The 51,273-nt window shown below is 37.5% G+C and overlaps 4 protein-coding genes, 2 long non-coding RNA genes and 3 pseudogenes across 7 annotated transcripts; 6 read left to right on the forward strand and 3 right to left on the reverse strand.

The window, feature by feature from the left end:
• Nucleotides 1–6,099: 6,099 nt before the first annotated feature.
• Nucleotides 6,100–9,737, forward strand: EGY3 (ethylene-dependent gravitropism-deficient and yellow-green-like 3). Of its 2 annotated transcripts, none has more exons than XM_068468879.2 (6): nucleotides 6,100–6,909; nucleotides 7,336–7,533; nucleotides 7,664–7,888; nucleotides 8,228–8,466; nucleotides 8,624–8,778; nucleotides 9,242–9,737. In XM_068468879.2, exons 1-6 carry the CDS (start codon nucleotides 6,349–6,351, stop codon nucleotides 9,595–9,597), a joined length of 1,734 nt encoding a protein of 577 aa, XP_068324980.2. In that variant the 5' UTR covers nucleotides 6,100–6,348; the 3' UTR covers nucleotides 9,598–9,737. The 2 variants fall into 2 exon arrangements, with proteins under 2 accessions (XP_068324980.2, XP_088534769.1); XM_088678643.1 differs by lacking the exon at nucleotides 9,242–9,737 and adding an exon at nucleotides 8,885–9,092.
• Nucleotides 9,738–17,471: 7,734 nt separating this feature from the next.
• LOC148693590 (uncharacterized) lies at nucleotides 17,472–18,539 on the reverse strand. The gene is made up of 2 exons (XM_088677059.1): nucleotides 18,224–18,539; nucleotides 17,472–18,143 (listed from the first exon to the last, which is right to left on the reverse strand). Exons 1-2 carry the CDS (start codon nucleotides 18,536–18,538, stop codon nucleotides 17,631–17,633), a joined length of 828 nt encoding a protein of 275 aa, XP_088533185.1. The 5' UTR covers nucleotide 18,539; the 3' UTR covers nucleotides 17,472–17,630.
• A 178-nt stretch (nucleotides 18,540–18,717) lies between these two features.
• LOC148693591 (uncharacterized) lies at nucleotides 18,718–19,481 on the forward strand. Its single transcript, XR_015951810.1, has 3 exons — nucleotides 18,718–18,836; nucleotides 19,221–19,313; nucleotides 19,415–19,481. It is a non-coding gene; the product is annotated as an uncharacterized LOC148693591 (long non-coding RNA).
• Nucleotides 19,482–20,539: 1,058 nt separating this feature from the next.
• On the reverse strand, nucleotides 20,540–21,424 carry LOC148693592 (uncharacterized). Its single transcript, XM_088678063.1, has 2 exons — nucleotides 20,913–21,424; nucleotides 20,540–20,836 (listed from the first exon to the last, which is right to left on the reverse strand). The coding sequence occupies exons 1-2, from the start codon at nucleotides 21,372–21,374 to the stop codon at nucleotides 20,540–20,542; spliced, it is 759 nt and encodes a 252-aa protein (XP_088534189.1). The 5' UTR covers nucleotides 21,375–21,424.
• Nucleotides 21,425–28,938: 7,514 nt separating this feature from the next.
• On the forward strand, nucleotides 28,939–29,694 carry LOC137728217 (putative F-box protein At1g23770). The gene has a single exon (XM_068467068.2). It carries the CDS (start codon nucleotides 28,939–28,941, stop codon nucleotides 29,692–29,694), a length of 756 nt encoding a protein of 251 aa, XP_068323169.2.
• Nucleotides 29,695–41,921: 12,227 nt separating this feature from the next.
• Nucleotides 41,922–42,662, forward strand: LOC148693593 (F-box protein SKIP22-like; annotated as a pseudogene).
• Nucleotides 42,663–43,331: 669 nt separating this feature from the next.
• On the forward strand, nucleotides 43,332–47,646 carry LOC148693594 (F-box protein SKIP22-like; annotated as a pseudogene).
• A 2,472-nt stretch (nucleotides 47,647–50,118) lies between these two features.
• LOC137715676 (uncharacterized) lies at nucleotides 50,119–51,169 on the reverse strand. The gene is made up of 3 exons (XR_015951840.1): nucleotides 51,137–51,169; nucleotides 50,923–51,020; nucleotides 50,119–50,547 (listed from the first exon to the last, which is right to left on the reverse strand). It is a non-coding gene; the product is annotated as an uncharacterized LOC137715676 (long non-coding RNA).
• A 55-nt stretch (nucleotides 51,170–51,224) lies between these two features.
• The window catches only part of LOC148693595 (uncharacterized), a 2,337-nt pseudogene continuing 2,288 nt past the window's right edge, over nucleotides 51,225–51,273 (forward strand).

Genomic DNA, 51,273 nt, shown 5'->3' on the forward strand with positions numbered 1-51,273 from the left:
AAGGGATGTGAGATAGAGATGAGAAGAGTGAGGTTGGGGTTTTCGGGTTTGAGCTCAAATTTGTGAGCTATGTATGTTACTCTTCCATAACCAAATATTCTTCCAATACCAAACACAACAAATTCTTCCATCCTTAAAGATAGGATATAGGATATTTGTACCATATTTTCTGTTTTGGACGAAAAGTTCCATTTTTTCTAGCGACTAAAGCTTCGACAAGCATAGTAAGGTAGGATGTTTAATTCCAAGTTTCTACATCAATGATTTATGGAATAAAGTTGTTTGTAAGATGAATTAATACTTAGTAATTAAATTAGGGTATGTGTTTCATGTTGGGGCCTATGGGTTGTGGAATAAACTTTATTTTTTCATGTGCTACAAAACTAGGATGAAACAATTTCTAGTTCGAGTGTCCAATTACAAATATTTGTGAATTTTTTTTCATAATGTGCATGTGGTGTGCATATGGTATGCATGACTACATCTTAATATGAGAAGTGGGAATGTTCACTAGTTATGATGCACATATGTTGTGCTTCAAAATTTAGCAAGTATGACCACAACCTAGTTGGCCTAGGCAAAAAACAAAATTAAGAAAAAGCTTAGAGGAAGTTAAGGGTCATGCGTGTCTATGAAATAACGACAACGAGTATCATATTTTCCACGTGCACGGTTAAGCGGTGGTTGATATACATAACAAGACTTTTCAAACTACCACTGTAACCTTTATATACATAACAATTATGTTTTAATTGTATCTACTATGCCAATAGGTTGCTATTAAAGTTTCTTATTAATGCAAAAACCAGCTTGTTGCTCAATGTCCAGTTCTATACATATCATGTGCATGTAGTGTGCATATAGTGTATATGGTGGTGACGTCACAAGGGATGACGTCATTTTTCTGATTTCGAATAGAGAACTGTGAGCTCTGGGTTTTTTTTGTTGGCTCAGATTTGTGAGCATATCATGTGCATGTTTTATGCATGTCGTGTGCATGTCACTAGAAATAGATGATTTTTAATAGGATTTTCAGAATCTACTTTCAGTTCAAAGATTTGTAAGCTACAAAACTTTAAGGGATTTACAAAATCTAGCCCCCCACACATCCCCAACGTCATTAATTGCACAATGCATGCTCATAACAAAACTGACATCGTTGCATGTATTGATATAGATAACAAGTTTGAGATTTTCTTCGAACTTAGAGGGAGAAGGCATTCATTGGCGAAGGAAAGAGAGAGATTGCAGCAAAAAAAATTAGTGTCTTTAGTTTTTCATAATGGGTGTTCTTCGACATTTGAAATTTTTTTAGACTGCAGATTGGTTTTGACCCATATGGGTTTTGAATGGGAATCCAAATTTGGAGAAGAAGATGATGATTTGTGGAAAAAATCACCAATCTGCAATATGCAACTGCAAGCACAGAAATGTGTTCGTTTCCCAAAAGGGCCAATCAGCAAACACAATCTCCAAATAAATCAAATCTTTATGATTCACTAATCTAAGAGCAACTCCACCGTGGTGGATTGCTCGGGGGACAGGCCAGAGAAAAGGGCTCGAGGCCCTGCGGATTCGCTCCAGCGTGAAGGAGCCCGAGTGGAGGTGGAAGCCTGAGCTTCAGGCTTGCGAAGAATTGTCAGCCCGAGAGCCCGAGTGGATGTGACGCCAGGGCTGACGTCAGCCTAGTGTTAGGCCCTTTTTTTATTTTTTTCTGTCAAGCGCGTGCACCCCCACTTGCGCGTGGGAGCGCGTCGCTGACATATTCCTAATGTCCGTTTGGGTTCCATTTGCACATACTGTGCACGTGCCTACGCATGGCTGCACGTAAGGCCGTGGGTTAGACAACGCGTCCGGCCTCCAGGTGGCGAGTGGTTTTCATGTGCGGATTGGTGATTTCAAGTAGATCATTCTCGTATATTCAAAACTTCCATTTGAGCAAACTATGAGAAGTTTATCCTAGATTTTGGTTTATGTGTTATTTAATTAACTAAAAATAGTTGTTTCCCATATATGGGAGACATACCCCAAGGACGAACGCGGACAAGCGAGGCTAGAGGGCTACGATCCTTCTACATATCAATGAGTGGGCATTTGTTTTCATATATATATATATATACATACATACATACATACATACATATATATATATATATAAACTTATTGGTTTCGAGAAATGTTTTAAATTGATTTGTGCATAGCATGCCATCCTACGGGAGGCACAGGTAAGTTTAGGTGAGCTGTTATGTAATTGAAATGGTTGCATTATATTGGCATGAATATATTCATTTAGAGCTCATCATTGTTGCACCCCGGTGTTAGTGCTCCCACATCGAGCCAGGGCCAGTCCTTCATGTGATGTTCACCTTCCGCACTGCACGCTCACCTTGGATCCAAGTTTGGTGCCAGCCCTGTCGTATAGGTCACATTAGGTGACTTCGACTCGTAGGTAACCCGCGATTTACCGCTAGCCTTCACGTGATCGTAGCACTAGAACGTACATATTTACACTCAGCCCTATCGTATAGGTCACACTAGGTGACTCCGACTCGTGTGCAAGCATAGACTGATGAGCAATAGGTCTAGTCGTACAGGTCACATTAGGTGACTCCAACTGGCATGATAGTTTAGATTGAGTCATACTTGACTTACACTTATTATCACTGAGAAATCGTGGCATGGCATGCTTTTGTTGTCACTGTTTTTGTGCATTGGTTTCTCATACATATACGTAGTATTATTTTCTGGAAACTATACGAGTTTTACAATGAGGGGTTAGTACTTTCAGAAAAGATAAATGTGTTTTCTAAAACTTTGTTTTTGCCCACTCAACCTTCTGTTTTTCGCCCCTCTAGGTACTAGATAGATGTTCTTCTTTATGGCACACGAGGATTACCTCGCGGATTCTGACATTCCACTGATTAATGTAGGGATCTTCTCTCTGGTTGTGTATTTAGTACTTAATTATTTCGATTGCACCTTTAATTTACCTATGCTCTGAATGTTTGTAACTTGGGTTTGACCACTTCCGCATACTCACTTATTTTTAGTTTGAATAAGTTTTAGCTTTGGTTTTAATTTGTTCACATTTGTAATTACTCCTTTTGCACTCTTGGCTACGTCACTCTCATGTGACGGCCAGCACGCCTTGACTCCGATCGAGGTGTGTCACCCTATCTCTCTACTCCCACATTTTCTCTCACTCTTTTCTTCTCTCCTTCAATTTTAAAAACAAAAAAAAAAAAAAAAATTTCATACACACTTTGCGTGTGGGTGTGTGGACATATACTAGTTTTTATTTATTGGTCTGAATTTTGCAGTGTTTAAATAAAATGGGAAATTTCAACCTAGTCCTTAGTTATCCATGGTTATTTTGCGTTACCGAAATCCACCTCATTCCGACGGTTTATTTTTATAACGTGGCTGCCATAGGGATGACAATAAACCGGATAATCATGGATAACCGTCGAATGAGGTGAATTTAGGGATGAAAATTCGAGTACTTTTCAGAGATGGGAAAAAACGTGAATATTATTCAGTTACAATTTCAGATATTATACGGGTCCCCTATCCACAACCGTCCCTGAATCCGCCCTGATAATATATATTACATACATAATATAACATAAAGGATTAAATATATGAATATTTACAAGTATTGAAATTATTTGATGATTTGTTTCGTCTTTCTCCCGTAGTGGCTATTATATTTACTTATGTCATCCATTTAATTCATGGGACCAATTTGCCTTATAAACACCTCTAAAAAGTATTGTTATGTTTTTTATGGTTTAATGTGGATATTTAATGACATAATTTATATCTATTAAATTATAATGCATCAGTTGAATGAATAATTTTATTGCATTAATGAAAATGGATATAACAATTAACCAATGGGGAATCCATTACCCGGTAGGTAAAGCTATGGATAATCCTTGATGGATAATTTGCGGTTGTAGATATGATTAATTTTTGTAGTTATGAGAATGGATATAACATTTATGTTCCAAATAGAATCATTGTTGTCATATCCTAGATGTACTCCGTCGTAGCACAATATTGTCTGTTTTGGGCCATGCCCTCACGGTTTTGTTTTTGGGAACTCACACGAGAACTTCCCAATGGGTCACCCATCCTAGGATTGCTCTTGCCTAAACTCGCTTAACTTCGAAGTTCCGATGGAATCTGAAGCCAGTGAGTACCCAAAAGGTCTCGTGTTATATGGAGGTGGGCATGTACATATAATACACATCACCCTCTCTCCGTTGGTCAATGTGGGATGTTACAATCCACCCCCCTTAGGGGCCCGACGTCCTCGTCGGCACACTCGCACCAAACGGCAGAGTGGCTCTGATACCATTCTGTTACATCATAGACCGGCCGTAGCACGATATTGTTCGCTTTAGGCCCAGGTCACGCCCTCACGATTTTGTTTCTGGAAACTCACGCGAGAACTTCCCAGTGGGTCACTCATTCTAGGATTGCTCTCGCCCGAACTCGCTTAACTACAGAGTTCCAATGGAATCCGAAGCTAGTGAGTTCCCAAAAGACCTCGTGCTATATGGAGGTGGGCATGTACATATAAGGCACATCACCCCCTCTCTGTTGGTTGATGTAGGATGTTACAATTGCCATCGCTAGGCTGCACCTCTTATTGTGGTAAATTTTATTTTGGTGAATATACTATAGTAAGATTTTAATTAGACTGTTTAATTGTGGCAAACATGAATTAAGTTAGTTATTGTGTGTAGCATCACCCGGCCTCCTCTCTTTGAACTTTGGAACAATGTGTGTTTCTGCCCTCTTATACTCAAGTATGAATTTTCTTTTATGTAGATTTGAGTAATTTAAACTTAAAAAGGCCAAAAAAAAAAAAAAAAGAATTAGAAAGGTTAAAGCGTAACTCGGAGATTTCTTAACTAAGATCATAAATCTTAGATCAAGCGGTATGAGATACTTGAAGTAGAGATTATTTGTTCAAATATCTGTCTAATTCAAAGGAAAAGAACTTGGTTGCTGAAGAATTCAGCAGCCGGTCCTGCTTACAACTAATCCGGGATGGACGCGTGTCCAAATTTTGATTAAAAAAATTAAAATTTGAACACATGTCCATTCCGAATTGATTGTAAGCAGGACCGGCTGCTGAATTTACAGCAGCCAAATACATTCCTGGTTGATGAAAAGAAATCGAAAATACTTGGTTCAGCAGCCAAGTTGTGTTCGGGTACAGACATTCCTTGTTTATGAAAAGAAATCGAAAATACTCGGCTGCTTACAACGTAAGAAACTAACTGCACTTTGTCATATATGTTGCAATTATACATTCACCTTTCTTCTTATTTTGTTGTATTTTTTTTATGTATTACGTATGCCCTCTTATCTTGCTCTGGAGTTTCCAAATATTTTCCTCACAAAATCATTACAGATTTCTCCTAACCAAGACGAAAATAAGAACAAAAAAAGGCCATTTGAGGGAGTTTTGAATTTCTTTAAATTTTAAGGAAATTTCTTTAAATTTCATTGAATTTCTATATTCATATCAAATGGAACGTCCTTACAAATTGTCAATCACAAATGAATCACACATCGTCAAGTGAAAATATTAGAGTAGAGTGCATGACAATACTTTTCATCGATTAAAAATACTATCACAATAATATTATAATTGTGAGTAAATTTCTCTTTCACATTTCGTTAAACAAAGCTAACTACGTAACACTTAGGATAAGGAACCAAATCAATCAAAATTGAGCCACCTAATCAATTAATCCGATCCGTTGAAATTTGATCTAACAGTTATAAACAGGAGGCCCTCTAAAAGCTATCATAATCGTAGCCGTTAGATCAAATTTCAACGGCCTGAATTAATTGATTAGGTGGCTCAGTTTTAATGGATCCATAGGGGATTCAGTTCCTTAGGATAATACTAGAGAAACCAAATTTAAAAATCAAATGATATGTCACGAATAAAAAATAAGTACATTAATCGACACTTAATTAATAATCTAAACATCTACATCCACATCATTTAATTTGTAAATTTAATTTAAAATTTTGATCTCCCTGACATTATCTTTCGATTATCAGTTTATCACCATTCATCCATCAAATTCAAATCAAATCGAATACCACACGCCAATTGGAGCCGAGGAGAACTCGACTGGGCTTTCATGGGGTCTCATCTTCTTGTCACGTCCTTCAACACTCAATCCACCTGTCTTTCTTCTCCAGCTTTCTAGACCTTCCTCCACATTCCTCTCTCTCTGTGTCTGCATCCGACTCCTTTTTCTACAGCCACCACGCCATGGCCTCTCTCATCTCTCACTCAACTCTCCAAGCTTTCCAATGGCATCTCTCTCCATCGCTTCGCATTACTCCATTTCCTCATGGCGTCCCAAGAATAGCAACACCAGTACCACCCTCTCATCTTTCAACAAAACCCCATTTCGTAAAAACACCCAAAATCTCACCTTATCAAAAAAACGCCATCATTTTCTCACATTTTCCATGAAAAATGACCAGGAAAACGAACCCACTTCTTCTTCTTCGTCGCCGTCGTCGGCTGTTGCAGTTTCCGAGAAGCCGAGCGACGGCAGTGAGACCCAGAAGAGTGAATTGCCAGCAGAAGGAGGTGACTCTGAGTCTGATGAGGAGAAAGAGAAGCAGCAGGAGACGGATTGGAAGACGGACGAGGAGTTCAAGAAGTTCATGGGAAATCCTTCCATTGAAGCTGCAATAAAGTTGGAGAAGAAAAGGGCAGATAGGAAGCTCAAGGATCTTGATAGGGAAAGTAGTGGGAACCCAGTTGCAGGGATCCTGAACAAAGTTTTGCGTGACAGTTTGACCAGAGAGAAGGAGAGGCTGGAGAAAGCTGAAGAGACTTTCAAGGCAATTGATCTTAACAAGGTAATTTTCTTCTACTTTTTCCCCCTTTGCAAGTGTTTGCTCATGAAAGTTATAGTCTGGAAATCAATTTTTTTTTATGGAGTAAGTGAAAAGGATGCACTTTCGGATTTGGATGTGATTAAACATGGTTGTTTATGCCAAAACATGACTGGGTATAGTTAGGGAAATTGACCAAAATGATCATTTGCTGAAATAATCAGTTTTTCAGTATGTTGTTGATATTTGATTGTTGTGCCGTTGATCTATAATTCTAGTGCAGCAGTTGGGATTTGATTTGTGATAATTTTAGTCAATTTCCTTTAAAGTATAGCTTACTGGTTATCAATTTATCAGAAGATGACCTGTTGGGAGCATTTTGTATCGTTAGTTTATGTCAAGAAGTACCAAACTTTTGTATCTTACGTTGTGTCTATTTTGATGTGGCAGTTAAGGAGTTGTTTTGGGTTTGATACATTTTTTCCGACTGATGTTCGGAGATTTGGAGATGGAGGCATTTTTGTTGGAAATTTGAGGAAACCAATTGAAGAGGTCATGCCCAAATTAGAGCAAAAGCTATCTGAAGCGGCAGGAAGAGAAGTTGTGTTATGGTTCATGGAAGAAAAAACTAATGACATCAGAAAACAGGTACTGATATAAGTATGAAATTGATCTAAATTGATCCTAGTCTCTCAAATGTGGATGATAAAATTCTTACTTTGATTAAAAATTAATGTTGTTTCTAGTTTTATATTGACATGGTTTGTTCTTCTTTAAGGTCTGTATGGTGCAACCCAAATCGGAAATTGATCTGCAGTTCGAGTCAACCAAGCTGAGCACTCCTTTGGGTTATGTGAGTGCGGTAGCCTTATGTGTTACCACTTTTGGTACCGTAGCTCTGATGAGTGGCTTCTTCCTGAAACCTGATGCTACATGGGATGACTACCTTGCCAATGTTGTGCCCCTCTTTGGTGGCTTCCTATCTATTTTGGGAGTTTCCGAGGTATTTTATCTTTTATTTGATTTGTCTGTCATTAATCTCGACAATTCATATCATTGTCTGGCCCAGAATAATCAGGTTTTAACTCGCAAATCCTGTTTTTTTAATGATGTGTTAGTGTGACTTTTCGAGAAATGGAGAATGTTAATCCAACATGAGGAGCATACCAAGATTATTAGGCTTAAAAATGAATTTTAATTTAGAGAATACATATATGAGGACATTTTGCATCCCCTTGTTCTGATGTGATGGTTATTTGTTTTTGTACTCCGGTTCTAATCTGGTCTGTACGTGACGCAATTTTGTATCTCTCTTCCATTCTAACAAGTTTGTTTTACACAGATAGCGACTAGAGTGACAGCTGCTCGTCACGGTGTAAAACTCAGTCCATCTTTTCTCGTGCCATCCAATTGGACAGGCTGTTTAGGAGTGATGAATAACTATGAATCACTGCTTCCAAACAAGGAAGCACTTTTTGACATTCCAGTGGCACGCACGGCTAGTGCATATCTCACATCACTGGTGCTTGCAATTGCTGCTTTTGTGGCTGATGGAAGCTTTAATGGGGGTGACAATGCATTGTAAGTTCTTCACAGACCCTTACTCAGAAATATAACAGATTGCTTTTTTAAACGTCCTGCCCAAAGCTCTAGCATCACCATCTCAAACTTCATCTGACCTCAGTCATCTCACTAATTATTTCGTTTTGACAAGCATTCCTTTTTCTTTTCTTGGCAGGTATATAAGGCCGCAATTCTTCTATAATAATCCCTTGCTTTCTTTTGTCCAATTTGTTATTGGTCCTTACGCGGATGACCTTGGAAATGTGCTGCCCTATGCAGTGGAAGGTGTTGGAGTTCCTGTTGATCCCCTTGCTTTTGCTGGACTTCTAGGTCAGTAATTTAACCTTCTTAATTCATATTACAGTTTTACCTCATCCTCCCCCCTCACAGCCCCCAGCCCCCCTCCTCTTTTGCCGCTCCAAAATTTTGAGTGCAGAGTTACTGTGCTAGTTGGCAGAAAGTTTTCACGAAATGACAGTTTCTATCTGGAAACTCAACCTCTGCAAATAGCTTGGCTCCTGTGTTATATCTAAGCAGCCCTTAAGGTCACCTAAATTGAAAGAAATTATGTTGAGTTGTATAAGACTACATACTCTGTTAGCGTGCTTGTGTGACAAAATAAAACGCCACTCAAATGTGTGAAATAATTGTGTTGGCATTTTGGGAAGAGTTGGAAGAAATAAAGGTTGACATGATTACTTAATGCCAAAATCCAGCATAGGCTTAAACATTTGTCAAATGTATAAATCTAATCTGGATACAACTACAAGGTATTGACTGCATTTTTCGACAGGGATGGTGGTGACCTCTCTTAACTTGTTGCCATGTGGGAGACTCGAAGGAGGCCGGATTGCACAAGCTATGTTTGGGAGAGGTACGGCTGCTCTGCTATCGTTTGCCACATCGCTTTTACTTGGGATTGGTGGCCTAAGTGGAAGTGTCCTTTGCTTGGCATGGGGATTATTTGCCACCTTCTTCCGGGGTGGAGAAGAAATGCCCGCGAAAGACGAAATCAGCCCCTTGGGAGATGATAGGTTTGCTTGGGGTTGTGTCCTCGGCCTTATCTGCTTCCTCACGCTTTTCCCTAACAGCGGAGGGACGTTCTCCAGCTCATTTTTAAGTGCACCATTTTTCAGGGGTGATATGTAAATAGGTCGAACGTACTGTATCATTAGGCTGATGACCGTATTTCAATATCATTAGGGTTCTTGTTCTGGATTTCAAGTTTATAGGGTTTTGATGTGAAAACTAAAAATGATGGAATATCATGTGTTAAAGTTAAAACGTAAGACGACGCCTGTTATGGGGTTTGGCTTGTGCGTATATTGATCTAATTCAGTCGTGCCAACCGTGCAACTGTAGGTTACATCACATGTAGGATAATGACGGTTGAGTTGCGTAAAGCTGGGGTTTAGTTTCGAACTTCTTTTTTCAGCTTTGTTTTTTTTGTTTGTTTGTATGTTTGTTTTTGAGAATTGAACACAAACTAGAAAGTAGAAGCCCATATTTTCTTGTGAGAAGGAAGCATTAGAACACGAATTGTGACGTTTTATTTTATTCCATGATGAAAATAACGGCAGCAAATAGAACGTAACAAAATTGACCGAAAAAAAAAAAGGTCGCGGGTCTGCTGTCTCCAAAATTTTCTTCTCGTCACCAAACTAGTTTTGTGACACCTGTCTTGATACTTAAATGGAACTATAATTTTAGTCTAATAAGGGAAATGAAAAATGTGAGTAAAAATGGTTTTGTTGGGTGGCAATGTATTAGTGGATTCAGAAGTTACGTGACAATGAATCCGTTTTATGCAAGTTGTTCTCTGTTTTTATCCTCAACCCTTTTTGTGAATCCCGAGAACCATATATGTATGCCCTGCATATGCAGCAAGCAAAACCATACAGAGTCAAAGCAATGTCACACATCAATGTTTGATGAATTCTAATGATGAATTCAACTATCTGATGCATACTATAGTCTCCTCAAACTGAAAGTATGCATACCCAACTTGTACGGACGGTATATGCTGCCTTATCCTCTCCACTAAAACCCTAACCTCAATAGCCTCGTTATAGAAGATAGTGTAAGTCGACTATAATATGCACACTAAAAGTACTAACCTTGAGAAGCCATTAAATCAAAGCACAACGATGAATCATGAACAGCAGCACCAAGCAAAGATCTTCTGCTCTCTCTACACGCCTTATTCACTCCTATATGGGGTAGGTTTTGTGCTAGAATCTTGTGTATAAGAGTAGGGACCTAATCTTTATATTAATGGGTGAGACTATTAGGTTTTCCTTGCTCATAAAGAAAACCCTAATACATATCTTTAGCACTTCCAAAATCCATGACCTAATAGGAAAGATATTCCCAATAATTATAGATTTACTTCACCACCAAGTAATCCGGGATAATCAAATATTCCTTCCTATCTTGTATTCTAAATCAATTAGGACTCCTAAATAGATGCAAGTCCAGTAAAAATCTTACAAATAAAGCAACATATACAACACATACAATTTAGCAAAAAACTAAGCAAATAACTCACTACTAAGTACTAACAAATGAGAAAACAGAGAAATAGCTATCAAAAGGACGCTTACCCCAACAGTATGATCATAGAAGGTCATTGCTAAACAAATGTAAGGCCTTCACAATTGTACTTTGTCGATGCAAACTTCCGCTGTCTCTAACTTTGATGAAAATGCACTTGTAAAATAATTAACACATTTGATCAAAGACCTAAGACTCATGCACCCTCGAGGTGTGAAGGGGGGGGGGGGAGTTAGGCCAATGGATCTCTGATGCCTAAGTTAGTTTCTCTAAAAAGGTTAAGTGTTTATGGATTTTTAGGGGTAGCTAAAGCTTACCAAAATTTGGCAGAGATTGAGGTATATATAAGGGAGTGGGCGACCATGGTGTTAGGGTCGTCTGGTCTTGGGCTTGGGTTGTGACCGCTTGGGCTGTTATGGCTTGGGCTGCCTGGTTGACGGCTTGAGCTGCTGCGACTTGGGCCTTCTAGGCTCGGCTTGCACCTTGGAGGGCCTGAGCTGTCTTCCCGTGGGCCATGGAATAGACCTAGGCCTCATGTCCATGGTTTTGTGGATTGGGTTGCTGTAAGGGATGGGGCACTGCTACTTAGGTCGTGGCCTAGTGGCCTTGGCATAGCTATTGGGACGTGGCGACGGTGGTGGTGCGGCTCCATGGTGTTCGGGTTTTACTTTACGTATAACGGTATCCTATTGACCAAGGTTTAGGGAGAGAATATTCTCAAGATATTAAATAGGAAATAATATCTTGAGATAATGGGGTAAATATCCTTAATTGATTTAAATAGGGATTACTTACTTGAATGAAGTCAGTCTTCAAATGAGAATGTATTAAAGATGGGATTTGGGTAATTAATCCTTATCTTTAATACTTTGACTTTTCCTTGCCATGGGCAAGTGAGCTGTGAGCAATTGTATTTAGCTCCTTGGACCTTCAAGGGTACTGAGCTGCTCATGGGAGTATCTGAGAAGTCTGTCCATTTAATGAAGGCAATCTTGTCTTTCTTGATCAAAAGTCCATGTATTGCCTCTACGATTTTTGAGATGATTTTAGGCTCCACGTACTTCACTTGGAGTATTCCAATTCTGGAAACTCAACTTGAAGCTTGGCATCGATGATTGAGTTCAGATTCTTGGTTAGGTAGCCAAGATGTCATCTTCAGTGATGAGGTTCTTCAAGTTTAGAGCCTCGATATCAAATATGTAAAGGGAATCATTTAACTCGTCGAAGTCAAGATGGGTGTAAAAATTATTAGAAGAGTCTTCATCGTTGCAGAATTGATTTTGAAGACGCATTCATCATTACCTAATGTGTGCATGTCATCGATCTTCCTTTTAATACTAATTCCTCAAGTTTGGGGCAACAGTTGTTAAAACGGGTGTGAGATGGGATCCATAGGAAAGAAATATCCACTTGCAACCTTTAATTTTCAAGGCTGGAATGGAAGGGAAGGGTGGGAAATTCACTACATCTTTGTTTTAACTTGAGAGACTCGAGGTTTGGGTTTGTGAATACCTTTATGGGCAGTGGGAAAAAATTGGCTCGTCAATTGGGTAAGGAGCAATGAAGAGGACTAGGTCGGTGACACCGCGTTGAAGAGAAGTGAGAATGATGGTTGTGATGTCCAAGGGCGGAGCCAGGATTTTTTCCTTGGGTTGGCTAATTGAAAATAATAATATAAAATCATATGTTTATTTTTTGGTTATATAAACTTATATAATAATCAATATAAAAGAACAACAATATAATATAAACTATTCTCAAAATCATAACCCTAACCGATAAATTCATGGACCATATAAATAATTAACCTACTAATTAAATCAAGAATAAGTAAATATAGAGATTAAGAAAGTACCAAAGGTGTCATTTATTGGAAAATCGCAATGGAAATTAAGGAATTGCAGAGATAAGGATTTAATTGTGGATTTAAAGAAATTATTTTTCTTTTCTTGAGTAAGAAGCACAGAGGCTAAATTACATAGGGTAAATGATTTTTTTCTTTAAAGAATATGATAAAGAGGGACTGGAGATAGAACTAATTTATAATTTTTAGCATAAAACGTATTATTTATTACCTGTCCTCTATAAAATATACATTAAATAATTATCTCTATTAAAATTGAGTAAGCTATAAACATGATTTTACAAAAGAATAGTTCTATTCCCAAACTCATTTTTTACTTCCAACACAGCCTTATTAATTTTCTGCCAGTGATCATCTCCAACTCATTCGATTTGAACAACCAAATATTGAGAGGGTGTGTGAGAAGTAAAAATGAGTGCATAGATAGCACTCCTCTTACAGAAAACCTCCTTGGGCTACAGCCCACCTTAGCCTTGTGGGTGGCTACGCCATTGGTGACGTCGTCTGCATGGCTAAAGTATGACCGAAAGTGAAATTTTTAGAGATCTTGTGGTGTATTTGGATGTTGGAGGATATTTTGAACAATTTGGTAAACAAAAATGTTATTCTTACTATCTATTTGTATTGTCTCTTTAATAGAACGAGACATAGGATTTTACCACTAGCAAAAGTAGAGATGAAAACACTTAAAAACACTTACTAGAGTAGGGGTGAGCATAAAAACCGCCAAACCGTAAGAATAAAAATTGAAAAGAACCATGTTGACCGGAAAAGTCAACTTTGAGTCAAAAATCGAACCGGACCGTTCAAACTGATTTCGATTTCGAATGAACAAGAACCAGTCGGAACCGAACCGAACTGTTTTATTAATAATAAATAAATAAATTATATATATACACACATGACATGCTATAATAGGTTGAAAAATTAGTTTCACCAAGTTAGTTCTGCTGGAGTTCCCCCTGAACAACAAACTTCAGGGAATAACCTGTTAAAGCAGGAGTTTGGGAGTTCTCTACCATTTCAAACAAATTGGCAGGTATTTAATAGCTTATGTGGTTTTTTTTATCTGTAGTTGGCATACTCCTTAGCTTATATCATTTGGGCTTATTGATACAGATAATTGCTAAAATGAGGTGCAATGCTTCTTCCATGTGCATGCCTTAGGTTTTTATGTTTTATTGGCATGTTCCTTACTTTTATACTTGAGATTTTTTACATATTTTGGTTTTGCTGCTTCTCTGTTCCCACTTAATCAGTTTTACTGTTATATTTGTTCTTTGGTATCTGTTTTCCAACTCAATTTCAATAATTGAGTAAGGTTACTATCAAATGTATATTGTCTCCATTTACGCTTAGTATTCGGAGTCGTAAACCTGCAAAAATAGAACTGGAACCAGGGTAGACCGAACTGTACGGTTCTAGTAATAAATTTAAGAGGAACTGCACCGAACAGAACTGTTGATATTTTTCGATTCCGATTCCGATTTAGGGTTGGAACCGCACCGTGCCCACCCCTATACTAGAGAACAAGGTAGCTGTAGTAAAAATGCTCATTCAAGATCGTTCTCCTAAGGGATAGAATATTTAAAAGTAATTCTTAATTAACTATTTAAAACAAAGTTTTGTAAAAGGTTAATTTTATGACCTAAATTAATAAAAGCGAATTTAAAATTAAAAACAATTAAAGGTTCAATAAATGTAAAATAAAATAATAGAACAGTTTTTGAAATGAAATTGTAAAAGCACTAAGGTTCCATCGTCACCTTAACAATTCTACTTAGTTCTTCCAATTACTTACGACTTATACATGCATATTTTGAAGGTTAGATTTTCTTAATGTATGATTTACTTGTAGGGGTGCGTACGGTGTAGTTCAGTGCAGTTTCATCCTCAAATCGGAACCGGAACTAGGAAATATCAATGGTCCGATTCAATGAGGTTCCACTTAAATTTATTACTAAAACTATAAGGTTCGGTACACACTGGTTCCAGTTTGGTTGATGCCAGTTTACGGTTCCGAATACTAAATCATCTAAATACAAAATCAAAATGCTATTTAAAGTTTACTTGTTTCGTTTTTTATTTTTTATTTTTTTTAATTTTTTTATTTGCATGCTTGCATTCGAATATGACTTCTAAAATGGTTATATAAAGTTACAAACAAAACATATTTTTTTCAATGCTAAAACAAAATGTAAATTTCCTTGACACCAAGCAAACAAAAAAAGAAACACAATTCAAATGTACATATACATTCATAATACAAATATACATCCACACATACAAATATATCCACTATGAAGAACCGGATCCTCTTTGTAAGGATATCAGTGATCTGTGAATCGTGTCTGTTTATCATACATTGAAAGGTCAAAAATCATTTTAATTTTTTTATTTAAAATTGAACACAAACAACACCTGATTAAAACTGACCGCACAATGTACGATGAACAGATACAATTCACAGATCTCCAAGATCCTCACAAAGAGAAAATGGAGAGGATCCTGTTGGCACTATGAAGTAAAAATGTTAGTACGACTACAATAATTTAAGCCTAAAAGGGGGCTTACCAAGAGATTAAAAATGGCCTAGGAAAAAGTAGGATGTAACTTAACACCTTTTCTCTCTGATGTGAGATACTCTCCGTTTGTGTGAGTTAACGCGTTTTCATTAATTCCCTCCTCTCTCTCCCACCTACTTCGCTTCCCACACATCCAATCTGCCTCACTTTAATTGATTAATACTCCTTCCAAAAACCATCCACAAGATCGCTTGAATCCTGTTGGATTTATGGGGATCCTATTGCATTTATTGGGAGTTAAGGTGAAGTGCAACCCTCACCCACCTGAAATGAAGGCTCACCAGGAGGAATATATACCTACTAGCAGCTATACATTTGTGGAGGTTTCTAGGGATCAAAAAAGGGATATATATATATATACCCAAATACATCGTGCACATGCTGTATCTGGAAACTTGGCGGGTTTTTTTTTTGGATTTGAGTGATATACGAGTTCAAATGCTTTAGCCATCTGGAGAAATGAAAAGGGATGAGGAATTTGTAAGTGCCAGTGAGACCATTCTTTACATCTCAAGCAAACCAGAGATTTATGTAATGGCCTAGGTGGAGGTCGAAGATCTGGTGGTCCAACTAGAAGAATCTTTGGAACTGTCCAACATGGAGTAAGGTGTTAAACTAGTAGGGCAGGCTCTGAATTTAAAATACCTAAAAAAGTGGGGAATAAGGAACATTTCGAATAGGGGGCTAGAAGAAGTATGAGGAGATCAACATCAACTGGGTCCAAGATAACAGGTTCATCATCATTGTGAAGGGTGAAGGTATGGCTGACCGGATTGTAGATCAAGTCCCATGGGCGGTTATAAACAAGTAATTTTTGGTCAAGAGGTGGTTGTCGGATCTTTCACTAAAGGAAATAAAGCTACACCTTGTTCCATTTTGGCTTCAAATGAGAGGTATCCCTCTGAACCTAAACACGGAGACAAGTTCTAGAAGGCTAGCTATGGAGGTAGGAGAGTTTTTGGAGGTGGAAAGTCTGGTGCACGCTAGAGGGTTCCTTAGGGTAGCGTTTGGTACGCAGACGGGACGGGACGGGACGGGACAGGACGGGACAGGACAGGACGGAACAGATGTTCTGTGTTATGTTTGGTATGCGCAGGACGGAACAAGACGGTTGTTCCGTCCTGCGTTTGGTAGCACATGGACGGAACGGAACCAAAAGATGAAAATGACTAAAATACCCATGTTCCGGTGTTGTTTGGTACAATTTTATGGGCGGAACGGGACATGACTCTTTTTTTTTTTTTTTTTTTTTTTTTTTTAAGTTGTTCAAATTTGAACACTATTATCCATTATTTGTTTTTCTTGGTCCAAATTTTAATAGGTATATATTGTGTTTCACATGCAAACCCCTTTAAAATTTGTAATTTTTCCCGTTTTCTACACCTCCATTCGAATTTTCACCACAAACCCATCAAATTTTATTGTGCAAATTGCAAAACCCACACCCCAATTCAATTTTTAGTCCCTAATTTTGGTCCTTTCAATTGTGGGTTGTTGTTGTTAAGGATGGATTTATAAGATGTTACAATCCTATCACTAAAGGAAATAAATAATTTACATAAAATCATAATAAACTACGAATCCCAAGAATACAAGAATATATACACAAAAGTTAACAAATTGTTGAAGAGAGCTGGAGTATTCAAAGTAGGTGTGGATGGTTGGAGAAATGGCAACGAGAATTAAACTCTTCTAGTGAAAATTTGATGAAATGGAGTAGAAGAAAATTTAACAGAGGAAGGGAGGAAATTGATCATCTAATGCATTATTTGGGTTGCCTCCATGATAATTGGGAGGAACATGGTATAGTTCAGGATTTCTCGAGTGGGGGAACAAGCCCCAAGCACCTTAATAGGTTCTACAAACATTAGAATTGGCCTTGTTTAGAAGGACACCCCTCTAAATATTCCCCATTGCAGGAACAAGGCAAACCACATAAGAGCACATGACAAATGTTGAAAAATATATAAGTTTAATGATCATGCATATCGTAAACATTTTAGGGTTTAAACATTTAGAACTTAAACAAAGAAAATGAAATATGCATAACTTAAACATGAAATATCCGAAATCAAACATTCGTCCTGACTTAAAAAACAAATAATGTCTTGCTAAAGTAATAATGAAAACACTTAGAAGTTGATAAAGTTCCCCATACTAAAACCACAAATACTAAAACCTCAAAGGCTCTCCATAAACACTTTAATGAAATCTGGCTTCTGTGAGTCATCCAAGGTGCTCCAAATACCCATCAGATCGGTATCTTTCACTAACTTCATTGAAATTCTTAACACCTGATCGTATGGGAGACCCATGGCCTGAAGCTCAGAAGGTAGTCTAGCTTTTGCTTCTCTAAAAGTAAAACTTTCACCTAATTTCTTCATTTCAGTAACAGCTTTATTCCAACCTTCACTGATAACAGATACAATATTTGCATCACCATCATTCCTGCTCCTCTTCCTTTTCCTAACAGGTTGAGAAGCACTAGATGTAACAACAGAAGGAGATGGGGTAGGTGAAAGTGAAGGTATCTCAGAAGTCTCACAATCCTCACTTTCCAAACCCATATTTTCAATTGCATCTGCCGCTGATTCAGCAATGCTACCCGTGGCTCGGTCTCTCCCAAACACCGTACATAGCCGTGGATACAACGGGAATGGCTTATTTGGTTTGCAAGATGCATTGGGATGTTTCTACAATAAGAACCCAAAGAAATCAAGGTTAAGACTTTCAAAACAACTAATTGATAAAGAATAAGAAAAAAAAAATTTACCTTCACCCACTCCTGTAGTATTTCGTCACTATCCACAACAACACATTTTTTCTCATCATCCCAACCAAATCCAGATGTATTCATCATGTCATATGCAGACGAATACTTTTCTTTCAGACGCTTCAATTTGTTTTGTATATGCTTCGGCTCTATATTAATGCCAGGAATCTGTTCCCTCATCTTAGAGGCAACCGTTACAAAAGTACCAGCCTTAAAATTGCCGGTCTCACACCTAACACCATCAGCAACCATCTCCTCGAGGATGGTAAGTAGTACATCCTCCTCATGATCAATCCAATTACGTGAGGTGGCCATATAATCTATCAAATAAGCCATATATTACACAAGTAACACAAATAAATTTATATTAGTTGTACTAATCAATTACCAAATCAAATAAGCCAAATCAAATGACAATGACTAAATTTATATTAGTTTAGTTCTCTAAGTATTTTATGTTCTAAGAGTAATTTTGGTTAGTTTGTTGACAATACAGAGGACAGCTGCAGACCAGATATTGAGGGACTTGCAAAACAATCCTGATATGTGGCTCCAAGTTGTGCACATTTTACAGAGCGCAAAGAACCTAAACACCAGGTTCTTTGCCCTGCAGGTCAGTTGTGTTGCATAACAATCTATGACCAGTGCATTTACTTTTTGTCTAACAAGGCCACTGTCAGATGCCCAGATGGTCCTTGCAGTTGGGCAGCAAGGCTGAAGCAAGCCAAAAATAGCATGCCTTTATGTGGGTACAACAACAACAATAATAATCAAGTTGACTGCTTAGGTGTAGATTTTGTTCTTTGTTAAACAAGGCATCAGATAAAGTCTACAGAATGCTTATACCATCTAATCTTGTTGCATATTCATTGGCTTTCTCATGGTTTGGTGCTTTGGAAAAAATTCTATGCAGCTTTTCATTACAACCTGTATAAATCTTTCTATTTGTAATTTAAGGTGCTGATATTATGAGGGTTTTCTTTGCATCCACATTCAGGTCCTAGAAGGGGTTATCAAGTATAGGTGGAATGCATTGCCTGTTGAACAGAGAGACGGAATGAAAAATTATATCTCTGATGTCATTGTACAGGTATGAATCATGCAGTAAATATATGAGGATTGCAAGTTTTGCTCGTTTAGATAGTCATGTAGTAAATTTCCTTTCTTACCTTTGGTTCCTTTTTTGTGAAGCTATCAAGTAATGAGGCCTCTTTTCGAATGGAAAGACTTTATGTCAGCAAACTCAATATTAAACTGGTTCAGGTATTTCCTTGTTTCTCTCCCATTAGGATTATTGCATTTGTCGCTTTTTTTGGTTAGTTTGTTGTATCAAGCACTTTGTTTTCTTTTCTGTTAGTCTGTTGGCTTTTTCTATTTGATAGTATCTGAAATTTACTTGTTATATTCAAATCTGTAAATTGCTTACTTGTTGGATAGTTGTACTAATCAATTACCAAATCAAATAAGCCAAATCAAATGACAATGACTAAATTTATATTAGTTGTACTAATCAATTACCAAATCAAATAAAACGCTACTTCCTAATGCACTTGAAACAATAGACAACCTAATTTTAAAATAAGCCAAATCAATAGTTTAATTACCAAATCAAATAAGCCAAATCAAATGACAATGACTACACCCTAATTTTAAAATTTATTAAAATTTAGTAACACAAATAAACATATCAAATAAGCCATAACATCTAGATAACTCCCAATTACCATATTACAATAACAAACATCTCAATAGTCTTGATGTTACGAATTTTCAAGCCAATTACAACAACTAAATTGAGTCCCCATCTAAAAGACAATTACAACAACTACCATGTTAACCAATTTTCAAGCCCTTCTTCCTCTCCACTCATCATATATTTCTCTTGCAAGATCATCCCTCCATTGAGTCCATATTTGGCTTGACTCAACGGTTTCAATGTAGGCTAATACTTCTGGTAAATCTTCCCCTATAGGTAATTCATCAAATGCAAGCCTTGCATTTTCTTCAGGATCAACTGCCATATACATTCTGATAAAATTATGAAGTAAACTACATGCGGTGATCATTCACCCCTGAATCTTGATTGGATAGTGGGAAGGACTTCGTAAGATAGCCCAACGTCGTTTGAGGAGGCCAAAACATCTCTCAATGACATTCCTAGCACGTGAGTGTTTCATATTAAAATATTCTTCATGATTCCTAGGTGCCCGTGAATTGTTTTCCCACTCTTGCAAATGGTATCTAGTGCCTCTATACGGTGCCAGAAAACCCTCACCATTCGTATATTCGGAATCAACCAAATAATATGTACCTATATTACTTGATAATAAATTTTAGTTGTTGGCCAACAAAGGTAAGGAAAAATACTAGGTGCTTGTTTATATTACCAGTTGGAACCTTGAGGCCATTAGCTCTAGTAACAGCGTCACCAAGAACTCTCGAATCAGTAGCTGATCCCTCCCAACCGGATAACACATATACGAATTTGAGGTCGTGTGTGCATACGCCTAACACATTAGTTGCTATATGACCCTTCCTTGTTCTATATCTTGGTCTATCGGCATCAGGCACAGTGACCCCTATGTAAGTTCCATCTAGCGCTCCTAAGCAACCCTAGACAAAAGAAAAACTTATATTAATTAGCAATTACAAATAATTATGTTATTAATGATTTTACTATGATTATTACCTTAAAGCATTTCCATCTCGATTCCGTGCAATCCTCTGGGATAGGGGTTGGTTTTGCAAACAACACATCTTGCAAACTAAGTAATGCACACAATACTCTACGGACATATCGACTAATAGTTTCACCAGACCTAAAAAATCTAACTTGCATTGACCTATTTTTATTGTGGTGGGCTAATATGTTAACAAAAGTAGCTACTTGCTCCTCTATTGTAACATGACCATCATCTACCAATCCACCATGAGTTTGTAGTAAATCACATAAAACTGCAAATGCATTCCTATCCATTCGTAGCTCCCACAAACAGTTAGTATCACTCAATCGCGTGATACGATTTATTTCCTCTCTCCTAACATGAAGTCTAACAAATGTCCTCTGCTCTAAACTAGCTATTTCCCGTTGTCTCCTTTGTTGTTGTCTATATCTCAACAATTGTGCATTCATAGTAAAGACTTGTGCCATTATAATCCAAACGTTCAAAAGAACAAAGAATTGAGTCTCATATTCATCCATACCTTCACATGCAAAAAAACAACACATGAATGAGTGGAGTATCAACATACGCTAAATTCATTTTAGATACTTGGACTTGGTAATAATGATAATATAATGTATAATATTCGTTCGATGGTAGTGACGAATTGTCCACAAGAGGCTATCTCAGTAGCCGAATGCAAAAAGAAGGTGCCACCTTTTTTCATTGTTGCATTTCTATATTGTGTGTCACATAACAGCTTTGTATATCCAAGTTAACAATAAGAGGATGTCGAATTCATAAAATAGACTGCAAATTATTTTGCTTATAATAATACTTTGGTTTAGTACACTATATATGTATATATGGGAGAAATTGCTTAGAAGGTAACCAGTCTATCATATTATTGCCTAGAATAAGGATACTTAGCTGTTCTAATTTTATCACAACTACCTCAAATCTTATGAATCAAGCATAACCATCACAGCAAGTCAAATGAAAAAAAGCAGCTGTGGATTTAAATAAAATTGCTAGCACAAAAATCAGCAAGAAAACATGCATTACCAATTAACAACCCAAACATGCACAAAAAAGGTCCCAAATCACCAAAACAAAACAAAAAAAAAAAAGTAAAATTTAGCTGCAAAGAAAACAAATAATACATTTATATACCTTTAGCACAGAGAGTTCCAAGAATCAGAATCGAAAATCCAAAAATCTGAAAGGGACGGTTTCCCGAATCTGGAAAACAAAATGCATCAGACACGCACAATAACGATCCAACAAAAAAAAAAGATCCAAACCATATAAGCTGATAAACATGCAAAACTCACAGATAAATAACGATCTTGGGCTGATTTAGAATCCCGATTCGTAATATTAGTCTTCAGACCTGTAAGCGACCAACAATCTGTCAGAGCAATACCATTTTGTTTTTCTAATAATCCACATGAGATCAAACCCAAACATGTCAAAAAAGTTTGTGCCTTTCAACACAGTCAACACATGGATTAGTCCATTGACACATGGATTAATCCACATGAGATCAAACCCAAACATGTCAAAAATTCATAATCCATTTTAATCCAAACTGCACTCACACAGTTTATATCACCAAGAACTGCACTCACACAGTTTAATCAAAATCCATTTTAATCCAAACTGCACTCACACAGTTTAAGAACTGCACTCACACAGTTTAATCAAAATCCATTTTAATCCAAACTGCACTCACACAGTTTATATCCAAACTGTAAAACTATAAAAAACCACATGCAAATAATTTTAAAACAACTGCACTCACACAGTTTATATCACCAAGAACATATAAAAAAAAAAATTTAAATCACAATCTAAACTAATGTTTCCTTGACTCCTGTCCGTGTTTATAACCCCCTGTACTCATGCTGTATATGTGATACAATGCCATATGTTTTATGTTGTTGGTGCAGGCTAAGGCAGAAGAGTGGACTTGCACTAATCTCCAAGCAAGGAAAGATTATGTTACAAGACTGTGAGTGAATGACGAAAAAGAAATGTCAATTTATAACTATAAAAAGTCTTCAGTTTGAGGCTCCTTGCACAAATTCGCAAAATCCAGCCAGGGGTTCCATAGAAGAGGACGAAGAATAAGAAGGGAAGAGAAAGGCTCCTGCTTTTTAGAGTTTTGAGTTTGTTCTCGGAAGGAAGTGATTTGGGGTTGTTTTTTTTTTTGCTTGGAAGTGGAGGAACAATGGCGACCGATCTCAGTGATTACGCCATCATCAAGGAAGGAGAGGCTGAGATTCTCATGCATGCTAAGAACCAAGTGTTTTACAACAAAACCCAGGTGCCAAAATCTTCTCTTTTTGTGATTTTTGAATTGGGTTTGTTGGGTTTGGTGGGATTTTTGAGATGATATGTTTGAGGTCTTTTTGTGTTTTTGAGTAGTTCTGAATTGGAAGTGTGTCGGGTCAGTGTTAGTTGGTGAAAAGTTGGGTTTGGTTGCTGGGGAAGTATTGTAGGAATAGGAAAGATTAATGTTTAGAATCGAAGAATTTCGATATGCGAACGGTTTTATTTTTGTGATTAGTAATCGTTGAGGAATGTGTGTGATGAAGCCTTGGATTGGAAATGTTAATTGTGTCTCGCATTTGGGAGCATGTAAGTGACGGAAACCCAATTCATATATTGAATTTTGTGTTGCTCAATTGACTCATCATTTAGATTAAGTATTTCTGCTTACGGTTTATATATGCAGTGCAAATTCAATATGGACAAGTTAATCCTCGTCCAAGTCTGAAGACATTTGTGTGTTGGGGGGTGGGCGTGTGTTGGAAGGGAGTTGCAATTTTTTGTGTTTACAACCTATTCTACTTATCTATCTCTCCACCCAGTTCTATACCACTTCATTTTTAGCTCAAGCGAGACCCTTCTAATTTTCCATAACTTATACGCCTTTAAATGACATGACTTGTTAATTAAATCCTAAACCAAAAGCCCAGCACAAAGCAGCCTCTGTATTTTTCCAATATAAACAGGCTGCACTCTGCCATCTCACTTTTGGTAATTATATGTTCAAACACTACTATAAACATCATGCTTGAAAATAAGTCTTGCATAACCGACATCAACCTTTTAATGCTTATAACCGACATCAACTTGAACAGCTAAATCCTGAAATCCACTAAGACCTAAAGGCATTAACAAAACCAGCTCACTCACTTCAAATCAATATCCATACAAATATGATAAAGTCAACAAAACCCAAATTGCTTACCTTTCCTATGAGATAGAAAGGAGAAAGATTTATCTTTCAAGCGAACAAACACAGGAACAACAAACCTGTTGCCCAGAAAGCAAGAAAAGCACCTCAAAGGAGAAAACCTAAATCAGATCAAAGTACCAAAACCCTGATGCCCAAAAATCCCCTTTTTTTTTTTCCCATTTCACAAAGTACAAATTACAGATTGATATGTATTTACTCAAGAAACAAAATCAGAACCATACAACTCAACAATCAAGAACACAAAGGCATCCAAGAAACACCAAATTGACCAAATTGACCGTTCATTGACTGAAGTTCTAGTAACTGATCCAAGAAATTCACCCAAATTTCAGTCACAGAGAAATTTATCAACCAACCATTCACATATATGGTTGCCATTTCCCACCTTGTCTTGATTACATGACACAGCTTAATTTGACAATACTCAATGTTATAGCAGACATTACAGCTAGAAACTATAAAAGGACCGATTTAAGTAATCACCTATTCAAGTCCATCCTTTCTTGGATACTAGCCTCTTTGCACATTGTTTTCATGCTCAAAGCTTTTTTCAGGGGCGAAATTTTTATCTTTATTTTTTCCCAAAGTATAAGCTGAATTTTCCAGGTTTCACTTAATTTCATTTACAAACTAAGCAGGAATCATGGAAATCATCTGCTTTGTTATAAATGCTACTAAACCCTAGAAGCAGAACATCATAAATTAAGCGGCTACAGGCACATAGATGTGATTTAAAATTGGGGTGGGTTGAAATTTAAGCTCCTTACTTTAGAGGAAAGTTTATTCGATCGAAATTTCGACAGACTATCATTGTTTTTATGACATTCCCCAAAAAGTTTGAGATTTTGCAAGATGCCTAATTTCCTAAATTGAATTTGAGAACAGAAAGACAGATTGAAAGTGGAAACAGAAACCAAAGAAAAAAATGTACCAGACCCAGATGAGAAATCGCCAAAAAAAACTAGTATTTTGCTGCACTCTAGTTGATACAAAATATCAAACACAAACAGAGAACAAATACATAAATAGAGAATAAATAAAAAACATTTGAACAATCGAAGAAAGAGAGAGACCGAGAGCTACACGAAAACAGATCGAACCTGGAACCGAGATGCAGAGCTGAAGATGCTACGGAAGAGGATGAGGAGGAAGGTTCGCAGAGCTGCTACACGGAAGATGCAGAGGTGAAGAGGCTACAGGGAAGAAGATGAGGAGGAAAGGGAAGATGCAGAGGGAGGAACACGACGGCTGAGAAGAAGAGGGATAGTTTTTAGGGTTTGTTATATGATTTTTGATGTAAATTTTGACAAAGACAAGGGCCATTTTTGTCTTAAAATTTTGGAAATTTCTGTCCCACAGACGTGGAACAACCCGTTCCAGGGTGGGGGTGTGGAACAGAAAATCATCCAAAATCTGTTCCATGGAACAGCCCGTTCCACTCATTTTAGGCGCACCAAACGCGGGACGGAACGCCTCGTCCCACTCTGTTCCGTCCCGTCCCGCGTACCAAACGCAACCTAGAGCAACATGGTGTGTTCAATGTCAGTATTGGTGGGCTTGGATCCTATGGGCCAAGCTTTATTGATGTTAACCCAGCTTAAGGCCACCTAGAGTTTCTTGGGCCACTTCCCAGGGCTCATGGCAATGGAGTAATTATCCAGGAAATTGAGGAAAATACTAGCCTGGGCTAACCTGGGAGAACCTTGCGGCCTAACCATGATAGACGAGATGCCCATGGGTTAAAGGGGCCGGGCCATAGACTTTTAACCCTTACAATCACAACGGTCAACCCATATGGCAGAGACTCCACCTCAAACCAACCATAAATGAACCCCTTTGAAGACCTAGGTTTAAAGAAGAGATTTGGGGACAAGGAGGCTTCTGGCTCTTAATCACCATCTAAGAAAGTAAAGAAGGGGGAGAGTAGTTCCCGAAATAGATGAGGGAAAAAAGAAGGTTTACTGAGATGTTGTTGAAATAACTCTGGTTTGTGAGGAAAAGGCTAATTTGGTTGAGGAAGATCTCCATGAAGTCCCAGTAACTGAAGAGGAAAATATTTGGGATTACCTTGAGATTATCTCAAAAGTGGAAACTAAGGCGTTGATGGTGCGAATAGCGGGGAAGAAGTCCCAGGGTGGTGGTGGTTGGCCTGAAATAGCTGCAAAATCGCCATTAGCTACCTCCTTTGGAACTGTCGAGGTCTAGGGCCGTACACGATGTTTCAAGGTTTCCATGGGCTCTTTAGGAAGTAAAAAACCTCTGTGGTTTTTTTATTAGAATAAAAAATGATAAACCACAAATTAATTGGTGTTAGAAGAAGAATGAGGTTTAATCTTGGATGTGAGGTCCCTTCTATTGGGGCAACAGGTGGTTTATGTTTAAGGTGGAATAACCTAATAGAAGTCCAAGTATTGTTCTCTTCAAAATACATTATTCATATAAGAATTAGGGATGGGTGCAATAACTCATGGAGCTATGCCACTTGGGTTTATGGCAACCTATACAGAGCGAAGAAACGAGGGTTCTGGGATTGTCTTTCGCATGTCTTGGGGCCTTCGAATAACCCATGGTTTTGCAGGAAATGAGGATCTTTAATGATTTGTCGTGGGATCACGAGAAGTTTGGAGGACGTGAAACTCCTCATTCTCACCCTCAATATCTTTCAGAAGTTCACGTCGTGAATGAAGCTCTTTGATCTCATATTCAGCTGACGGAAGTTTACCTGGCATGGGATAAGAAATAATAACCTGGTTCAGGAACGCTAAGATAGGGGACTTGTGAATGAGAGCTGGCAAGAGAGGTGGCCAAACACCACTGTGATTCTTGAAACAGTTTGGGTATCTGATCATTGCTCGATAGTTATCACTTTTAATCTAGAACCTCTGCGAGGAAAGAAGATCTGTCGATTTGAATCTTTTTGGCTGGAGGATGAAGGTTGTCATGAGATAATTGAAAATTTTTGGTGAATCCACTACGGGGCTGGTGCCCTTAGGAAGTGGCAGAGGAAACTTGATGTGTGCAGAGTAGACTGTTGAACTGGAGTAGAAGGAAATTCAAAGAAGGCATGATGGAGATTGATGATCTTAGCGCAAAACTAGGCTACCTGCAGGAGCATTGGGAAGAGCATTGTGATTAAATTACTAAAACAAATTTAGATTGAACGTTGCATTGTCTTCCATCGTGAGCTATCTGCAAACAAGGGTTGATGGATAATTCTTCTATGAATTTCAGTGAGCGTTTAAAATTGAAGAGCGTGAAGGGGAGTAAAGGATAGAAGGGGGATAGAACAATGGAGAAGATGAGATGGTAAGGATGATCATTCCATAAAATTAGGCTCAACGTTGCATCGTCTTCCATCATTAACCATATCTCCTTTGTTGTTTTTCCCTTTTTTCCTTTCTTTCTGCCTATCTTTGTCACCTATTCCTCAGTCAGAAGATCATTCCATAAAATTGGACAGAAAGACCATTTCTCTCCTCTTTCCTTTGGTTTTTTCCCTTACTTCCTCTCCTCATTCCTCTCTCTTTTACTTACTCGTTTGTCGATGCAAGTTAGATTTCAGGGCAATGGATCGATAAATTTGGAAATTCACGTAAGTGCGGCTATGTAGCTGGCTAATTTGGATGGTTTGTTAGAACCTCTGAGTCATACAATGGTGCAAGTGCTTTACTCCGATAGGGTGCATGTGCAGATGGAGAAGCTGGGTGCTGAAGTGGGAGTCGGCAAAAAAGAGAAACATATGGTGGGGCTAAGTGATAAAGACTTTTAAAGGTACTTTGGGTAGAAAAGAATGATTCTAGATTAAGGCTTTCACCCATAGTGGGATTAGGCTTTTTAGCCAAAGTCCTTGAGGTTTGCATAACTCCTTACTTTGGTCCCTGAGATTTGAAATTAATAAAAGCGGTCCCTGAGATTGTTCACCATCAATCATTGTAGTCATTTCGTGAAAAATTATGTTAACTAAGGATCAAAATGACAAAAATATTCTCAATTTAAAACAATAGGCCAAAATGATTTGACAATAATATGAGGGTACTTTTGTCATTTTATTCTTATTTAATTAAGATTTTTCATGGAATGACCAAAATGATTGATGATGGACAATCTCAAGGACCACTTCTATTCATTTCAAATCTTAGGGACCAAAATAAGGAGTTATGCAAATCTCAAGGACTATTTTGGCTAAAAAACTGTGGGATTATCACCTCCATCTCAGTAATCCAATTCCTCCAAATTCTGTGAATATGAATTTTTTACTGGATCTCACCACGTTTTTATTGCCAAAATGATGAGTAAACACTAGAATCCTTTTAAATGCAAAGTGCTTCCCTTTCATTTCATCCCAACCCCAACTAGTAAACACGCCATTAGAAGCGCGAAAATATTATATATGGTATGTATTTTATTTATTAACTTGTGAACATGGTGGATTTCATTCTATTTTTACCAAGTCATGCACCAATCAACAATTTACAATCGTTAAATTCAATATCATATTAAGTATACCACATCACACCATCAAATTGTTTACAGGCGTCTCATGTCAAGTGGATCCTACCACATCAGGCACACCTATCAATCATTCACAATCGTCGTATATCCTTATCACACACTAGCCAACTATTCACAGTTGTCATGAATGTCATAAATACTACCAACCCACACATGAACTCTTGAGACTATTATATATGGTTTGAAGAGTTAAGTAAAATCGCTCAATATTTCTTCTAATTGTTACATTTCTTTCTCAAAATTTCTCCTTTTTATCACCCAAAAGAAAAACTATGGAAATCCATGATGGATCTAGTGGGCTTGTGGGGAACAACAAGAAGTACTCAATACTCTTCTTCTTGATGAAGGTATTGAGGGAGGTGTTGTTAGAAGACCGTAGCTTTCACAAGTTGTCGGTGATTGTAGTGCATGCAGTGTTTCTAGAGTTCGGTTTCGTCCAATTTGATTCATTTTCGGGTGCCCAAGTCGATAGCTTTCATCTCTCAGACAAATGGCCAACGACATCTTTCACGCTGTCGTTTACTTACACTATGCCCGAAATTCTGAAAAATCGAAATAATTGTGTCTACGTTTTCGGGTCTTTAATTGGAATAGACGGCGTCCTAATAAGATTTCAGAAGGTGTGCAACTCTGTCTACGTTTTCGGGTCTTTAATTGGAAGCGGGTCGGGTTCTTACTGGGTACAATTGAACCCCGAGAGGTTTGGGCCCATGATCCGAATGCTGAACGACACAAAAGGACATGTCGCTAAAGAAGAAGTTTTGGAACTGTGGAAAATTGTGAAGGACGAGATTGTGCTGCCATTGGCAATTAATCTTTGTGCGAATGCTGGTTTGCCAGCTCCGCCGAGCTTCATGCAGCTTCCGTCGGAGATTCAAATGAAGATTTTGAGGTTGTTACCCGGTGTGGATATTGCCATGGTAGGTTGTGTGTGTAAGGAATTAAGGGATCTTGCTAACGATGACGAACTGTGGAAGCAGAAGGTTTTTGATGAGTTTATTGTTGAGTTTCTTCTTGCTCAAACCTAAAGCATTATCAATTTTGGATAATGGTGAAATGTTTTTCAAATAAATTGTGAGAAATTATATGAAAATTTTGAATAAAATGAATAAATTCGTATCAAAACTTTGCTAAGTTCTATGAATTCTGCTAAATCAAACACCAATTACACTTGTGGATTGTCCAATAGATTATTATGACACATTACATAGGCTGTACCAGGTCAAACACTAATTAACCAAGAAAAAAAAAAATTTAGCCCAGCAACTGCGGGATGAAGGGGGTTCCGAGCCCATCCTGACTATAAAAAAAAAATTAAATAAATAAATAAATAAATATTAGTGCACTACTTATTGTTCTACTCTTGTTGCTAGTAAAAGAAGGAAATAGATGCTCTCCAGATCCCTTTTTTCCTAATCGACTTAGTTCGAGATTCGAGTTATTGAAATTTGATCCAATGACTATAAACAAGAGGTTTTTTTAAAAGTGATAATAATTGTAATCATTAGATCAAATATTAACGGTTCAGATCCTGAACTAGGTAGATTTGGTGGAAGAGGATCCCTTTCCCTAAAAGAAAATGGGGCACATCCCAAAGAAAAGTCAAAGAGTAAATTATATTTTACTTTATCAAGTTTTAGATACATTGCAACCTCTTACATTTGAAAAATATTTATTATGTTGAAAAGTCTCATGGGCAATGAATGCCCACAGTTCCATTTGTAGAAAATGAAAGTGGAAAATGAATTGTGCTGTCAGAAGACGCGTTACAAATTTCAACATGCAGTTAATGCATCAATATGGAGTTGCTCTATAAATAGAGCACTCCATATGTTTTCATGTAAAAGATAAAAGAGAAAAAAGAAAAAGAGCAGAGAAAGAAAGAGAGGAAGAGGAGAGGAGAGAATAAATAGAGTTATCTTTGTACTCTTATTATTCCAAATTATAATGAAAGCACTACTGCTGCCCGAGGACGTACTCCAGTCACACTGACTGTAGAGGAACCTCGTAAATTTTGTGTCTTATTCCACTGCACACACACTGTCGATTTTACAACACGTTATCAGCACGAAAAGCTCTCATGTCAGTGGAAAGCATAACGCCATAAATCCGGTAAAGCACTATCCACCTCTCACCTCAGTCATCTAAAATCTCACAGAATAAAAGGTATGTCCATTTTTCGTCTCTCCCACTGCGCCAGAAGCGCCCCACAGAATTCCGGTGAAAAATTGAAATTTACGACCTGAAGTCGTCACGAGATGAGAAAACACGTACTTGACAACTGGTTTCCAGAGATCCAGAAGAATCTCATCAGACTTGGAAACCCAGATCACGTTGTTTTCGACGGATCTTGAGAACTCCCATGAATACTTGGTTGTTTGAGATGGTGATGGCAAGAATGAATCCACACAGACCTCCCTCTCTTGTGCCTTCGTCAACCCCACTGTCATATATGTCTCTGTAAGGAGGTTCTTGCTTAACGATGACATGTTCCCTGGGTCATGCAAGAACCACGCCAGCCTCTGGTAGCGTTTTTTGGATTGAATTGAATTTTGAGCAACCTCCATAACTACCCAGCAGGTCCTGCGTTTCGAGATTGGCAGAGACAGAGAAGAAAAAAAAGGGAGATGTTGACTGCAACCTAACAAAATATATATATATATATATATATATATATATATATATATATATATATATATATTTTGGATTTGAATGGTGCAGAATGGTGCATGACACCATTTAGTCAAAATGACATAAATGGTTTCTGTTGGTGCATGGCACGATGCTACAGAAATAAGAAAAGTAAGGTTTGAATAAGTGCTGACAAAAAGAAAGAAAAATAATAAATAAAAGGAGGTATGATACTTCTTGTTATTTATGTGAATTGGTGTTGGTTTAAAACCCTTTCACAAGTTCTATTTCCTTTAAAGCAATTTATTTATCATGGACGGTTTTACCGCCTACTGCTTTAAGTTTTGATTTATGTGAATGGTGCTAAATTAAAGCCATTGTCACAAGCTTTATTTACTTAAATGCAATTTATTCATTATGGCTGGAATTACCGCCTATTGCTTTAATTTATTTATTGTACTTCTTTTTGTTACGATGAGTACATACTGGACCCGAAGTTCCTTGATCAGATCAGAACCTGCAGTTTCTTGATCCTCATCAAATAAAAATGATTGGACCTGAAGTTCCATCAAACAAAAAGATCAGGACATGAAGTTCCTTGATAAGTACCTTAAGTTTGAAGTGCCGCAGTGCCTCAACTTAATTGCAATAAAAGTCATAAGAGTCTCAGTCTGCAGACTATTAAATAAGGACCAAAAGTTCCTTATGTCCATCCTCAAAAATGGTTTAGCAGAAGCATTTATTAAGCGGATGAAATTGATTACCCGCGTTCTGCTGATGAAAATAAAATTGCCAGTTTTTACATGGGTACATGTCATTTTACATGATACATTATTGATTTGGTTGAGACCTGTTGATAACCATCAATACTTCTTAGTACAACTCGTGTTTGGGAACCAGCCAAACATTATACATTTACGAGTTTTTGGTTGTGTTATCTATGTGCCTATTGCACTGCCACAACATACTGAAATGAAGCATCATTGCGGATTAGGCATTGATGTTGGACATCATCTATCATTCAATATTTAAAACCCTTGACTGGGGATATATTTACCGCGTGGTTTGCGGACTGTCATTTTGATAAGACAATTTTCCCGCCGTTAGGGGGAGAAAATAACTTCGTTTTAGAAGAACGATGAACAAATATCATTCCAGAAGAATGATAAGAAAAAACCGTTCCAGAAGAACGAAGAGAATTTGTCTTATTTTGATTCATGAAGCAATCAATATACAAACGAAGTGAGAATAATTGAATGATGCATTTAATGATGCAACGAAAGTGATGAAATCACATATACTTGCTGCAAATGTGCCTACAAGAATTAATGTCCCTGTTGGACAAAATAATATGGCAGCAAATGATTTATCTGCTGCACGCCTGAAGCGTGGCAGACCCTCAGACTCAAAAGGTTCAGTCCTTCGAAAGAAGAAAAATATGGCACTACTGAACTATTGCATAACTGTTGCATGCCAGAAGCATGACAGTTGTTGCAAGGATACTTGTCCCGGAAAGGTCAATCCGCAGACATGAGAGTATTGATGTCTTATGCATGAAGCATGATAGACGTATAGGTTCTAATGACTCAACTCCCGAAGTGGAGATTAAAATCCAAGCTCTATAACGCTCAAAAGGAGGTTATGATCCGCATTCTCTAAATTATAACTATCCTGGAAGAGATAGTGTAATGCCCTTGAAGAGGCAATGGATATCCCAAAAGAAATGAAAAACTTTTATGCATGCGCATGCACATGAGAATGTGGGATCACAGATTGATGATAACCAATGGTAATTTTGGTTTTTACCAGTAGCTACTAAATTCATCAATGAGCTGTGGTGATATTGAGTCCCGTTTTTTTTCCATCAACAAAATTATGGGCTAAAGATGGAGAAAGGCAAATTCCATTATAATTTTGTAAGAACGTAGAAAAATAGACCTATATACTTGGATACAATACAAATAGCCAAAAGATGTTGAACCTAGAAGGTTACATATGGGCATTTGTAATACCGTGAAATACACTCATATGATAAGACACAGGGTTGGAAACGAGTTCATATGAATGGAGAATTATATATGAAGGGTTATGAGTCGCCCACATAATATCTCCATAAATAAATCCTTCAAATATACATGGAAGCAAATTGCTCTGTATAAATTCTAGAGGAAAATGTGTCATGAAATGTAGAAAATCCCTGAAGGATTCAAATTGCTTGAAGAAAGCCCCGGAAGGGTAAAGCATGAAATATGTACTCAATACCAATGAATGGTATAAATTGCCTTAGTGAGTACTTCCATTATGGTATTGTTGCAACATACTAAAATCTCTTGCAAGAGTTGATGATATTAAATTGGGACTCCTGAAGAGTCAAGAAAGATTATAAAGTGTTGAGAGAAATATTGTCTCGAACTGCAGAATCGAACAATATGCCAACACGAATCTTATCCATGATGTTTACGACATTAAAGAATCATATGGATTGAAGATTATGAGTTGAATACTCAAATAATTAATACACTAAGAATGATCATTTATCTTCGCGAGGGGTAAAGATAAATTGATATTTGGTCCAGAAGTACCACATCTTAGTGAAATATATGCTTTATTGTATTTAACACAATACACTGAATAAAATAAAGCTTATATATTAATATCTCCGAGAAATTACATACACATGAGTTAAAACAAACAAATAGGAGAGATCTTTTACAAAGGTTGCTCATGTGAAACCTCAGTACTCGGAAGTACCCCATAAGGGGAAGACACCAGAAGTTGATTATTTGGAGTCTCAATACTTGGTGGAACTCCAGACAGCTAAGACAATGGATGTCTTTGGAATAAAGACTCGAACCCCCGATTGTCATTTTGAGTCCGACCTTCGGATTCCAGTAGCTGGTCGAGTTTTCTTTTCATGCTCGTAGAGTAATTATTTGCAAGCATGTGTAACACTTTATTCTCATGCTTAAGCCCTCTAATCTCTTGTTTAAGACTTGCCACCTCAGCCATTAATGATTCAACTTGGTGAGTTCGAGCAAGTAAGCGCTGGCCCATATTGGATACAGAGCCCGCACATTGAACACTGAGAGCCAATGAGTCTTGAACGGCTGCCTCATCAGACCGGTTTGAAAGGATTCTGTTGTCCTTTGGAGTGAGAAGATTCCTGACTACCACTGTAGCAGTTATGTTATCCTTCATCACAGAGTCCCCAACCGTAAGAGGACCATTAGAAGATGAGAAGGACGGGCGCCATATGTTATCCTGACGCTGCTCGTCTGTATCAATCCTGAGACTCAAATCTAAGCAAATGTTAGATGGGCAAACCATTTTCAAAAATGATGAAGGAAGTCAGATAAAATCTCAGAAGTGCAAAAAAGGGAAATTTCTGCAGGCAACAATTTTCTGAGTGTTTCTGAACAAAAATTGATATCTCTATAAAAGTAGGGGCAACATGACCACTTATTCAAAAATCGAAGAGACACCGACTTTCAAATTTCAAAAGCCGGATTTCTCTACATGATGTCTGTCAACATTTTCTCAGACGCAATCTCAGCTCTTGGATATCACGTGCAACTTTGTCAAAGATCTCTGATAAAGTTGAAAACGCGTGAATCTTACTGTTCTAATTACACCACAGTTGCTGATAAGAGTAAAGGCACAGCACTACTACCTGCTATTGGGAAATCCATATATATGTCAACCTCTGTCCTCCATGGCAAGCAGAACTGAAAAATATTTAACTCTTCCTCATCTCCGAGAATGCATCTTTCACAAAGTATCTCGAAATACTCAGTTTTCTTCCTCTCTGAAAATACATCTACAAACAAGTCACACCAGAGTAAGAGTATCTCATATCATCAGGGATGAGAGCAAGAGTATCTCATATCATGCAATCTCCCTGTCCTTTCCTTTGTCCTTGTTCTTACCTGCCAAGACAAGAATAAAGAAAGCAATATGTCGGAACCTCCACTCAAACTTGCGTTGCCACCAAGAAGTGATGGTCCATTCAAATACCAGGTTTGCATCCCACTCCTGTATCAGAGGACAAATACTACACGAGAAGATGCCAAACCTGCATAAGGAAAATACCACTTCTGCAAGGGGAGCAAGTAAGGCAAGTGAAAATGATACATTGAAGCATGTGGAGACAACCACAACAAACACATGTCAGTTCATCCCCGACAAAGTCTAAGATCACTTATCACATGCAGCTCCTCATGGTTCAATTTCATTCAAGATCAAGCCTAGACGGCCTTTGAAGAAATCACAAGTCCGATTCAAGATTAAGTGTCCACCACCCTTGAATCAAATTCAGCTCCAGATAAAATAGGTAAATTCAGACCTTTGGAGGAAGTCTAGCAGAAGGCCCTCCAACCCAGTTCAAGAACAAGTATGTGGAAAGTTAACAACAAGTGAAACACCTTATTCGGCAACTATCACCGCTAAAAGACTAAAGCAGCAGGATGAATGATCAGCCTAAATAATTTGAAATCAGGGGGAGATACTCATCAAGGGGGAGCATCCAAAAATAGATCGAGATCTTAACGAGGCAACTCATGTTGATATGTGGGCATCCAAGGGGGAGTGTTGAAAAGTCTCATGGGCAATGAATGCCCACAGTTCCATTTGTAGAAAATGAAAATGGAAAATGAATTGTGCTGTCAGAAGACGCGTTACAAATTTCAACATGCAGTTAATGCATCAATATGGAGTTGCTCTATAAATAGAGCACTCCATATGTTTTCATGTAAAAGATAAAAGAGAAAAAAGAAAAAAGCAGAGAAAGAAAGAGAGGAAGAGGAGAGGAGAGAATAAATAGAGTTATCTTTGTACTCTTATTATTCCAAATTATAATGAAAGCACTACTGCTGCCCGAGGACGTACTCCAGTCACACTGACTGTAGAGGAACCTCGTAAATTTTGTGTCTTATTCCACTGCACACACACTATCGATTTTACAACATATTATTATTTTATTTTAATTTTATAAGTCTGTTAAATTTTTCGTCAATTTATATGCTTACGTGATCATTGCGTGGCTTATCAAATTTGTACCACATGGATACAAACAAATCAAATATAATTTACCCTAAGATAAATTAAAATTAATAAAAAAGGAATATCATCCTCCTGCTCCAACTCAACTTCGTCATCAACCTTCAGACCAAGCACCAATTCTCACCGGTCACCCTTCTTCCAGATCCAAGTCGCCAGCTCAATCGAGCCATCCGTCCTCATTAATACGTCGAATCTCACCGGCACCGTTCTCTGAACAACGGCGTCTTCCTGCTTCACTGCAAGCACCCCTCGGATTGCACCAAGATTTTTTTTGTTTTGTTTAAATAAACTAAACTAAAATTGCAAATACATATGAAAGATGTTAACTTTGTCTAATCAGCTAGAGAGTGTAGATGCATATACATATTAAAGATTCCTTCTTGTTGTGGTTGTATAAAAAACAGAAAAAACCCAAATCAAATTTGACTACAAAAACCGAAACAATCAATTGAAATTACTGTAAAAATTTGAAAATTTGCAATTTTCTCAGGAAACAAATAGAGAATTGAAAACTTGTTTCAAAAGGAAAGTATCATGCTTTCATAAATTAAAGGGAAAGAGAGAGAAACCCACCGCAGTAGTCGACGTCTGGGTAGGATGAGAGGGGCAACTAGACAGAGAGAAATTTGGATGATGAGGGGGACGATGAAATTCAACTGAAGAGCCTTAACTACCCTGTCAGATGAAATTCAACTGAAAAGCCATAAGTACCGTTTCTCTTTGCATGGATTCTGTGAGTAATTCAAATTGGATTTTACAAATTTGTTGGCCAATGCAGCACTTTCTTTCTCTTAGACCTCGGCGCTGGTCGGCGAGGTTGTTGACATTGAAATTTCGTTCACCAACACATTGAAGTTTCAACTGGCATACTTGGTATGCGTCATGTGTCTCACAAATCGTATACATGGATGTAACTTATTAAAAATGGACGAGTCATGAAGAAGGACACGTCAAGGTGGAAATGAATTATTTGATTTTAATTTAATTAAATCAAATATTAATTGATGGAGTCAAATCACGAACTGGCCCATAAATCGATTCATGGTTCTCTTCTCAATTAATCAAGCACACAATCAAGGTCAAATCCATTTGTAGGCAAAGCTAGAAGAGTCTATAAATACAACGCTCCAAGACAAAGAAAAGGGTCGAGAAAATCATTCACGCCCAAACGCTGAAGCTTTGAAACTCTGAAGCTCTCAAGCACTCAAACCCCTAAACACACTCAAACACTCAAGAAGACTCGGAAAATACCCTCCAAACCCGTGAAGAACCACCAAGCACCCATACACGTGCCGGTTCCTCCATTTTCAAAAGCCAAAACCTTGCGGCATCCATTCATTTAAAATTAAGTCATCGCGACCCTTGGATCAACAACACGACACACCTTACATTTCGGGGATCGAATCAGATGATCAAGTTTGTAAAGAGATTGTAACCCTAAACTTACTAGTATAATACAATTTTTTTTGTACACGTGTTCTTAATTCATTTACTATAGGATTTTCGTGTTTACAGAGGTTTCATGTGAAAGAGACGTTGGAGAGGACTTCGCACAAAGCTGACCTTGAGGGTGTGCAAGTGGTGTCACCCTATAAGGCCCCAATTTGAAAGCAATGTACGATTTTATTTTACCTATATATATAGTATATTAGCAGCGCGATGTTCAATCTTCCTCGCCTCCCTATGTCATCATCATCTCTCTTTGGACCTAGTCTATCTCTTGAGAAATTTTTTATTGTGACGGGAATACGAGTGCTACACCACGTGTTTTTATGTAAGTGGTAGAAAATTTTATTTTTTAAGTTATTAACTTTTTAACACACATATCTTACCATTTGTATAGTGACACGTGGTGTACCACTTTGTGTGCCAATCACATGAAAAATCTATCCTATCTCTGGGTGGGTCGTCACAAGCGGCGTTCTAGGTTGATCATTACAAGCAATGCCATGTGCGAGTCCTGAGCAGTTAAGCGTGGGTTATGACCGGCGATTTTTTGGTGCGATTCAGATTAGAGGGTACAAATGTTGACTTCTGGTTCAATTTGCAGCAGCAGGTGTAGATCAAATTTGGGTTTGCATCATTTCCCATCGTGAGCTATCTAGAAACAAGGGCTAATGGAGAATTCTTTGTGAATTGCAGTGAGCATCTTAAATTGAAAAGCGTGGAGTGTTGTCTTCCTTCCAAGTGCAACTATAAGGATAGTATAATGGCACAAGTAAGGGTGTCGAACCACAGGGACTGATTAGAACTCTACAAATTACTAGCTTTATGTGAACCCTAACTAAGCAATGAAAATGAAAACTGAATTAAAATTTTTGTTTTGAAAGCTAAAGTAACTTAAAATACAATACAAGATAAAGATGAATGATAAATTGATTTAGAAACGATGGGAATGGAACTAGGGATACCGATTTCACCATTACAAGTCAATTCTATGAAAATTAAGTCAAAACGCATTCAACTCTCCAATTTGTAACTAGGATTTATTTTACTTATTTATGGTCATCCATTTGATGTGTGGTTGTGATCAAGTACTCCTAATCTGCAACCTAGTTGTGATGTTCAACTTAGATTAGCAAGTAAGTATCCATTAAGAACAAGAAAACTTCAAAGAACCAAAGAAATCACATGGCAAGATGTATGCATAGCAATTTCTTCATTCATTCACATGTCTACCAAGATTAAGCATGATGTGTACTATAACCTTGATCAAATAATTCATAAGCATCCCTAATGGTGATCAAACATTAAGATTAACAAACAAATTAAACTAGAAAATCAGTGAATGAAATAAGAACACAGATTGCTAATTTGAATACTTTAACTTAATAACAAAAAGTAGTTTTGCAAGGGTACATCGAAATCCCCAGCTATGAACTTAATTACACAACATGATTACATAATATATAAATATCAAGAACAACATGAGTGAAATTAAAGTTCATAGAAGAAACCCCCTTGAAGCAATTCTAATGTGGAAATCCTTCAAGAACTACGTGGCTGCGTGGTTTCCTCGATGGTAGCGAATGGAAAAGGGAAATAGGGTTTTGTTTCTGGAAGAAAGGCCAAAGAAAGATAATAGAGAGAGATCTAGGCGACCCCCAAGGGGGCTTATGTAAAAGTGATATGAAACCCTAGTATTTATATGCTAAATGGGGCAACAAGATATTCCAAAGTAATCCCAGTAACTTAGGCTTTATTTTGCACGTTTTTGCCTTATTTGGCACCTTCAAATCAGGCTGGATATCCCAATTCCTTTCCCATTCTGTTCATGGTCTTCTAACAAGCCAGATTTGTCTTGGATTCTTTATTTGGGCTTCAAAATAGGCCACTAAACTTCTTTCCACGTTTGAATAAGGGTCAACCCCAAAAATGACATGTTTTCACTTCTTTTGCCTTCAAATTGATCCTAAAGTACATGTAACTGCACACTAACACAAAATAAGGTAAAATGTAACCAGTTTAACTCAAAAACATCATAAAGAGGCTCGAAATGGATGGTATAAATGCATGAAATATATGAGTTATCATGGTGGGGAGTTAGGGAGATGAGAGGGAGAGAAGAATGGAGAAGATGAGATGGCTCAATACTGCATCGTCTTCCACTGTCAACCATATCTCCTTTGTTTTTTTTCCCTTTTTTCCTCTCTTCCTGCCTCTCCTTGTTACCTATTCCTCCATCAAAAGATCATTCCATAAAATTGGACAGAAATATCATTCTTATTCTCCTTCCTTTGTTTTTTTTATTTTTTTGGGTCAAATGGTAAAATTCATTACCAAAGAAAACAAGTATAATAAAGGCCCACATAGAGGTTGATTACAACAAAAGAAAAGGCCACAAACACAAAAGACAAAGCCATAAGGAAAACCTTGGAGCCCAACCCACAAAAAACAACAATACATGAGAACCTTAAAAAACTACTATTCCTGCAGCAGCAACCACCGTCACCATCACTAGAAACTGCAAAACGAACTTCACGATCCGATGCCTTCCATGAGCACCTTGGATCACGCCATCAAGAACTCCATAAGTGGTGAAGAACAAAGTCACCACATCCTCCAAGGACCATTTCAAGTACCGCCACCACAAAACCAAAGAAGCACGCAGGAAAATAGAACCCACGAGCAACAATGCCAATAAAGGTGAACATTGGGAAGGACCAACAAGGGCCAACAAGGGTGGTGGTGCAAACACACGAGCCAAAGCTCTACACACCCTCCCGTAGATCCATGACAAATCACTGAAAAGAAAGACGGTACCCGAACAAAATTGAAGATGGGTGGGATGATGGAGATGTTGAAGGGGAATGGGTTAGGGAGGATGGAGGAAAATGAGGATTGTGAATTAGAGCTCAAAATGGTAAGATTAAAGGCCAAAAGAGAAAAAGGAGGAGAAGATCCTGAAAAGCAGTGACGGGAAAAATTGCAAGCCACAAGAAAGGCAAAGAAAGGAAGAAGAGACAGGAGAAATGAGACTGCCACCGACCCTAGCAACAGCTAGGGATAGCGGTGATGCAGAATGATGGAACCGAGGGCTACTCACACGAGGCAATGAGAAATACTCCCACAAAAGGAGAAGAGATCTTTCACAGGAGGAGAGAAAGATCTCTTACTTCCTTCCTTCCTTTGTTTTTTCCCCTTTATTTCCTCTCCTCCTTCCTTTCTTTGTTACCTACTCCTCCGTCGGTAGGGTTAGATTTTCAGGGGAATGGATCGTTAAATCCGAAAATTCGCGTTAGTGCGGCTATGTTGCAAGCCAATTTGGATGGTTTATCAGAACCTTGGAGTTATACAACGGTGCAAGTGCTTACTTCGATAGGGTGCATGTGCAAATGGAAGGGCTGGGTGCTGAAGTGAAAATCCACAAGAGAGAGAAACAAATGGAAGAGTTGGGTGATGAAGCCTTTTGAGGGTACTTTGGGTAAACAAGAATGGTTTCGGATTAAGGCTTTCACCCATAGTGGGATTATCACCTCCATCTCAGTACCCCAATTCCTCCAAATTCTGGAATTGAATTCCTAATTTTTACTGGATCCCACCATGTTTTTTATTTCCAAGATGATGAGTAAACACTGGAATCCTTTTAAATAGGGAGTGATTCCCGTTCATTTCATCCCAACCCCATTGGTAAAGATGCCATTAGAATAACGGAAATATTATATATGGTATGTATTTTATTAACTTGTGAACATGGTGGATTTCATTTTATTTCTACCAAGTCGCGAACCAGTTAACAACTTACAGTCGTCAAATTGCATAATAGGTTAAGTAATACCACATCACACCAACAAATTGTTCACATTTGTCTCATGTCAAGTGGATCCTACCACGTCAGACACACCTATCAATATTTTACAATCGTCATATATCCTTATCACACATCAACCAACTGTTCACAGTTGTCACAAATATCATAATTTCTACCAACCCACACATGAACTCTTGAGACTATAAATATGTGGTTTGAAGAGTAAATAAAATCGCTCAAAATTTCTTCTCATAGTTGCATTTCTTTCTCACCCCTTTTTTTTTTTTTTTTTTTTTTATCACCCATAGAAAAATTATGGATATCCATGGTGGATGTAGTGGGCATGTGGGGAATAAGAAGGAGTACTCAATACTTTTTTTCTTGAGGAAGGTATTGAGGGAGGTGCTGTTAGAAGACCGTAGCTTTCACAAGTTATTGGTGATTGCAGTGCATGCAGTGTTTCTAAAGGTTGGTTTCATCCAATTCGATTCATTTTCGGGTGCCCAAGTCGATTGCTTTCATATCTCAGACAAGTGGCCAACGACACCTTTCAGGTTGTCGTTTACCTACACTTTGCCCGAAATTCTGAAAAATCGGAGTAACTGTGTCTACGTTTTCGGGTCTTTAATTGGAAATGGGTCGGGTTCTTACTAGGTAATTTTGAACCCCAAGAGGTTCGGGCCCATGATTCGAATGCTGAACAACACAAAAGAACTTGTCGCTAAATGAGAAGTTTTGGAACTGTGGAAAATTGTGAAGGATGAGATTGTGTTGCTATTGGCGATCGATCTTTGTGCCAACACTTGTGTGCCGGCTTTGCCGAGCTTCATGCAGCTTCTGTCGGAGCTTCAAATGAAGATTTTGAGGTTGTTGCCCGATGTGGATATTGCCATGGTGAGTTGTGTGTGTAAGGAATTGAGGGATCTTGCTAACGATGAAGAATTGTGAAAGCAGAAGGTTTATGATGAGTTTACTGCTGAGTTTCTTCTTGATCAAACCTAAAGCAATATCAGTTTTGAAGAATGCATGGTGAAGTTTTTTACAAATAAATTGTGAGAAGTTGTATGAAAATTTTGAATAAAATGAATAAATTCTTATCAAAATTTTGCTAAGTTCTATGAACTCTGCTAAAGCAAACATCGAATACAGTTGTAGATTGTCCAATAGATTATTGTGACACATGCCATGGGCTGTACCATGTCACACACTAATAGACCTAGAAAAAAAAAAAAGTTACCTCAGCAACGGTAGAGATTTTTCTATGTGACTGAAACACAAGATGGTACACTATATGACACTATACAAATGATAGGATATGTGTGTTAAAAACTTAATGACTTAAAAAAATAAATTTCCCACCACTTGTATAAAAACACGTGGTATACCACCTGCATTCTGATCACAATGAAAATTTTCTCCAATAGGGGTGTGATATTCACATACCTCTTTTTACTTCTCACACATCATTCTAATTTTTGGCCGTCAGATCAGATTAATTAAAAAAGATCAAGGGCCAGAAATCAACAAGGGGTGTATGAGAAGTAAAAAGGGATACGTGGATAGCACACCCCGAAAGAAAATGGGCACATTTGGAGTATGATTCTCTTTCCTCCTAATTTCTCTCCTTATTTAATTGGTTATGATTAAATCACGTTAACATCTTGTTTGGAATTATTTATATAAAGAAAAAAAGACAAAAATGAAAGTGTGAGAGAATAAGAGGAAATGAGATGGTAATAAGAGAGAAAAAATCCTGCACATCCCAAAGAAAAATCAAACCATACCTGTCATACCCCAATTGGCTCCATTTTAACTACAAACAGATCATATTTCCATCCCATCCCACATAAAGATTAACATTTTATCCATATCTATATCAAGAGAAATGTTAATCATCTACAAAAAAGATGTCAAATTTTAAACTTGAAATTTAAATTTGAAGGATTATGTGGCATTTTGACATTTTTTAAAGTTTTGCTCTCCATCCGATATGCCAAATTTTAAACATAAAATAAAAATTCATATTTACATTGGAAAAGAAAGAAAATGAATAAAAAGGTATAAAAATATTTAAATATTGCATTGGCAATTAAAGAAACAAAAGGAAATATTTTAAACCAATAAAAAATTAATAAAAAATATTTAATAATTAACTAAAACAATTTGAAGGTGTTGTCAACTTTGGCAACGAATGAGAGATATGTCATTTCATGTCATACCACATCAAATTTAGTTTCTCGATTGGAAAACATTACTGCTGTTTTTTATTTAATTTTTTTTTTTTACCATTATTGTTGATTTGGATATTTTGACATTTCGTTTGTAGATGCTCTCACTCAAGGTGAGACTTTTCATAAACTCTCTGCCGCCTCACAGTTTAACGTCAACTTCCTTAACATTTCTTTTATATGAGATTAAACCCACTCACCGTTTAGCCTCCTAATTTAAAAAAAAAAAAAAAAAAAAAAAGTCTTTTTCTTTGGTCTCTTTTCACGGCGCAATCGAAAGACATTTAAGTTTAGTTAATTGGCATACAACCCAAAATATGTAAAGTTAATCAATCTATGTTTTTCAATTTCCAGTCATGTAAAGATATTTCAAAATAAAATTACGCCTAAAATACTAGAGATGTAATCTCAAAAGATTTCAAAAACAATAAAAGTAGTTCAAAACAAACTTGTGTCTATTCTATGAAAGTTAACTTGGAAACTCTCCAACAATCTTGGATTGCATAGATTAATTTTGAATTATCATCCCAATGTCCGAGACCAAGTTTGCAAAGACCTTTACAAACACGAAATTTTGGCTCCGCCACCACTGCATTATCATGCATCTAGTACATAAATTTTTCAATGGTCTCTTAATTTTTGCATCAATGTTCGTCATCCTATGTTGCGAATTAAGATCTTGTCACAGCCCACCCCCGACAACATATTGCTCGCTTTGCCGGCTCGCACGATTTGATGCCAATGATGGGCCATCACACATGTGGTTCGAATTTGACATGAACCAGATAGAATATTTTAGTCAATGATCTTTGAAATTTACATAACTCATCAATTTGGTTTTTGAAAATTGAAAATCAGTAGAAGTTATTCTTGAGTTTGTCCACCACAAATCATTTTGGTCATTTTATGAAAAACATGTCAACATAATCGTTAAATTATCACTTGAGGACCACATGGTCACCTTTTTAAGAGTATTTTTTTGTCAAACCAACCATTCAATTTTAGCCAAAAATGATTCTTGAGATTGATATAATCACTTACTTTGGTTTCTAATTTTGTCCATCATGAATTATTTTGGTTCTTACGTGAAGATTGAATGACGATATCTAAGCTATATTATTAATAGAACCCTCATTGCCAACCAAAACTTTATGAAACTACTATTTTAATCCTCTAATTAAAACTAAATATGAATAGGAAGTATGGGCAAAAATGTAATTTCACAAAACTAAATTTTGTTGCTTTTTTCAAAACCTCATATACATGTGATTCTAACCTATCTCTAATTTTAAAATAAAAAAAATAATAAAAAAAATTGAAGCCCTCTCCCCTGTCTCCCCACTCCCGCGATCTCTCTCTCTTTTCCTTTCTCTTTCCTCTTTATTGTAAGTAAGAGGTTTTAAATTCGATTCTTGCCAAAGACGAATTTGAACCACATCATTGCTAGTCCATTGTGAGGTTAAAGCCATCACTCTATCCTTAGTGTAGATAATATTATTTGTTAAAAAAAAAAAAAAAAAACTCACACTGAAAGTGCGTGCCATATGCGAGTGTGAATTGAACCAAGACTTGATTGAGAAAGCCATTCACTTCGCAATAGGCACGGCCCACCTAGGGATTAATAAGGCCCTAGGGTTGGAGGTAGGGTTTATGCCAACGACAACAAAAAAGTCAGTTAGGGTTTCAATCCTTATATAGAATTCTACTTCTGCAAGGGTTTAGCCGACGCGGTTTATGATCTTATCCTATAAACAGAGGCTTCATTCCAAATAACGAATAAGAATTTGGCTCATCTTCCCAAATCACCTTCACATCCAATTACACGTTTATCCGCACAGTTCCCAAATCAAATCGTGGCAACCACCACCAGTGGTTCGGATCCCCAACGCATACCCCAGTGGTTTCGGGTCAGAAAGCATGGAAAATAACAATGAGCCTGCTGCTGGTAGTGGTGGGATAACTTGGGAGAAGTACTCAGTGCCGTTTTTCTTGAAGAGGGTACTAAGGGAGGAGTTGGGAGAAGACCGTAGCAATCACAAGCTCTTCGAGATTTCTGTACACGCTGTGCTCTTAGACTCCGGTTTCGTCCGGTTGGATTTAGTTCAGGGTATGCTGGCCAATCAGGTTTTGTATACGGCGCCTCAGATTCTGCAACATCAGGGCAATAACGGTAATAGGGTTGAAGCAGTTGTATTGGAGTTTCGTAAATGGCGTCAATTCATGAATGTTTATGGGTCATTTGCCAGTGGTGGTTCTACGCCTTATCGGCTACGTATGGACAAAAAAAGATTTGCTCCGGTGATTGAATCTGTTTGGGAAAACAGAAATATGAATGAGAGAGATGAGTTAGTTTTAGAAAAGGAAGTTTTGGAGGATTGTGAAAGATGGGATTGCATTGCCATCGCTGATTGATCTTTGCTCGAAGGTGGGTTTGAGCGCCCCATCGAGCCTCATGTGCCTTCCACCGGAGCTCAGAATGAAGATTCTAGAGCCACTGCGTGGTGTTGACATTGCCAAAGTGGGTCGTGTTTGTAAGGAGCTGAGAAATCTAGCTAGTAACGATGAGTTGTGGAAGAAGAAGTATGCTGAGGAGTTTGGGGACTCTTAAGGGAGGAGAAGGAACAATGATTAGCTGGAAGTCCAGATTTGCTACTAGCGTGAAAATTAGAAAACGGAGGAAGCCTAAGAATCAACTAAGATCTTCCAAGAGGTGGGTATATGAGTTGCCTTATAACTTTTGGATATAATTTAATGGCTTTGCACTTCACATAGATTGCTACCAAGGGATGGTCAATGGTGCCCATGGATACTCCATATATTACCATCATCACCATCCATCACAAGTACAAATACCACCACTCACCACCACAATTAACACATATCTACACTTAAATGGACCTCCATTTAACTAAATGGGTATTTATTGACCATCAATCGCTTGGATTCACTAAAAGAAAAAAAAAAAAAAGGTTTTGTTTAGTGTTAGTGTGTGTCTGCTCTTGATGCGCATGTAAGCTGGTCTGCATTTTTTTTGGTCAAAATTATTACCCGTAACTGTTGGCGCTTGGATGATATGGTTTTCATTTTTGAAGAGTTTTCACTGTACAGATTGGATGTTACTTGTTTAACTCTCGTTGGAAGTTTAAAACAATGCCTAATCAGATGGCTACTTTCCCAAGTCATCAAGGATTCTTACCTAGTTTGTGTTCTTAATTGTTTAGGTCTTTGTTTCGTTTTAGGAGATTTTTCCATACTTTGTAGGAGTAGGTTTTTGTTATTCTAATGATGGATTTGGTGTCGTAGTGCCTTCACATAGTGATTTCCAAACCCTTTTTACCATGAGTTTTTGTCTGTTATTTTGGTCAATGATGAAACTTTCGTTGATGGAAAGAAGATTACAACAAGTCCAGACTTACAAAATGGACCAGCCACAAAGTAACAAAAAGCTAAAAAAAAATAAAGGGAGGTCAGATAAGACATCCGAAGTCCCACACATCTAAAAACCCTAAATATTAAAAATTAAAAAAAATTAAAAAATAAACAATGATAAAAGGACCTATGTTGATGAACGAATGCAGACGAAATTGGCGAACCACCTCTAGGTAACCAAAACCACCACCATGAACGCAATTTGCAGGGGCTTTCTGTTGCTTACTCTTTACATGTGAATTTTAGTTTGAATCAATCCATCATTTGTTTTAATTTTCGCGTAATTAATCGGTTACTTGAGACTATTTAATTATTTGGTTTATCTGTTTTGTAGGTATTGCGGCGCTGCCGGCTCCTGCTGCGGGAGACGGAAGCAGAACTGAAGACATAATTAAAAGGAGGAAATGCTGCAATTAAAGATGGTCAAGTTCACATAGCAAATTATCTTGTTTACAGTAAGTAATTCGTTGTCTTAGCTTGATGATAAATGCTTGTGTGGAGAGTTTTACAGTCTGCTTGAGTTGACATGCATGCATACTTTTGGCAAAAAGACAATGAAAGTGTCACAATTGGAAATCAGTGTGTAATTTAGATGAGGGCATACATTTTTTTTATCGGAAAAAAATAAAACCCTTAATTAAAAGGACGAACCCTGAGTACAACCAAGTCCGATACAATAAAAAATAAAAGCATGTCTAGCTTCCGATGGAAGTGAAAGATCGATCCCAAATATGGGTATCCTGAATCCCATATATATGCTTTTATATGCGGATGCATATTATTTACGATAGTCTTTGACGAGACTTATATTTAACTTACATTAGATGATATCTTAAGATCATTGGTGATTTATTTTCACCACGTGGTTATCATGCATTTCGTATAGCTAGTTGCGGTCGTAGAATTTATTGCAGGTACATTCTATTCTAGTAGAGGCTAGAATTTTCTAGTAGACGCTAGATATCGATCAGGTAGACGCCGCTTCACCTGCTTACTATACATTACTTTATTTGTGATTCATTTACTTTCTTTGATATGACGGGCAAGGTTGAGTTGATCTTGACTACTAGTATTGTAGTAGTACAATGTGTGTAGTTTTCACTATATATGTTTTCAAAACATGGGTTATTATGTTTGAAGGATTTTGACGTGATAAAACTGGTCTATTCACATTTTGTTTTGTTGACCCCTTCAGGACATAACGCGAATAAAGAGAACACTGGTGGTGACGAGTGGGTTTGGCAGTGAGGCTTTCATCCTTTGGATTTAGGGTGATGGTTCATTTACTGCAGTTTTATCTCTACTGTAATAATTGCATGAAAGCACTTCTGGATTATGCATAGGACTGCACTTTTATGCGTTTACTTTTATGAGAAACTTCTAGCTGCTCTGATGTGATGTAATAATAACGAGATTTAGTCTTAAAATTTGTGTCCCTAAGTGAGGAGGTTGATAACTGAACTTTGTAGCAGCTTTGGATTTATTATAAATGAACGTTTTTATTCAAATTCTTGCACATCATAAATATCTTATGATGACTTCGTCATTAAGTTGGCTGTGACGTCATCTCATGATGGGATCATATAGTCAATTTAGTGTCGACTAGCACATCATGGCCTCGTAACTTGTGTTATTGGGTCCCAGGTGTATCATAACCTGCTAGATGCCTCCTAGGGACTTCTCACACATAGATTGGTCTATGTGTGACCTCCCTTCCCAACTATCTGCGAGTGATATCTCTTGTAAATAGGCAAGTTTAACAGGAAAATCGGTATTCGCCACTTTAGAAAACTCTATGTTCTAGTTTCTCTCAAATTATTCTCTTAGGCATCGGAAGCCCTTTGGCAGACACTATCCCCTTTTTCTCGAGGTTCGTTAATTAGGCTAATGGTGTTTCTTGTTTTGTAAAGTGGAGTTTCGTCAATTCAATCTTGAATGATATTCGCATCCACAAGTTAGATACCAATTATATGCATAATTGTATAATTGTTTTTATTTTCTTGCTCGTATTGTTTACATTAAACACATGATCAACCTCTATATGTGAATTATTGAACTGGAATAACTATATGGGTTGATATGTGAATCATATATTAAAATAAAATTGGAAAGAATTTTCTACCCACACCTCAATATTTCAGAGTTGTGATTCATTCATGTTCTAAATTATGTTATTTCACAATTTAAATATCATATAACATATAAAACAAAAAACAATTTATTTCTCTCTCAAGTCATTCCAAAGCTTGTTCCCATTCATACGAAAGAAAATTGAAAGAAAACATAGCTAGGAAACACCACTTAGAAAATTAAAGAATATATATAAGAACATTAAAGATGATATAGTAAGTAGTAGATTGTCATGATGGTTAGGTCTTTCAAATTTCGTTATCTAGTAGTCTATTTGCCACTAGTAGGAAAAACACTTTGCGCGACGTAGGTACCTTCGTCGCGCAAAGTAAAAATCATTGCCTAAGCGTTTGCGCGACGCCACTTCGTCGCGCGATAACCATCGCGCCAAGGCAGTGACAGTAGGGTTTGCGCGACCAAGAAGTAACGTGCGTCGCGCAAAATGGCTTTGCGCGACGAAGAAGTAACGTGCGTCGCGCAAAGTGGCTTTGCGCAACGAAGTACTGCGTCGCCCAAAGCCACTTTGCGCGACGCACGTTACTTCTTCGTCGCGCAAAGTGGCATGGGTGGCTTTGCACGACATAGGATATGCGTCGCGCAAAGTGGCTTAGTGTCTTTGTGCGACGTGGGCATGCGTCGCGCAAACCCTTTTTCTTTGTTTTCATCAAAAATAAATTTTTTTAATTTTTAATAAATATTGTAATTAAATTCTAAACAATAATGAATTAACCAAGCAAAAGTATTTAATTATAAAATATATAAAATGTACATACAAGATGTTCGAACAAAAAAGAAAAAACTACAAGTAGTCTTCTAGGTTTAATACATCAAGCTACTGAGTATTGGCAAGGTGAGGTGGCTCTGAGGTCGATGGTGGAGCAAGATTAAGTGCTAGTAGCGAGATTTGGAGGCTGGACATGGCTCATACAAGGTCTCTCACTGTCCCCGTATAGGTCCTCATCCCTTCGCCCTGGGCCTTCATCTGCTCACCCTAGACCTACATAGTCAAATAAATACAACAGTCTAGGAGATGAAGAATCATCAAATTCATAACATAGTCAACTAAATTCGGTCCAGTCGCAGACGTGATAGAAACAAGAGGCGCAGCAACATCTTTTATGACTTCACTTTGTAATATCGTCGCTTGAGGGACCCTGTAAAATAAGAGAGGCTTTCAAGAATTTAAAAAGCAACGTGATCGAAAAACACCAACCTTAACAGTATTGAAATGAATCTATACGTGGTGGAGTTCATGTAGGACTTGACCACATTTAGCCCAGGAAATGGGAGAACTTGAGAAAAAGTTTTGTTCATAAAATTAACAAAAATTATCCCAACTGCCCCAGATCTGTAAGCCCCAAGAATTCCAGTGTTCTTCTCACATACAAATATCTTTCCCTTAACTAAATCAGGGTCCAGGCAACCTTCCCAACATATACTAAAATGCAACAAGAAGTAGTCAGTACTATAGTTTCATTTTTATTCCTTTCTATTGTATGCAGTAAAAGTGAAACGGGGACAAGAATTACCTAGCTAGCATTTGAGAGCAATTTGTTCTTGAAGCATCTTTTCCATATATGAGAGGAAAATTTGTTCCATTTAATGTGAACGTGTTCGTAGAGTGCCCCTGTTTGTGATAAGAACATTAAAATGTATTGAAATGAAAACAATCTGAGCCACAGTATGTACAAGTATTCATAAAATATTTTTATTTTGTTGAAAAAGGAAGCAGATGAGACATACGACTAGTTTCTTTCCATTTGCAAGAACAGTGCTATTAATCCGGCGATATGTGGTGTTGAAAATCAATGTCAAAGTTAGGCAAGGAAAGTTAGGCAATATTAGGTATGGTTGAATAAAAAAAAATTAGGTGCAATTAA

This window comes from Pyrus communis, chromosome 10 (assembly GCF_041283825.1).
Source record: "Pyrus communis isolate YQ-2024b chromosome 10, ASM4128382v1, whole genome shotgun sequence".
Lineage (NCBI taxonomy): Eukaryota > Viridiplantae > Streptophyta > Magnoliopsida > Rosales > Rosaceae > Pyrus > Pyrus communis.

Excerpts from the sequence above, each read along its gene's own strand:
- EGY3 (XM_068468879.2), top strand. The coding sequence starts at position 6,349 with ATGGCATCTCTCTCCATCGCTTCGCATTACTCCATTTCCTCATGGCGT. Across the intron at positions 7,889-8,227 it reads CTATTTTGGGAGTTTCCGAG|ATAGCGACTAGAGTGACAGC; the intron begins GTATTTTATCTT and ends TGTTTTACACAG. Across the intron at positions 8,467-8,623 it reads AATGGGGGTGACAATGCATT|GTATATAAGGCCGCAATTCT; the intron begins GTAAGTTCTTCA and ends TTTTCTTGGCAG.
- LOC148693590 (XM_088677059.1), bottom strand. The coding sequence starts at position 18,538 with ATGGCCACCTCACGTAATTGGATTGATCATGAGGAGGATGTACTACTT. Across the intron at positions 18,144-18,223 it reads TACTACAGGAGTGGGTGAAG|AAACATCCCAATGCATCTTG; the intron begins GTAAATTTTTTT and ends TTCTTATTGTAG.
- LOC148693592 (XM_088678063.1), bottom strand. The coding sequence starts at position 21,374 with ATGGCACAAGTCTTTACTATGAATGCACAATTGTTGAGATATAGACAA. Across the intron at positions 20,837-20,912 it reads CGAGATGGAAATGCTTTAAG|GGTTGCTTAGGAGCGCTAGA; the intron begins GTAATAATCATA and ends TCTTTTGTCTAG.
- LOC137728217 (XM_068467068.2), top strand. The coding sequence starts at position 28,939 with ATGGAAATCCATGATGGATCTAGTGGGCTTGTGGGGAACAACAAGAAG.